Here is a 53,763-nt window from a genome sequence, read left to right on the forward strand (position 1 = left end):
TATTATATGCCTATTACCAGAAGATGAAAATAAATTACAAGATTTTTAAAAGATGTTAAACACATGGTGTGAAAGGAACGGAAAATGGGTATCAATGTTTGTAAAAAATAAAGTTGTGCACTTCAGACCAAATACAGTTCCAAGGTAAAGTTTTGATGTTACTGTGGAGATTGTAAAATCGAATATGCTTTTAAATATATCGACCTTGGTTTAGCTTTCACTGAACACCTAGATTTTATGTATTGTCCAGGTCAAGCAAATATAACTGGCAAGACGAACTTGTTTGGTATGAGATAAAACACAACACTTAAGTTGAATGAAATAGGGCATTTATTAAATAAATTATATAAGATAACATCTAAATTAGTTGCTCAATGTGCCAGGCGTGCCCTGGGAGTCCTCACTGCTGTACTATTCCTTTGTTGCACCAGTGCTGTCTTCGCCTGTTTGTGGTACTATATCTTTTTTATGTGTACATGCTGTTCACAAAAGAGCAATGAAGTTCTTCCTCGGTACTGGTAAAAATACACCTTTTGTTGCTGTTGGAGATCAGTGGAAATATGTGCGTAACCAGTGGCATTAAAAAGAATTTTTTAATTGGTTTGTTAATAGAGGGAATAATAGTTGTAAGAATTAGCCATTGCTTGTAAAAGATAAAAATGTGTTCAGTGGATTAATATATGTATACTATGCTTCATTTTGATAATAATATTATGTGAAAATTCAATGATGTTTGTACTCATTGATGAATACTAGTAGTCTGTGATATTACTCAATGGCAAACTGATTTGACTAGAACGAACCTTAGGTGATAATGCCACCAGCCAAAATAAACTTAGGACGTACAGGTTATTTGAAAGTAGTTTTGATAGTGAACTATATATACATAGGTCTGAGATATTCAAATTTAGAATTGGTTTTGCACTACTTAGATAAGACGGCCGTTCTCAGTTAGAATTTACACCCTTAGTTTTTACTTGTCGCCACCGTCTATTCTCAATATTGCAGGTTATTTGCCTGTAAATCTATGCTGGTTTAAGAAGGTAGATGTTACCTTAAATAACACACAATAACTCGCCATTTGATCATGAATAATTGTTTAATAATATTCACCTAAAGTTACGAAAATGACAGGTTCGTGATTGTCGCCGTCCAATTTATAAAAAGTGAACGTGTATTTAGATGCTTTAATTGTATTGTTTTAATTTTGTTTCATGCCGTATTATTTTGGAACAATTCACGACTATAAATTTGTAAATTAGATCTCAGTAACAATAACTCATAAAAAATGGTAAGAGGTTAGTGTTTGTCGCCGGATAGTATGAAATGTTCGTTATCCTTTTAACCATATATTGCAAGTGAAGTGTTTTTATCATTGAAACAACATTACATGTTCTTTTTTGTATTAATATCACAATATAATACTTTCATATTATCACCATGTTTCATACTGTGCACAATTTTTTTATCATTTATGTAGAATTTAACGTTGTGATGTGGTTTGGGTTAAAATTGAAAGGTTCGTTACCTGATTTTTAAAGGGTTTATGACTGCAATATGTACCCCCAGCACATCAAATGTTCTAAGTTACGTAAAAATTAGTATTTATGCCAAAAATGAAATATTTTGTTCCTGTATAAACAACATTATTGAATCTGAAATATGCTGAGGAAAGGTTCGTGATGAAAGGTTCGTGCGGTGATATATTTTACTCGATGCCGCCTACATTATGCATGTTTGTAAACGGCTGCGGATAACAAACATATGTACTATGATGTCATTTGGGTTGAAACGTTTCAACTCTTTCTATAATGGTTGCTTATTATTCGCAGCGCATGTTATAAACATGATCGAGAATTCCCATCACAATCCTTTGGCAAGTGATTTTGATACTTTTCATGATTATTAAATTTCAAGAAAATTTTCTATTGCCTACCGAATCACAAACGATGTTGTTTTTAAATGAAATAAGCGAATTTATATTTTTATGATGTTTATCAATACCATGTCGGATTACAAACAAGGAAAGGTTCGTGACCATTAGTCACGAACCTTTCCTATGATAATTTATATGAATAAAATAATATATCTTATCCTGTAATGTATATAATATTATTTAAGAAAATATTGTGAGTATATCTTGTTTATACAGAAAAAGAACATCAAAAGAATGTCTGATTTTTACAAGACGTTACAACTGAAAAAGATGTATGTAAAAAATAAACCTCGTACTCGCCTGAAAAGCTTGTTTTATAAAAAAAGCAAATAAACATTATATTTGTGTGATTATAAATTCAAAATATGAAGTGAATTTAAAACAATTTTATAAAGATAAATTATTATAATGAGAGAAACATGATAAAATAAACATTTAACTCAATGAAAGGTTCGTTGTCTTGGGCCACGAACCTTTCAATTAAAAAAACCCGTCTTTTTCAAGCTAGACGAATCTAGCTTTGGAATTACTTTTAGTGCAGACAATTATGCTGAAGTCTAAACCTGAAAACATGCGGTAATTCAGTAAAATAATAAAACAAGAAGATTCGGAAAAATATCAAGAATATATTATTACAAGCATGAAAATATACGTTGCTTCTTCAATGTTGTGAAATTGTGATTAACCTTTTGAAAACTAATATTTGCGTGACATATTGCAATGTCCAGTAGGCGAAGAAAAGATATGGCTGAACCCAAGGACACACCCTAAAAGGTTATGAAGCCAAGAGAAACAAGATATTCGCGGAGGTCATTTAAATAATTGGGAGGTGACAACATTGAATTGGTCAATTCTTTGTTTGTTGCAAAAAAGCAGTTTCAGTGAATAACGAACATATCATTAGCGAAATTGACTCCGATCCTACAATTTGATATGCTTGCGTTATATAGCTAATATTTTATACTAGCTGAATGTTTCTCTTCGTAAAAAGCTTATGTTTATTTGTTTTAAAAGTAGAATCTAGTATTATTACCATATTGATACGTTTTCATTGGATTGAATTAGTTGTTATAAATTGAGGAAAACATTTATAAATTGTTTAACTACAGATGCCATTCCAATTTAATATCATTTTTGAGAAATGAAAAGATTACAATAGATATCATTAGGTAATGAATATAATTGTATTCGAATGTCTATATCCGAACTTTATATCTGAATAAATATATTAGCATCAAAATTTTGATTTGACACGGAAAGGTTCGTTATTTTATATACCATATCTGAATTGAAAAGTTAGTGAATATATGATTAAAATCTTAGCACCAGCAATGTATTTGATCTGGTAAACTGTTCTACTTCTTGATACATGTTTATCTTTTAATTAAGGTGTTGTTGTTTCAATTGTTTTAGACTGATATGCTGTATTGCTATGTCTTTAGTTACTATCATTTTACATAAATACTATTCGATGTTTTATTTTACTACAAATTGTGAACCAGTATACTATAAAGTCAAGAAAGATAATGGGCTTTATACTCAATATCATTGTCTGATGTCTATATGTATGCTTTGGGGCATTAAGTGGGCTTCTTTTTTGTTTGAGTTTATGGTTGAAAGGTTCGTTAGCTTTACATAGTACTTAAATTTTAGCAAGGTGATCATTTACCTAACAATAAAGCATATACATCGCATACAATTGCTAGCAGTGATACTACGGTTTTTATTTATGCCAAGAACTATACTAATTACACTGGGTCGTGGCTCTTATAATAATGAGACAAATCGTAATCACAGTTAAGCAGTATATCTTGATTTGGACTTTTTGCATATGAGTTTTTAAAAAAGTATATAAGCTTAATTAGGCAAGTAATTCGTGATATCAATTGTACAACTAGAAGTCTATGTATCATGTGATATTTAAAAGTAAATTCCAATAAGATATACTCAATGTAATTATAAGCAGCCCTTTTTAAAGTAAAAGGTACTTTGTCACGAACATTTCCGGCATTTTAAAAAGGTAAAATGGATACACTTTTCAAACCGCCGATTTACAAAAACTACTTATATGATGTTGAAAATAATTTCAGTAGAACTTCACAGATGGCTTAAGTTTGTAAAAAGACTAACAGTTTTGCGTTTTTGCGAATCTGTATTTTTTATAAAATTTTGATAGGGGTGTAAATTCTAACTGAGAATGGCCGAAGAAACTTGGTCTTTAATAAATAAATAAGTAGACAAACAAATGAATAAGTAAATACATAAATAAGTAAATAAAAAAACAAGAGGGCCATGATGGCCCTGAGGTCGCTCGCCTGTATATAGGCCCCGAGAGCGGGACCAGTTTAAACCCCAGGGCTTATATTATTAGAAGATGTTTCATGATGTTAAATTATTACTACACACATATAATGAAAAAAAATGATCCCCCCAACGGGCCAATTTTAACCCAAGGGCTTTTATTTGAACATCATTGGTAGACACCCATAAGAAGATGTTTCATGCTAAACATCTAAGCTCTAGCTCATTTGGTTTTTTAAAAGAAGATTTTTTAAGTTTTTACTGTACACATATAGTTAAAAACAATGACACCCCTGGGGCGGGGCCAATTTTGACCCCAGGGCTTTTATTTGAACAAACTTTGTAGACACTTACTAGAAGATGTTTCATGATTAATATCTAAACTCTAGCTATTTTGGTTTTTCAAAGAAGATTTTTTAGTTTTTGCTATACACATATAAGGAAAATAAATGACCCCCGGGGCGGGGCCAATTTTGACCCAAGGGCTTTTATCTGAACAAACTTTGTAGACATTCACTAGAAGATGTTTCATGTTTAATATCTAAACTCTAGTATGGGTTTTTTCAAAGAAGAATTTTTAAGTTTTTGCTATACACATATAAGGAAAATCAACGACCCCCCGGGGGCGGGGCCAATTTTGACCCCAGGGTTTATATTTGAACAAACTTGGTAGACATCCCTTAGAACATGTTTCATGCTAAATATCTTAGCTCTAGCTCTTTGAGATCTTTAAAAGAAGATTTTTTAAGTTTTTACTATATGCATATAGGGAAAATCAATGACCCCATTGGGCGGGACCAATTTTATTCCCATGGCTTTTATTTGAACAAACTTGGTAGACACTCATTAAAAGATGTTTCATGCTAAATATCTTAGCTTTAGCTCTTTGGGTTCTTTAAAAGAAGCTTTTTAAAGTTTTAACTATATGCATATAGGGAAAATCAATGACCCCCTGGGGCGGGGCCAATTTTGACCCAAGGGCTTTTATTTGAACAAACCTGGTAGACAATCACTAGAAGATGTTTCATACCAAATATCTAAGCTCTACCTCTTTGGGGTTTTTAAAAGAAGATATTCAAAGTTTTTTCTTTTGGTTGCCATGGCAACCAGAGTTCTGCATGGAATTAAATTCTTTGAACAATTTTTAAAGGTGACCACCAAAGGAACATTCCTGTGAAGTTTGGATGAAATTAGCTTAGTGGTTTATGAGGAGATGTCATTTAAAGTAAAAGTTTACGGACGGACGGACGACCGACGGACGCCGGACGAAAAGCGCTCACAAATGTTCACCCTGTCACTTTGTGACAGGTGAGCTAAAAAATAAGTAAATGAATGAATGTCATCAAACAATCAAACAATGTAATGGCGGACGACAATTTTCGCTGACGCGAGAAGAAATTTTTGCGTACATCAAGATAGAAAGCCACTCAAATACTTAATGAGCTCCTGGGGGTTAACCTGAAATGTGCAGTTGGATTAAGCACTATTTGTAGATGGGTGAAGGATTTTAGTAATGGGACGCAAGGGCTTTACAAGAAGCCTTTTCCGGAAGACCGATGACAGTTACAGACGCTTATGACACCATACTTTTTGCTGAAATTCACACAACTTTGATAGACATTTTACATGCGAGGAAATTGCATATGAAACGCAGATAAGTAAGAGTTCCGTTTATGTTATTCTGACGCAGAATTTAGACATGAAGAAGATCGCCGCAGGCTGGGTGCCGCAAGAACTCCTAAAAACTAAAAAAGTAAAACGTATTCAAATTTGCACTGAATTGTTAAATAGATATTCAGAGGAGGGTAGAATGATGCTGAATAGATAGGTTGCTTACGACGAAACGTAGATCTGTTCATTTGAGCCGGAATTGAAACGCAAAAGCTCTCAATGGCATAGTCCAAACTCACTAAGACATGTGAAATATCGCCGCAGTGATAACTTTCCAAAGATGTTAATGATCTTTGCTTACGATGTTAACGGCGTTTTGACAACACACATATTTCAACTTGGAAGTACAGTTAATAAAAAGTAATATGAGCTGTATTTGAATAAAATTCTTCTTAAACTGTTGTACCAGCGATAAGCATCAAACGACCGGAACTTTTTCAGGTAACAACATTAATTATGTATGACAACGCTGCACAAATCTGACGTTGTTAGCGGTGTGTTCGAGTGGCACCACTGGGAAGTTGTTAAACATCCGCCACATTCGCCAGTGTTAAATCTTCCCGACTACGACCTGTTTCCAAAACTAAAAGAAGCACTACAAGGAGGTGGATATAAATTTGAATGAACTATGTCGCCGTGAAAGCGGTCGTTAGGGACATCAACAAAAGTTTCCCCGCAACGGGATTTCGGGATCCTCTTAAAAGATGTGAATCGATCATAGCATCCACGGGAGATTATATTAAGGGACTTTCAAAGAGATTTTGTGTAAAAAAGCAACTCTCATTCATTTCTGAATGACCCTTGTAAATGAAGTTAATACTCGCAGCCGATTTATAAGCTTGTGCGTATATAGTAGGATGTCATAAAAAGAAGTTTTGTTCCTTGTGCTGATGTTGTATGCGTAAAAAAGATCCAGTAAATATATACATGTATTTTATGTTTAGTCTACAAATGCTTTTAATGTTTCAAATATCTATTGGGCATCGTTCTATAACAGAGGGAAAAGAAATTGTCATATAAACTGCATGGAACTAGAAGTACCATGCTTATTTTTATTATACTATTATTCACATATATAAGTGTTTCTTCGTTGAAAGTTCGAAAGTTATGGAGCCAATCCACCAAAATGGGTCAATTTTTATCAAAACATACACAAATGTGTGATAATTCGAGCATAACTCTAACAAAAGTCGGCGGGACCCTATGTTAAACCTGTGAAAGTTGAATAAATTGAGTAGAGTCGTGTTTAATCGTACTAGACCGTACTAGACCGTACTTGGAACCGTACAACAATCGTATGCATTCGTATGCAAATCGTGTTCAAACATTGCTTGACCGAGTATATCCGTGCTTTATTCGTACACACTCGTGCTATATTCGAGTTTAACTCGTACCAACTAATACCCAGACACGTTGGAGCTCAATACTCGTACCAGTCAACCCGTGTGTAACCGAGTATACCATATGGGAACAGTGTGCCCAACCGTGTTCTGTGTGAGACGGGCTTACAATCTATATTTGTTTTAATTGTATTGTTTTAGCTCACGACAAGGTTAGCTTTTGTGTTGTCTGTCGTCAGTCGTCCATTAGCCCGTTCGTCCGTTCGTACTTTTTCATTTAAACTTCTTCTCCAAAACCACTTGGCAAAATTTAATGAAAATTGGCAGACATGTTTCCTTATATAAAGCTCTACTAAAATGTTGTTAAAAGAATTAAAATCCTTGAAAAACTCTTGTTGCCATGGCAACCAAAAAATTAATTTTTTTAAAAATAAAATCTTAAACAGTCTACTTGTCGACAACCAGAAGGTGTAGAGCCTTGTTATTTGGTCGGTAACATGATATAGTGGTCCTCTACAAAGATTGTTCAAATAATGCCCCTAGGATCAAAAGGGGCCCAGCCAGGTGGCTTATTAGTTTTATATAAAGTTATACATGTATAGGGAACATTTTCTTGTCAAAATCCGCAAGTTATAGAGCCTGGATATTTGGTATGTAGCATGATCTAGTGGTTCTCTATAAAGATTTTTCAAATTATGCCCCTAGGATGAAAAGGGGCCCTGTTAGGGGAAGGGGGCTTATTGATTGAAAAGAAAAAAGTTATTAATAACCTTCTTGCCAAAACTCACAAATCCTACAGCTTTGATATTTGGTATGTTACATCATCTAGTAGTCTTCTACAAAGATTGTTCAAATAATGACCCTGGGGCCATAAGGGGCCCTGTCTGGTTGTCTGTCGTCCCTCGTTTCTCCGTGCATTAACTTTTTCATTCAAATGACTTCTTCTCCAATACCGCTTGACCAAATTTAATAAACTTGGCAGGCATGTTCCTTGTATGAAGCCATCCAAACATCTGATTGCCATGGCAACCGAAAGATTATTTTTTAATATTTAAAAATTTCCTTGTCAAAAACCACAATGCGTAGAGCTTTTGTTACAGTATCTGTAAGAATGTTTGTGCAAAAGAGAAATAAAGAATCCCTATAGAACGTATAAAATGACAAAACTGAAAATGTTACAGGTTCGGTTTGATTGAGCCTGTTCATGAACGGTAATGGAAAGTGCAAGTTACCGTTCACACCCCCCTAGCACCGTCTTAAGCAGTTTCAACATTTACGAGAAACCAATGGGCGGAACTAAATAAAATGGAATTTTGAAAGGGGTCAGAGGTTATGATAACAGATAAGGTTTCAAAAGACAAACTTAAAAAGCAGGCCACATATCTTAAGGGTGGGATCCTGGAACCATCCAAATAGAAAATAGCCATCGAGGTAACAAGACGACTGTAGAAACTCGGATTAGGATAGATTCAACGAGAGCAATATCAATCGCGGGCTCGTGTTTCACTGAGTGTTTTCATTAACCATTTGCACTTTTAAGTCGTATCCACAGCTTGAGACGGTTCATACAATCATCGTATGATTACTATCGAGCTTTGATTTCTATGACAGCTTTTTGCATATTTTATAATTAGCTTTTAATTACTTGTGGTAAATTAAGGAAAAAGATAAACGTTTTCTGTTTATTTCTATTACTATTTCTTACCTTTGTTATGAAATAAAGAAAACCAAATCTCTAAAGAAAGCTCAACACGGCAAAATTTAAAATGTTGCAGGCTCGGTTTGATTGAGCCTGTTCATGGACGGTACTAGAGAGTGCAAGTTACCAATTCTTTCTGTTATCATATTTTAGGATGTAAATTATATGAAAAAGTTTCCGTTTGGCCTATGCTGGTATGTCTTTATGAAATCTATTGATCCAAATAGAACAAAATGTTCAAAAATACTATATTACAATGCTTGTTTGCTTGTTTGTTTTTTTTTGTTTTTTTTGACAAGGACAATTCTTTTCTGCTTAGATGTGAAAGCATTGTATCCAAATGCCTCATAAACAGAAGCACACGACCCGGCTGCACGTTCATTGAATCAGCGTGCCAACTCTAGCATAATTCACCCAGAATACAAATATAGTTAGGTATTCTACTGAGAAGGTTGAGGTTTAGGTAGTGACTTTTACACTAAAACAGATATCCATATGTATATGCATAAAGACTCTTCTCAAGCAGAAAAGACAAAATCCATAACTCCGTGCCAAGCAAACAAGTACCAATGCATCTATTTACCGTTGGTCCCATTTTCTTATCCAATTATATCCAATCACAAGCTCCAATTTATTTGAAATATATTGCATACACCATACCGGGACTGGTGTATGTGGAAAATAAGTTGACTTATTTTACGTGGTTTCTGCCAAAATACGAAGTAATGGATGTGGGCGGGGTTTTAAATTGGACAATGAACGTCATTGTGTACACCGGTCTTACTGACCTGTGTGAAACCACGCTAAGGATGATGGGAACGCACTACTTTTTACATGGCGGCTTGAACACCGAAGTGATAGAACGAATCGAAAATGGGGCCAGTTGAAAATTTAAACTTTTTCCATACTCTGTTGGCATAATAGCCATTTCATCATTTTTACTCAAAACTTGCACCAAACACTCTTCTGACAATCCTTTATTTGTTTTATTAACCCAGTTTCGTTCAACACCCGTGATAGTATTTCGTCGATTGTTAGTTTAATTAAAACCGAAAGTGAAAGTAGTTTTGAATATTTGAATTGGAACTATCAATATTGCACTTCCAATATTAAACTCTGGAAAACAGTGATCCCTTGAAAGCAATGAACGATTTTAACCACTTGAAAAGATATATTGTGGTTTGTAAAATAAAACTGTCATCCCTACGCGGACTTCTTTCTGTCGGAGTCATTTTTACCCTCATTTGGGGTGAGTAATGAGTCGTAAGACACAGGTCGATATTTGAGACCGGTGTGTATACAATGCAATGAACGTGGCATGCGAAAAGAGAAAACAATTATGAATGCGATTTCGTACGGTTATAATTATTTATAAATCAAAGCATTTATATGTAAAAAAATAATTGAAACACGTACACTCCCTATACCGTCATAGTAACAATTCATAACATTAGAAAACAGTTTCTGGCTGATCATTGAAAATAATACGCATGGAGTGATTTAGTTAGAGAAATCACAAAGTTTTTAACAAGAATATCCATTATTTCTTAGAAATAATTTCAAATGTATATTTTTTTAACAAAAATCAACAACTTGTTGAACTTTCACGGGTAACGGTATTTTGATGCCAATGTAACAAACGGTTTGATTGCATGACTAAAAATAGCTTTCTCAGGAAATCCGAGTTATAAAGAAGGCGAAACATATATGGTCGTCATCAGATCTACAATAAAAGAAATAAGTAGATCTGAACTTTAGTCAGCTTGCGTACGATGTCTAATCAGATCACGTTTAAATCGAAAAATGTTTACTGTAGGCGTTGGCAGGATTATATTTATGTTGGTGAACAAGAGACAAGTTATACCAATGCCATCTTCTGAATACGGACCAAGGAGACCGATAGCGACGCTGTTTTACATTAACGGCACACAATCGGTGCTTTTTCGATAACTGGGCTCGCAAAAGTATAGGGACTGAAAACCAATATCAAATGACAATCAAAAATCTGAAGAAAATAAGTTAAGTACGGACTAAACACTAAATAAAAACGCGACAGGCGAAGACAACGCCACGGCGGGCGTATATCAATGACGTTACGTCATTTCTCTTTTTTGTCTGAATATATATTTGTATTTATCATAAATGCCGCTGCAAAGGACCGAAAGACCGAAAACTACGGCAAATTCAAATTTGCGTTTTCATTATAAATATATATTTTTTATTCATATAAAGAAGGGTATATAAACACATTTTTGGAAGGTGTAAAATTTTCAGATGATATTTAAATCAGGGGTATGGGACAAATGACCATTAGACCTTTAATGTCCGACAACAAGGATAAAACAAGTTGGGTGCTCCAATATTCCTACTTGAATAATGTTGAATCACCTTTACGATATGTTGCCTACTTTTAAATTGTGTCTTTTGACGTCACATCTGTGATATGCAGGCTTCATAACCTCTGACTCCCTTTCAAAATTCCATTTTATTTAGTTCCGCTCATTGTTTTCTCGTTTAGGGCAAACGCATTATTTTAACTTGGAGACCATATGCTGCTTTTCATGGAATGGCACTAACGTATCACATTAAACGTTCCATGATAACCGCCATATGAACACATCTGCGGGTGCTTCAAAATTCCAAATTTTATCAGTTCATGTTAAATGTTGAATACTGCTTTAGCCGGTGCTAAGGGCGTAAATATATTGCATACACCATACCGGGACTGGTGTATGTGGAAAATAAGTTGACTTATTTTACGTGGTTTCTGCCAAAATACGAAGTAATGGATGTGGGCGGGGTTTTAAATTGGACAATGAACGTGGCATGCGAAAAGAGAAAACAATTATGAATGCGATTTCGTACGGTTATAATTATTTATAAATCAAAGCATTTATATGTAAAAAAATAATTGAAACACGTACACTCCCTATACCGTCATAGTAACAATTCATAACATTAGAAAACAGTTTCTGGCTGATCATTGAAAATAATACGCATGGAGTGATTTAGTTAGAGAAATCACAAAGTTTTTAACAAGAATATCCATTATTTCTTAGAAATAATTTCAAATGTATATTTTTTTAACAAAAATCAACAACTTGTTGAACTTTCACGGGTAACGGTATTTTTGATGCCAATGTAACAAACGGTTTGATTGCATGACTAAAAATAGCTTTCTCAGGAAATCCGAGTTATAAAGAAGGCGAAACATATATGGTCGTCATCAGATCTACAATAAAAGAAATAAGTAGATCTGAACTTTAGTCAGCTTGCGTACGATGTCTAATCAGATCACGTTTAAATCGAAAAATGTTTACTGTAGGCGTTGGCAGGATTATATTTATGTTGGTGAACAAGAGACAAGTTATACCAATGCCATCTTCTGAATACGGACCAAGGAGACCGATAGCGACGCTGTTTTACATTAACGGCACACAATCGGTGCTTTTTCGATAACTGGGCTCGCAAAAGTATAGGGACTGAAAACCAATATCAAATGACAATCAAAAATCTGAAGAAAATAAGTTAAGTACGGACTAAACACTAAATAAAAACGCGACAGGCGAAGACAACGCCACGGCGGGCGTATATCAATGACGTTACGTCATTTCTCTTTTTTGTCTGAATATATATTTGTATTTATCATAAATGCCGCTGCAAAGGACCGAAAGACCGAAAACTACGGCAAATTCAAATTTGCGTTTTCATTATAAATATATATTTTTTATTCATATAAAGAAGGGTATATAAACACATTTTTGGAAGGTGTAAAATTTTCAGATGATATTTAAATCAGGGGTATGGGACAAATGACCATTAGACCTTTAATGTCCGACAACAAGGATCAAAACAAGTTGGGTGCTCCAATATTCCTACTTGAATAATGTTGAATCACCTTTACGATATGTTGCCTACTTTTAAATTGTGTCTTTTGACGTCACATCTGTGATATGCAGGCTTCATAACCTCTGACTCCCTTTCAAAATTCCATTTTATTTAGTTCCGCTCATTGTTTTCTCGTTTAGGGCAAACGCATTATTTTAACTTGGAGACCATATGCTGCTTTTCATGGAATGGCACTAACGTATCACATTAAACGTTCCATGATAACCGCCATATGAACACATCTGCGGGTGCTTCAAAATTCCAAATTTTATCAGTTCATGTTAAATGTTGAATACTGCTTTAGCCGGTGCTAAGGGCGTGAACGGTTATAACCGTCCATGAACAGGCTCAATCAAACCGAGTCTGCAACATTTTCAATTTTATCTTGTTGGGCTTTCTTTAGGGATTCTTTATTTATCTCTGTTTTATCGTTAATAATTTTTGGTGCGCTTTTAAATTCTGTAAGTATATCAATAATAACATCTTGGATTCCCAGGTTATTTTCGTATTTTGTTGTGGAAAACCCAGGCTAAAAATAATTTTTATTATGGAATTTCCATCTATAAATAACATAAATTCTAATTATGGTAGAGGGAAATTCCATTATAAATGACCGGGATTCTAACATTTAAACGAGATAGATATCAATTTAAAACAAAATCGAAAGTTACTGTCTTCATATTATAAAGAAATATGCACATATTATAAAGAAATATGCAATATGAAAGTCAAAAAGATCAAACTTATCATTCATATCGATTTAGTTATTTTTTCGTCCTATCCTTCTTATTTTTGAAAATCTTGAAAAAGATTATTGAAAAAGTTTGAAAAACTGGGAAACCAATTATAGATAGAGCGCATGAGCAAAATACTTTAATTTCCTTCTCATCTCATATTGTTTTTTCCTGGGAAAACTGGATATAATTGGCAAGTGAGACCTTTTATTTTTTCACTTTTGTTAAAAACAGTTGATATTTTCAACTACCTGTGTACTATTTTCAATATAACTGGCAACTTTGCTCTAAACCAGGAACATTTAATTGGCAAGGGCCTTACGGCATAAAATGTTTTCCTGTATAATTGTTAAAACATATAATAAAAACTTAAACTCAAATGCCAGCTGTTCGATTCATTTGTAGGTTCTATTTCAAATTACTCTTCTGAAGTGTTGGGGCCTTTTAAATCTTTAGTAAAAATGTTCTAAATTTCAGAACTAGTACATGCAATGTCAGGTTAAAAGTGAACTAGGGAGGTGGCCATTCGTTTTGTTAAAATAATCAAGTTTTGGTGTCAAACAATCCAAACTGATGAAAAAAGTTTATGAACAAAATGTTATTAATTGTGAACAATGATATAATAGCTGGGTTAGTATGTTAAACAGTTAAACGATTATTGTGTACATATAGTTTTGCTGATTGCTACTGTATGTAAATAGTACGGTGGCACAAAGGTGACATGTGTGTGTTTTTATTTATCTCGTGGCCACGAGTTACTATGTCGTGGCCACGAGATAGCTAAGTCGTGGCCACGAGTTACTTAGTCGTGGCCACGAGTTACTAAGTCGTGGCCAAGAGATACTATGTCGTGGCCACGGATTAGCTAAGTCGCTGCCACGAGTTACTAAGTCGTGGCCACGAGTTACTAAGTCGTGGTGGCCACGACATACTATGTCGTGGCCACGAGTTACTAAGTCGTGGGAACGAGATAGCTAAGTCGTGGCCACGAGATAATTAACCAATCAGAATACACTATATATATTATGAATTTTTTAAACTTAACAACTTACTTTCACCTTGTTTATACGATAACATGAGAAGGAATGAGTCCTGGTTTATTTTATTTGTAAGAGACATTGTCCATGGACAGTAAATAGCCTTTAAGGTAAAATCCTTGTCTGATGAATAATTTAGAAAGGATAAACTATGGTAAATATAACCCAGAAAGATCATTGCACCTGATCAGTAGATGACATCTAATAATTTCGAGGTCATTGGGTCAAAAATCAGGGTCACAGTGACGCTAAATGTAAAATTATTGACAAATCAATAAGTTTTATAAATGGCAATTTTACAGGCTGGTGAAAAAGGGGTACTCTAGCGCATGTCTAGTTAATTAGGGACATTCACATAAATGGTGTAATCTGATTGGTTATTTATCTCGTGGCCACGACTTAGCTATCTCGTGGCCACGACATAGTTACTCGTGGCCACGACATAGTATCTCGTGGCCACGACTTAGCTATCTCGTGGTCACGACTTAGTAACTCGTGGCCACGACATAGTATCTCGTGGCCACGACATAGCTATTTCGTGGCCACGACTTAGTATCTCGTGGCCACGACTTAGCTATCTCGTGGCCACGACATAGTATCTCGTGGCCACGAGATAAATAAAAACACACACATGTCACCTTTGTCCTACCGTAAAATAGTGGTAAAATTGATTGTTAATTGTTTCCTAGAATAAAAAATACTTATTAATAACTTTATGCAAGATTGACATGATATTATTGAAAATATAAGATCTAAGACCTTTTACTACGTAGTTTAATAATGTATATTTCCTGAATTAGACTACTAGTATCTGCCCATTCTCTTAGGATACAAACGTGTATATATATATTAGTACGAAACATGAGATATTGTCAATGTTGTAATACTATTGATATCAAAGATGAATATCATTTTATTCTGGTTTGTCCTTGTTACACAAATATCCGTAAGGTATAAATAAAAAAAATGTATTTTTATTTTGAACCATCGTCATTCAAATTTACAAGCTTTTATTGATGAATTTAGCAAGATACATTAAGGAAAGTTTGGCGATCAGAAATACACCCTGAAATATTTGACTTTTTAAATATCCTCTAGGAATTAAAAACGTAATTTCCCAATCTTTATTTATAACATTGTATTTTTGTATTTGTCTGTGTTATCATGCATTGTTCTTTATTGAGGTATATTCACTTTCATAATTATGATATTTGTATATATCCATGCATAACTTTTTAATGATACTGTGAAAGATTTCCTATTTCTCTATAAATGAAACTGTAAAGGTAAGTTTAAAGTTTTGCTGCTGGTTAACATATATCCATATCCTTCGCCCTTATCGGGGGGGGGGGGGGGTAGTTTTAGGGTAAAATATGGTATACACTATCCAGTGAGGTTGCCAGTAGGATTTATAGTACTGTTTTATTTGAGAAAATATTATGTTATATCATATCTTAACATTCTCATTGTAAACAAATGTATTTTCTATTACATTTGTACCTAATTAAGTATCATATTGTATTTTGTTTTATCATGACCACGTGCCGTGATAATTGTTTTGTTTGTCTATTTGCATGGCGATGTACTATGTACAAGTCTAAAATAAAATATATGTTCTAAAATGTTTGTTCTGTGTTAATTCTAAAAGTTCTCATCATGGTTTAATGCCATAATGATATTGGTTTTTTTTTCAAGCATGATCTTTCACGTTAACCCTATAGAAATATGTGTTTCTCACAGCTGTGACACATTAGGTGTTCTAATAACGTTTTGCTATCTATAGTCATATGAAAGCGTCTATATAAAGACTACCGTTGTAAGCTATGATGACCACAGAGTCCAAGTTCAATAAATATATGTTCATGAATTCAGGATATTAAAGTATCATTGCTTCACACAAAAAGTAATCTAATTTGTATAAAAAGATATTAATAGCTTTTCAATTGTGTATTTCAGCTTACCTTTGGACAAGTAACAATTTTCATGCAACAATCATGATGAATAATGGATCAACAGGTATAAATTTACTTTTTACGAGCACGTTTAAATAATGCGGGCAGTTTTATTTATCATTTTATATCAACGTTCATTTAACCTCAAGCAATCACTTGAGATAGAGAGTTCATGTTTTTGTTTTTTGTTTGTTGTTGTTTTTGTTTTTTTCATTTCCCTATAATATTTAATGAAACCGGGTTTGTAACGCTTATAACCCCATTAAAAGTTATATTTTAATAATGAAATAACCGGTGCGCCATTATAGTCAGATATCGCACATGGGTTTAAGCTATAGTGGGTGCCAATGTCTTTTTTTCCGGAGAATGGTTTGACTTCCTGTTAAATACATAGGGGTAAACTAAATACATGTAGCATTATCAATGGTCACTATTAAATTACAAACTGAAATCACGGAAAGTCACTGGCCATTCTAAAAATAATAAAAGGATATGACAGGATCTTTTGAAACGTATAATGTATTTGTCTCAATTCTAAAATAATCTTAAGGAGTTTGGGAAACAAAGTTTCTAGTATTTTGTAATTTGTGGCCTGTGAAGCGTGCTTCCTCTCATTAAACATTTTAAAAAAGCTGTGTTCTGTGGCTGTTTAAATTATTCATATTTATAACCTTTAATATTCGATTTGATCGTTATCAAAAGGCGCTAAGTCAGGTGAGCGGGGTGAATGCTTAATAAGCTCAAACCCCAGTGTGAGCCGTGGAGAAGAGCTTGTATAATTCTGTTTCGAGTCGTTCTTTCCGTAGTCACGTTGTAATAACTTGTGATAATAGTCGAGGAAATTTTCACCCTGTCACCGATATCTTTGCAGAAATTCTGCTGAATCCGCAACTGGTCTTTCCATCTATACATCTATAAAGAGGCGTGACATCCAACAAGCATTGCTCTTTTTAATGGAAAGAAAATATTAAAAAATACAATACAATACCATTGTAAAAGTACCAATGAAAGTAATACAATTTACAATTTGGGAGTGTAAAACAACATAATTTGATGAGTGTAATTATTTTCAAAAAAGTGTAATATAATAAAATAAGTGTATTTAAATGAAATAATAGATCTAAAATAAACAAAAAATTAAATAAGAATATAAAAAGTCTAAAAATAATTGGGGTTCTGTACATATCTTATCATTATCTTGAAAACTAGCAGTTTATTACAATTTTGATAGTTTCCCCGTAATACATACATCAATGTATGTAAAAATTATCAATTGAACCTTTCGCACCTTCAACTTTTATGTACAGTGCCTACACTCAAGCCGGCAATCTTCGATAACTCCATAACTGTCACACGGCTTTCAAACTCTAACGCTTCCTTAATTGACGTTAAGTGTGATTCATTAACGTGCGCATTCCTGCCTGATCTTGTGTCGTCCTGAATACTTGCTCGACCTTCAGAGAAACGTTTAAACAAACACACGGCAAACACATGTCTTCCTTCGACTTTTTGCAGCATTTAAAGATCTTGTAACACATTTTTTTTTATCATTTTATATCATAAATATGATGCTCAAATTAAGATTTATCAATTTTGTAAGTTCCAAAAAACATTATTTATAAAGATATTACCGAAATTAAACATTTCATGTAAATAAAGGGAGGTAATAAAATTATTTTCTATAAAGTATTCGCTGTTTGAAAATTTTTTAGAAGCATATATATATATATATATATATATATATATATATATATTATATATATATAATGTCACTAAAGTGTGGTATATAACCGCAATTACATGAACCTATGGATCTTTAACAAGTGTCAGTCGATGTTCTCCCAAGATCCTAGCACAATTTGATAATTGTCCTGGTTTCTAGATTTTCGTGTGACATCATTTCTGACGTCAATTCTGTTGATGTTCTCACAACGGAAATCAATCTCCTACGCAGTGATCTCCCCTTACAGCAGGATTAGATCTCTGCCATCACAACATTTTCGTCAAGATTTTTGACGATATGAATTTTTTCAATTTTTATATTTATTTTAAAAAGTAAACACGGTTTTGATAATTTTTTGAGGAAATATAACGGGCGTAGGTACAAAAAGTTAAAAATAAAACAGAAAGAGAAAAATGACGTTAGATTTTCTATGTAACGGTCGATATTTACATTTGAATTTCGACGTTACGTCATGTGACTTTCATCATCATGTGACGTCTGTGAAGGCAGTGATTACAATTCTGCCAAGGGAGGTAATCACTGTGAGGAGTTTGAACGGAAATGTTGTTTATTCAAACTTCAACGTCCAAATGACGTCATCTTTTCAGAAAACGTCGTCATAACGTCATACATTACTTTCCCGAACCTTTAACAAATTATCTTATTAAGACAGTAATAAGTTTACACGCCTAAATATGTTGTCATGGTTTTATAAAATAAATCTAATGCTCAAATGGAGATTTAACAATATTGTAAGTTCCAAAAAACATTATTTGTAAAGATGTTACCAAATGGAAAATTCATGTTAATAAAGGGAGGTAATTAGAAATTTATTTTCGATAAAGTTTAAGTCAAATCTTTCAATAAGAAATATATACATATATTTTAATGATTACATATAATGTGAACAAATATTTGCAGTACATATTTTACATATACTTCGATGTTTGAAAATTGTTTTAGAATCATAATTATCTACATACATGCATATAAAATTTCACTTAATAGTGGTTACAACTTTAATAACACCATACAGGATCTTTAAAAATAAGTTCATTGCGAAAATTTGTACTGGGGCGCTGGTGCGTTACCATGGATATGAAAATTGAATTTTATTGTTTTGAAAAGGAATAACAACGCTATCAATTAATACTTTAAATTAAAATTGCTTCTGAAATGAAGAAAAAAAGTAAGGACATAAGTCCACGAATATATTGAACGCCCCCTCGTATATACACTTTTAAAATAAACTTTTCTAACGCTACCAGTAGCCTTTTCGCAATATTTTTAAGGATAATTTAATGAAATTTTCAGAGCGGTTAAAGAAATATATCAGACTGTGTTAGGTGGAAAAGAAACAACAGACATCTCCGTATTTTAAAGATTCTTTTTGATGCAGCCCAAACCTTAAAAAGTTGCAAAATTTATCGGATAAATACAATTACTGATTTAATGAAAGTCATGGTCAGTAATCTTATCAGACGTATTACTGATGTGTGGTCACGTTCTGCATTCTTGCAACCTGAAAATGAACAAAATTTGCATGCTCCCGAAAATGGCCTAAGTTATATTAAAATTCTCTTTTTAAAGTCTGATCGAAAACGAAATTATAATCATGACTGGCAACATTATACATTGTAACTCGCATTACCTTCATTTAGACAAATCGCTCTTGCTCTTTCTTGCTTTGACAGTTTCGGCATTTCAAAATACCAAAAAATCCTTATAACTGCTGCAAATGTCAATGACTATGAATTAAAGCGTTTTTCTAAACTACTTAGAACGTGCATGTATTACTTACCAGTAAGCACACGTTGCACCTGCACTGCGCCTGTAAAATTGAGTACTTACAAAAAATAAAACCGATGCCCAAACGAGCAATTTAACAATTTTTATCGATTTTTTTAGAGAGGCGGAGAATAAAAAGAAAAAAGATAATAATATATAATGATAACAGCGATTGTAAAAAAAAATATTATAAAACTTGAATAGTTTGAAAAAAAATCAGATTTCGTTGGATTATTAACAAAATCTGTTGTTTTAGACTGATTGTATTGTAAATATTATATCAAACAATGGCATCTGTATTTATTTATATTTCCTTATTTGTATGTACATTATATATACTTTCGGTTCTTTTCGGTAGTTTTAAAGTTATTGCGAAAATACCACTGAAAGCGTTAGAAAAATGTATAAGGTAGCACTCCACACTAAATTTCAAGTTTCTGCCGTCAATGTCCTACAAGCAATATGTCTGATAAATCTGATCCCAAACTACACAACCTGGAAAAAGAAAACACATTTTATTAAGAACATATATGTCATACCATTGCAAATCTGTAATGAAATCATCCCATGTGCAACAGTCAGGCAGTTAAAAAATCCAATTCATTCCGTAAAAGCCAAAAATCTATAGTGGTCCGAGACCCAAAACAACATTTTTCGTCCCTCCGGCAAAAAATATCTGCAAATATACGGTCTACAAAAACTCTGTCACTGCTTTAGCAACTCCCTATGAATGCAAAATATCACAAAGAAATAGGTGCTTGGCCTTGTAGATTTTTTGCTATTGCTGAAAGTTTGTACCCCCCTGTTAAATTACTTGTTTTCACCGAGCATGCTGTTTAAAAGCAATGTTTACAAACAATGGCGACCTTGACATCAATAATTATCAGCATGTGATTTCTAACCATGTTTTCGAATTTGCCAATGATCATATTACATGTCACAAAAACAAATTTCATGCTGAAAATGCATTTTAAAGACAACCAGTCATTTAAATCTATCTATCTATCTCTGAATACTGCCAACCCCTCTCGCGAGTGTTATAGGCAGGAAATTGTGCGCGTCGGTGTGTTAGTAAAAGGTGTGAGAGAAAGTAAAAACCTGAAAATGAACATGATCAGGACAGTGAGAGACATTGAAAACTTCTAGTCATTGTTAAAATATTTTTGTTAGTAAGGGTGAAAGAAAGATTTAAAAGTAAAAACACAACAAGTCAACTAATACTGTATCTTAACCACTGCCTGTTTGTATTGATCTAGATCAGGCAGGGTGACAATGTTCCTTGGGAGCTGGTTCCAAAGTGTGATACAGTGGGAAGAAGGAGAACTTATGGTAGTCTGATGTAACCTGTATTTTCCTAAGAGAGAGGGATGCATATGTCTAGTAAGCCTAGATGGAGTTTTAATGTAGGTGGGAAGGCTAATGGCTACTAGGTTATGGTAAATTTTAAAAACATAATAAGTCTAAAGTCTAGTCTGCGATGCTCGAGAGAACGCCAGCCAAGATCTTTCTGCATGGCTGTAACTGATGACAAAGGGAGTAATCCTGTTTTACCCAGCGTATCGCTCGTCTTTGGACTTTCTCTATTTTTTGGATGTTTGATTGTGTGTAGGGCTCCAAACAGTTGATGCGTATTCTAACTGGGGTCTTACTAGGGATTTATATAGCTAGTTGTTTTTACTTTTTCATTTTTTGTATTGATATTTCGTTTTATGAATCCTAGGGTTTGTTTGCATTTGATGTAATTCTTGAGATATGTGTGTTGTAGTTCAGGTCTGCTGGACAAGTCAAGGCAAGGTATTTTGAGCTAGGAACTGATGTTAAAGCTTGGCCATGAAGGAAGTACTTGTTGTTGATGACTTTTTGTTTTTAGTGATGTGAAGGACTTGACATTTGAGGGGTTGAATTCCATGTCCACTCCCTTTCCCATATTTGCATCTTATCAAGATCCTCCTGGAGGGATTGTGAGTCTGAAGACGAGTTTATAGTAATGTAAACCACAGTGTCATCAGCAAAGAGGCGAATTTGGGACTTGGAGACAGAAAGATGGAAGTTCATTAATGTAGATCAGGAAGCAGAGTGGGCCGAGGACGGAGCCTTGGGGGACACCAGAGTTTACAGGGACTTCTGTAGAGTGTTCATCTTCCAGTACAACAGTTTGGCTCCGACCTGTCAGGAAGGAACGTGTCCAATTGAGAATTTGTGTGGAGACACCGTTTTCTTGGAGGGTAAGGAGAAGTTTACGATGATTTACTTTATCAAAGGCTTTACTAAAGTCAAGGAGAATAAGATCTGTTTGTTTCCCTGCTGAGATGTTGTTGACAAGGGAGTCTGTTAGTTCAATAAGCTGTGTTTCACAGGAGCGTTTCTCCCTAAAGCCATGTTGAAGGTCGAAGAGAATGTTGTGGTTACTGAAGTGTGAAGAGAGATGTGAGGCGACAATGTGTTCAAGCGTTTTGCAAAGGATACATGTTAATGAAATCGGTCGATAGTTGGCTGGATCTGTGCTGTCACCTTTTTTGTAAATAGGGCAAACGTAGGCTTTGGTCCAGTCAGAGGGAATTGTATCAGAAGATAAAGATTTTTGGAATAGGATTGTGATAATATCTGTGATTTCATTCCTCAGTTCTTTGAGGACAACCGGCCGAACAAGGTCTGGGCCTGCAGCTTTATCTATCTTTAGGTTGGCAAGAAGTTTCAGCACCCCATTTTTGCTGACAGATATATCATCCATTTGAGGGTATTTACAGTATTTTTTGGGGTCAAGGTAATAAAGTTTTTGCATGCAAGTTTGTTTTAGAGACAGTGGAGAGGCACTGGAGAAAACTGATTGGAACTGCGTGTTCAATATATTGGCCTTGTCTCGGTCACAATAGTCACTATATCCATGAAATCCTCCCTGGCCATTCGAAGCTGCGGCTTCATTTAGTGTGGTGTGCTGCCTAAGGCTGTATAAGTAAATGTGTAGAAATCTATTCTTGGCACTCTAAAACTTGACCCACTGATTCATAATTCAATCGAAAGGAAAGCCATCATGTTTATTATCGGTCTGCAAAATATGAAAGACGTCTGTCTAAAGATATAGGCTACATAGACAAGAGTGTAAAAATCTATATTTAGATCAGGTGACCTTGATTAAACTGACCACTAACTCAATCCAAAGGATGAAGACCATGCAATATATATACTTTTCAAATATGAAATACATAAATCAAAAAAGACTGTATAAACAAATGTTCAGAAATCTATTATTGGCACATTCACGTGACCTTGACCCACTGACCTCTTACTAAATCAAAAGGAGAAATACTATGCAAATTATCTTCATGTCAATATGAAAAACATCTGTCCATAAATAAAGGCTGTATAGGCGAAAGTGTAAAAAAATATTTTAAGCACAGGTGACTTGATCCAATAACCTCTAACTCAATCCAAAAGAAGAAGACAAGTTATCAATCTCTCAAACATGAAAACAATCAGACAAAAATAAAAGCTGAATAAGCAAAGTGCAAAAAGACCTTAACATAATTGACCTGGAGAAGGTTACTAAAAAGTCAGAATTTGAGTGTTTTAAAACTTATTCCTGTTGAAAAAATCTTTTTTTTTCCGTTTATCTGCCACTAAATATGTTTATTGCAACTTATACATATTTATTACCCTTCCAGATTTTTTCCGCCTTTTTGATTGGATATTGATCACCCGAAAGAAATTGATATAACCGAGCCAGACGGGTAATATACACACTAAATTTCCCCGTTTGGTACCCAACGTTGTAAACAATATGCGCTGAGGTGATGCGCGTACGGTTCGATTATACGCGGTGTAAATTCCGATTTAAAAGCACTTTTTAACTGTCAAATGATAAATATTTACCAAAGTAGAGTAATGATACATATAACCATCAGTATCGAAAACAAATATGACCTTGTGAAAGCTTGATATTAATTACAAAAAAGTGCGTTCAACAGACTACTCCTTTTCTCTTTTTTACTTTCGTAAGGTACGGGAAAAATACGTCATGTATTTATGTGACGTCATGTTGTGACGAAGAGGTATCCTAAAGGGAATCTTATTTCGACGTTTCATTTGAAACAGCAATGATTTTTTTAAAAAATCGTCTAAACTCGGCAGGGGAAGGGTAATAAAATTATCATTTTGGTTTTGGAGTGATATATGTGGATATATTACCTGCCAAGATAAAATATCACCCTCGCCTAACGGCTCGGGTGATATAAAATCTTAACAGGTAATATATCCACATATATCACTCCAAAACCAAAATAACATATAATATTACACAATTCCTTACTAACATGATATCAAATATATCACTCATCTATTTTTCTTGCGTCGTAAAAATCAATTTTGAAACTTTTTAAATTTATATTAATTATTTATAGTTATTAGAAATTTTTACAGCTCAAACATCGGTGACAAATCTTAAGCCTATTTCATTTAAATGTCAGCTTTGATAATTTTAAAAGTTGTTTTTATATTTGGAAGACAAATGAAAATGTTTATGCAAAATTAATTGATAAATGAATTGTGTTTGTTATTCAGAGAATGGAAGCATGGACATAGAGGGCGAGCTGTTTAGAAATTATTTCCATTGGGTCCAAAATAGTTCAGAAGATGGTATGGCACAGATAAGTTGTATATCTGAACCTGTAACTGTTGTTGTTGTAATTGGCCAATATAGGACAGGAAAGTCTTATCTGATGAACAGGTTGGCGAACGTGGCGAACGAAAAGAAAGGTATTTGCGTATTTTGATAATGTTTATAAACTACGTATTCCTATGGCCCAGGGGCCGTTTTATCAACGTGTCGTAGTCTACGACAATTTCTTGTCGGCGTCGTACGTCTGCGACAATGTCGTACGACCGTTTTATGAAACGTGTCGCAGACGTTGTGTTTCTGCGTCGTCGTAGCCTTTGTCGTAGACAATAATTCACGCGAGACACAGCCTAGTCAGTGCGCGCTTTGACGTCACATATGAAATCAAAGTACTAAAAGTATTGATGGAATTTAAATTAAATCAAACAGATAAATTTACATGATTATTATAAAACGAATAAATAATTTTTAATGTCATTCATAGAATATTTTAGTGAGAAAAACAGCATATATTTTCTGAACTCGATTCACCCCTTAAAATACTAGGTTACACCCTTAATGCCGGGTCTGTACTGAATGCTAAAGGCATATCATGTCTCAGAAGCGAGTTTCTTTTTACCAGAGCGAACACGGGTTTTATAACGTTTAAATAACTATTTTAAAGCATGCAACCGCTTATGACTTGAAGCGGTGAATGTAAAATTATTAACCAAAAATGTCAACAAATTTGACTTTTAAACAAAATACTAAATAACTATCACAACTAAATTTCCAAAAATTAACAGACGCAAAAGATGGAAACGACCGATCAGCCACTTTTGGAAATTAAAACAGAAAACTAAAAAATCAAAAGCATTTTTAAGAAACGCCAAAAAGTATGTTTATAGTACTTTAATAGTAAATTAAAAGCTAACTGTCAATTTTCAAATAGCACCGGACTTTTCAAATAAATCGTGTGGCGATAAATCGGAACGTCACGGCTTTTATCTATAATAACCTCGGAGTTAATACGGATTGAAAGTAGTTACACCACGTAAGGAACACGCACATTTTTTTCAAACTTTGCTGTTACTCAACTGATTTTAACGAGATAAGGTGCAGAGTACCCGTGACTAAACAAGCTACCTACATTATATATAAAATTAAAAAAACAACCTGAATTATGATTGTCGAAAGCATTCGAGTATAGCCATTTTTCATAGTATTTTCCGAGAAATACGGTACACACTTTAACTAGTCCCTTGTATTGCTCGTTGTTTGAAACAAAAAAATATAATATACATGTATATTATAGATATACCATTGCCAATGCATCGAAATAATGAATTGCTGTTTTGATTTTTTTGTTTATTTTGCTTTTTTAATTGAAACGGAACACGCTGTTTTGTATTCTGTTCCAATTTGTAATCTTAATGAAATATTTCACTTTAAAGTGTCATGTATATTTGTTTGTTAGTGTTTTTTCGGAATTATATTAATTGTTTATATGTATTTATACATATATTTCATGTAGTATTCTAAATAATTCCCTACTCCCGGCATTGTAAATACAGTTCGGATTCTATTTTTTTTTCAAGTCTTAAAAATAATTGAAATACATAATTAATATATCATGCAGTTTGTGCAGACTTACCTTTTTGTTTTGTCTGTATTTCTTGAGAAAGTAGTGGTGAATGTGAAAGTATTAAAATTATTATTGTAGCAAAATTTTGACTTTCATACAAATTACTAAATCATTAACACCGTACTCGATTGGCAAAAATTAACAGAAGCAAACGATAGTTCAGGTTAATGATAATGGAAATAAAAATAAAAAAAAAAATATATATATATATATAAATATAAAGCTTAAAAAAAGTATTTCTAGGACTTTATGGGCCTTTATGAAAGGATTTTTGCGCGTTAGAAACAATTGTAGCTGTTTTTAAGAAACGCCAAAATTATGTTTAAAGTACTAGCTATCATGATAAAACCAATGATTTGTACATATAAATTACTTAAATGGCACCCAATGTTTCTAGTATAACGTGTGGCGCACATTTTTACCCATTTTCCGAGGAATTCAGTACAAACAAGATTTCTTACTAGTTCTGTTCCTTCTCGTTGTTTGAAATAAATATACATAATTAATGTTATAGATTTACTATTGCTAAAGTATCGAAATAATGAATTGCTGTTTTGACATATTTTCGTAAAGTTATATTAAGCGCACTGCTTTTAAATTGAAACGTAACACGCTGTTTTTGTTTTGTTCCAACTTGTAATTTATATGAAATATTTAACTTTAAAATGTAGCTTTTTTGTTGTTGTTAGCTCACCTGTCACAAAGTGACAGGGTGAGCTTTTGTGATCGCTTTTCGTCCGGCGTCCGTCCGTCGTCCGTCTGTCGTCCGTCCGTAAACTTTTACTTTAAATGACATCTCCTCATAAACCACCAAGCCAATTTCATCCAAACTTCACAGGAATGTTCCTTTGGTGGTCACCTTTAAAAATTGTTCAAAGAATTTAATTCCATGCAGAACTCTGGTTGCCATGGCAACCAAAAGAAAAATCTTTAAATATCTTCTTTTAAAAAATCATAAGAGCTAGAGCTTAGATATTTGGCATGAAACATCTTCTAGTGAGTGTCTACCAAGTTTGTTCAAATAAAAGCCCTGGGGTCAAAATTGGCCCCGCCCCGGTTGGTCATTTATTTTCCCTATATGCATATAGTAAAAACTTAAAAAATTGTCTTTTAAAGAACTCAAAGAGCTATGGCTAAGATATTGAGCATCAAACATGTTCTAATAGGTGTCTACCAAGTTTGTTCAAATAAAAGCCCTGGGGTCAAAATTGGCCCCGCCCCAGGGGGTCATTGATTTTCCCTATATGCATATAGTAAAAACTTAAAAAATCTTCTTTTAAAGAACCAAAAGAGTTAGAGCTAAGATATTTAGCATGAAACATGTTCTAATAAGTGTCTACCAAGTTTGTTCAAATAAAAGCCCTAGGGTCAAAATTGGCCCCCACCCCGGGGGTTCATTGATTTTCCCTATATGCATATAGTAAAAACTTAAAATCTTCTTTTAAAGAACTCAAAGAGCTATGGCTAAGATATTTAGCATCAAACATGTTCTAATAGGTGTCTACAAAGTTTGTTCAAATAAAAGACCTGGGGTCAAAATTGGCCCCGCCCCGGGGGTCATTGATTTTCTTTATATGTGTATAGCAAAAACTTAAAATCTTCTTTGAAAAAACCCAAATAGCTAGAGTTTAGATATTTAGCATGAAACATCTTCTAGTAAGTGTTTACAAAGTTTGTTCAAATAAAAGCCCTGGGGTCAAAACTGGCCCGGCCCCAGGGTTGTCATTGTTTTTAACTATATGTGTATAGTAAAAACTTTAAAAAAAATCTTCTTTTAAAAAGCCCAATGAGCTACAGCTTAGATGTTTAGCATGAAACATCTTCTTATGGGTGTCTACCAAGTTTGTGCAAATAAAAAGCCCTTGGGTTAAATTGGCCCTGCAACGTTGGGGGGGGGGGGGGGGTGGGGGGCCAGTCTGTCGATTTTTTTATGTGCTTCTTGTCGGCAAATCGACATATATTGATACTATCAAAACCAGAGATGTTGTGTTATCTATGACGATCGAGTATGAAATAGCGCGTAAGTTATGAATAAGCAAAAAATATATCAACGTCTGAATCCCAGGCTACTATATATATATACGTATATCTCATGTAGTTGTAGTATACTAAATAACTCCACACCCCGGGATTGCAAATTACGTAGTTACAGTTCGGATTCTAGATTTTTTTAAGAATTAAAATGCATAATTAATACACCATGCAAATTGTGCAGACTGAAATATTATATCTACACTGTATATTGCAGTTTATCATAAAATTTGATAACTTAAACATTAGTGATTTTCATCCACGGTAACTTTTAGTTAATGTCGCCTTGTCTTTTTGAACTTTTTTATATTCTATTGACTATTTTTTTTCTTTTTAAAATTGTTTTTCCGGAGTCATGACCACGGTAACTTTCCGGTGTCCTTTATTTTATACCATATGGGTTTTCTTCAAAGAAATATCTATTTATGTAAAATCTAGTAAAAATATTATGATTTTTCCAAATGTGAAATAAAAAAGATGTGAGTAAATTTATTTTTTATTCTATTTTCCGAAGAAATCTTTGGAACTCATTATTAATAGAATAGAGTATGACCGTAAGGGCATATTTGCTCCAAATGAACGATATTTTAGACATTTTTATAGGGTATAAGCTTTGTATATTCTGTTTCTTTCTATACTTAGAGCGCATGTATAAAGCCCATATATAAGCGTTTGACATTAAACAAACAAAAAACAATTGAAATATGTTTTTTTTATTCTGAAAAAGTTATTTCAAAAAAATAATGTGCTGAGCATGTATACATGTATACAGTGATCGCCAGTATTGACGTCACAGAAACGTCGTACGACAGCCCCAACCCTGTCGTAGAGCTGCCTTCTTCCAGGGTGTCATTGATTTTCCTTTTATGTATATAGTAAAAACTTTAAAAATAAAATCATCTTTTCTGTTTTGACAAAGGCTAGAGGTTAGATATTAGGCATGAAACATTGTGTATTACACCTTTACCAAGATTGTTCAAATTATAGCGATTGGGTCTAAATTGTCCCCGTCCCGGGGGTCATTGATTATAATTATTTACCTATACTATAAACTTAAAAATCTTCTACTGTCAAAGAGCATGGCCTAGAGCCGGTATCTAAGGAAATAATATAAATCTTCTGCCATGAAAATAATGTCTAAACCTAAGATATTTGGTACTAGTTTGTAGCAAAACATCACAAAATTCCCCTCTGGCATCCCCCTGATGAATCTTTATAGGGACCGGCGCAGAAAAAAAGTGATCACTTTTGTAGCAATATCCTCAAACAAAAACAAGTGCTTGGGCCTAAATAAGTTATTTTTTCATTATTTGAGGCCTCAAAGGGCAAAGGGGTGGGGTCGAAAGTGCGTTGATTCGCGTATAAATGAGGTAAAGGGTCAATGTTTTTGAAAAACAAACATTATAAAAGTCGGGATTCTAACATTAAAACGATATATATAAAAGAAAGTCATGAGCGGGAAATTATACATAGAAAAATCGCACGAAAGATCGGCACGACGCAGCCGGGACTCGAAACACGGCTCTCTGGATTGCCGGTCCAGTATGCTTACAACTACACAACAGCTGCCGTTGCTTTTTCTTCGTGCTAATTGGCCTTATATATTAATAACAATTGTTAAGTTTTGTTTAAAATAACGAGACCACCAATAATGCTTAGCTCAAACTTCTGACAATGTTTTGATTATTCAAACTCAAATCACTGCCTTCACACGCTTCACGTGGCCATAGAAAACGGAAGTGACCTTAAAATGGAGGCTACTAAAATTACTCCGGAAAATGTCTTTTTGTGAAAAAAAACCAAACAAATATTACTTCTTTTTTTTAGAAAGAAAGTGGATAAATCCAAACTTATTTATAAACTGAATACAATTACAGACAAATGTTTGGATTTTTACAGATTGCATGCATCTTTTTTCACTTTACTTAGAATAACAACATGCTACAAATAACCGAAAGTTACCCATCCCCCATCTGCAAAATAATTTTTAACAAACATAAAATATCTTTAAAAAATGGTTAACTTGCATATGTTTGTTCTTAGTTTTCCATGCAAAGTCATATAGAAATGTTAGCAATGACATAATATTTTCTTGTAGGGTTTAAACGACCCTTCGTGTTTCGGTAAATGAACTCAATTTCTAAACTCAACATCTACGCAGTCGATAGGCAATTATTTTAACAAATTCTTGATTGATTTGAAAACAATTATGAAAATTATGAGCAGTATATCAATTGAAAACATCAATAATTATACGAGGGGCGTTCAGTATATTTGTAGACTGTGCTTATAACTTTCTTTGTTACGCAAACATAAATCATAAAAAATTATATGACCGGAAACGGCAATTTAATATACACTTTTACATTAAATTTCAATTGCGTATGACAAACTGTCTGTATTTGACGGCGTATAAGGCAATGTCACCCGACTCTCAGCGCCCCAGGTCACGATGGTGCTTCCCGACGTCAGCGACGTCACTGGGCGTTACTTCGATTTCTGACGTTTCGTTAATCGCTTAATACTTCTCAAAATAGCGTCCGTTACAGTCAATACATCTCCGATGTCGATAAATCCACTGATTAAAAATGTTTTCGTACCTCTTTTGATCCATTTGATAATATCAATTCTTGTGTTCTGTGGCTGTTTAAATTATTCAAATTTATTACCTTTTATATTCGATTTGATCGTTGGAAATACGGCAAAATCAAAAGGCGCTAAGTCAGTTGAGCAGATCGGATGCTTAATAAGCTCGAAACCCAGAAGATCTGTTCCTTACCGTTATCCTTGTGAAGTAGAAACTTGTCTTATTCTGTTTCGGGCTGCTCTTTCCGTAGAGCATGTATAAGGTCACGTAGTGATAATGCAGTAGAGGAAATTTTCACCCTGCCGTCGTTATCTTTGAAGAAATTCAGTTGAATTCGCAACTGTACATCTATCAAGAGGCGTGGAATCCAACGCACACGGACCCGTTTCCCCGTAATACATACATTAATTAATGTAAAAATATGAATTGTACCTTTCGCATCTTTAACTGTTATGTACACCTACACCCAAGCCGGCAATCTCCGACAACACCCTTACTGTCACACGGCGATCAAACTCTAACGCTTTCTTAATTGACGTTAAGTGTGATTCATTAACGTGCAACTTCCTGCCTGATCTTGTGTCGTCCTGAATACTTGCTCGACCTTCAGAGAAACGTTTTATGCCATTTAAAAACAAGTACACAGCTTACAGATGTCTTCTTTCGACTTTTGCAGCAGTAAATAAGTCAGTCGATGTTTTCCCAAGATCCTAGCACAATTTTATAATTGTCCTGGTTCCTAGATTTTCGTGTGACATCATTTCTGACGTCAATTCTGTGATGTTGTCACAACGGAAATATTGTTAACATGGCGCGTTACCATGGTTATGAAAATGGCTGGCAGTCTTAAAGTTGCGTAATTATCAATTTGAATTTCATTGTTTTGAAAAGGAATAACAACGCTATCAATTGATACTTTCAATTAAAATTGCTTCTGAAATGAAAACTGAGGACATTAGTCCATGAATATACTGTATTGAACGCCCCTCGTATAATATTATACAGTTTTACTTTCAGGAAACGTCGTCATAACGTCATACATTAAAAGTACTCGTATATTAAATTTTCTAACGCTACCAGTAGGCTTTTCGCAATATTTTAAAAACTATTAAGGGTAACTGCTTCAAATTTCAAAAACACAGGTGGTATGTCTGTCCGTCTGTCCATCTGTCCTACTGTCACCAAACTTGTCCTGTCTGCTCCACAAAATGTCTAGTGCAATTTTATAAATGGAAATGATCTATACGACGGCTAGTCATGCATATACATGTAGTGGGTATCTTCCAGTTGTATTAGTGGTTTTTATCTTTAAGGTTATCCGGACTACTACTTCTCTTTTACTACAAATACAATTTCAAAGACATTTTACAGTGCACATGTTGCACATTTTTTTTCCTTTCAATGATTATGGCTAAGTTATGACCCTAGAATAAAGATGGCGTTTTGGCCCGTAAGTTATTTAAGTTTTTCCTGCTAACACAATAGCTGATACATTCTGCAAAGTAGTCAAGACTTATACTGTACAGGTATTTTAGTCATCGTCTTTCTGTCTTTCCAGTCCAGCCATTTTTGTCAGTGAAGATTTGTATAACTTTACAATTTAATCATTTGACGGTCGATTTCATTTATCGGTTAAGGTCATATCTAATTTATTCCAAATGTCTGTTTCGTCACAAGTGTTGTCTTGTCCACATATGAATCAAATTCGTACATAAATAACACAATTATAACAGCTTTATTATAAGTCAATACTTAAGCCACATTTTTAATGTTTTTAAGCTCAAGGTTAAGGTCAGTTCAACATTTTTACAATGTCTGGTCTGAAAGATTGTTTTGGCCAAGTATAAAAATATTCCGTTGATTAATTAAGTTACACCTAATTATAGCAATAATCAGTGACAAATAATTTGACCTTCAAGGTCAAACTTCAAGCAAACTTTTTTTTGACTTTGACAGCAACTGTCAAATGTCATTAAAAACTAATATTCAAATAATATCAAGAATTCAAATTGTCGAAATTGTAGTAAGTGATGTTTTGTTCAAGTACAAATAAAACTTGCCAATATACTTCTTAGATAAGACTATTAAAGCAAATTGAGTAATTTGACAATGCCAATCAATACAAATTAAAAGTCCATGTCAAATGTTATCGAACCGCTTGGAAGTTCCTCACCAAGTTTGAAGACAATCTAGTTTTTAATTGCAAAGTTATAGCCAATTATAGCAAAACAAAAACAAGCCAATTCAAGCAAATGCTAAGTTTGATTTTCTTAAGTAAATTACAAAGAAATAAAAAAATCAAGTTATTTTTTAACAGAAAACATTGCATGATATAGTCATTCATGGATTAATGTCAACTTCAGTTCAAGTGTGTACTGATAAAACTCTTTAACACGGAGTTATGGCCTCTGTTATTGCCCTGAACGTTTGTCATGTACAATTATTATTTATGTTATGATAAATATATAAATAGAGCCTTATGTCTCCAGTTGTTATGTAAGTAATAACCAGTACTCTGTGGGAGATATTAATTCAACGAATTTGCTTGTAAGTTCTTCATTGGTGTATTTTCTTCATTCTTGTCCACAACAACCATTTTGACAAGACCTTAAAGTAGACCAATCTAACCTTAACTTAAGTTCTTGATATTTTTTAATAAATTGTCTTCAAACTTGAACATAATAATCTTTTAAAATAGAATTTCAATTAAACAAGACAGATCTTGATCTTCACTCATTAATGACTTTGAAATTGAAGGTCAAATTATTGAAGTTTTCGTATTTTTAGCTGTAGCTGGCTTTAATTTTTATTGAATGGCCTGACTAAATATGACTAAAAACCATTTATAGGATAAGACTTTCATGTATATCGAACTAAATTGACATTGGCTCTTTCATTACTCTGATCTTAGGGGTTAAATTTTTGAATTTTTCCGATATTTGCTATAATTGACTGTGTAAATCAAATGATTATCTTCATACTTAAACGAAGAAATATTTAGGACAAGTTCTCTTAAGGTTCAATTGAAATTGACCTTGAGCTTTAAATTACCTTGACCATCAAAGTCATAGTTTTGATATTTATGTACGGAAGTGACTGTCATTTTTTAACACAATTACTTCAAATTCGGTAACTTCGTGTATATTAAAGACATTTTCTACAGTTTTATGAAAAATTAATCCTTTCATAGAATTTTCTAATTTTTTTGTATGATGAGTAAAATTTAATGACGAATTTAAAAATAAAAAGAAAAATATATGTTGACGTGTTGGATTTCTTGTAAAATGGCAGTTTCCATGGTAACCGTATATCTAAAAACTGTCAAAATAGCCTAACTGTGTTATAACGAATATAAAATGTATAAGATAGCTTAAAACACACAACGAGCATTGTTTTATGCAAAGATAACCTTATCTAATGATTCTGTATGAAACAAATGATATTGAACATATTTCTTTAAAAAATGAGTTTTCCATGTTCCTCAACCGAACAAAAAATGAGAAAAATGAACATGAATTCTCAGAATAATTAGAGATATTGAAAAAAGTGTTTCATAGGATTTTCTAATTTTTTTGTATGTTGTGTAGAATTAATGACAAATTCAAAAAGAAAAAGAAAAATATATGTTGGCGTGTTGGATTTTTTGAAAAAATGGCAGTTTCCATGGTAACCGTATATCTCAAAATTGTCAAAATAGCCAAACTATGTTATAATAATGTATAAAATAGCTTATTACACTCACAATAAACATAATTTTATACAAAGCTTGCTTTATCTTAGGGTTCTGTATAAAAAAAACGATAATTTGAACATATTTCTTTAAAAAATGAGTTTTCATGCTTTTTAACTAAACAAAAAATGAGAAAAATAAACATGAATTCTGTAAAAAATTAAAGCTATAAAGAAATTTCTTTCATAGAATTTTCTACATTATTGATATATCAAGTAACATTTGATGGTGGATTCAAAAATAGAAATAAAATATATATGTTGACGTGTTAGTGTTAGTTTTTTGTTAACGGGCAGTTTCCATGGTTACCGCATATGCCAACTGTCTAAATTACCACGCTTTCTTAAGAAATATCAGTGTTATACTAAATGTATTGTCAAATATACAACAAAAACATGTTGTAATAAAAATTTCTTTTTCTTTTGATGTTATATTAAGTAAATGATACTGAATATCTTTTTAAAACATATCTACTGTAGGGCCATATTATTTTTTTCACTCGACTAATATACCCGAACAGTAAGCAAGTATTCAGAAATTCACAAAGAAAATAATGAAATTCGGAACAATTCTTGGATATTAATTTTGTTTTTTATTCAACACTTTTAAAATATATCATTTTAAACTTCTTTGCCCAGTTGTCTGCCAGTAATCAAGTCTCAACGCACTTTCGTCACTATCACACAAGTGGGTGGGGTAACGCGCGCAGAATTCTCATCAATGCTGTCGTACTAATACTTGGAGAAATCCTTTATGTGATGTTGTCTAAATGACCTCTTATCCTTTTGAACCGATCTCCTTTTGAACATTTAGAAATATCTATTCTGTATTATTTACTCATTATTTGCTTGTAGCCGAAATTTAAACACTTATCCGAATACTATTCAACTTTACCTTCATTTGAAGTGATTATCTTTCTTGGAAGCGCATAACGATGCGCACAGAAAACTACCGAAAACGTCTTTAAACTAAAATTGACATTGACTCATGAATAACTTGGTAATAAATCAATGGATTATTTTTATAGCTGGACAAAACAACCTTTTGGTTAGACATTTTAAAAAGTTCAACTAACCTTGACTTTCGGCTTTTAATGACCTTGACCGTCAAGGTCAAAGTATTGAATTTTGGTTAACTTGACATAATGTGATATTTATTTAAGGAGTTAACATATGTGGACAAAACAACACTTGTGCCCAAACAGAAATGTTGATTAATTTAGATAAGACCTTAACTTTTACATGACCTTGACCGCCAAATGATTGAATTTGACTATATTTGTCTTAACTTTCTCATTTATTTATGAAAATGATTCATTCTTTGACAAAACAACAAGTGTGACTAGACAGACCTAGTATCATGAAAAATGGAAAAACTATTTTTTTCTTGATTTTTCATTTTCAAGATTTGTTAAAACTGTTTATTTGTTTGCCTATAGAGATAATTTAAAAAACAAATCGGGCGTTGTTCCCTTGTTGCTATTAGTGGCTTTAAATTTGTTATTAGCAGTGACAATGTAAGCTTTTGTGGCGCCGTGTTTCCTGCCGTCCGTCGTTCATTCGTTCGTGCGTAAACATTTTCATTCAATACTTCTCCAATACTTGGCCAAATTTAATGAAACTTGGCAGGCATGTTCATTGCATGAAGATCTACCAAAGTTGTTAAAAGAATTAAATTTCTTGAAGAACCCTGGTTGCCATGGAAACCAAAAAAGTTTTTTTACAAAATCTTCAAAAATCTACTTGTCAAAAACCAGAAGGTGTAGAGCCTTGATATTTGGTATGTAACATGATGTAGTGGTCCTCTATAAAGATTGTCAAAATAATGCCCGTTTGGTCAAAAGGGGTCCCGCCAGGGAGCTCATCAGTTTTATAAAAAGTTATGTAGGGAAAACTTAAAAATCTACTTGTCATAATGTACAAGTCATACAGCTTTGATATTTGGTATGTAACATCATCTTGTGGTTCTCTACGAAGATTAATCAAATTATACCCGTTGGATCAAAAGGGGCCCTGCCAGGGGGGGATGCTTATCGGTTTTATATAAAGTTATAAGTGGGAAATCTTCTTGTCATAATATACGAGGCTTAGAGTCTTGAAATTTGATATGCGGCCCTCTAAATTATGCCCCTAGGATGTTAAGGGGCCGTGTCAGCAGGCTTATCGTTTAAAAGAGAAATAAATTTATAAAAAATCTTATTGTCAAAAACCACAAGGCCTACAGCTTGAATATTTTGTTTATTTCATACTTTCCAGTATTTTATTGTAATATACCAGGTGATTATATTCTGATAAACCAGTTGTGAAATTAATATAATATAATTTTCACTGTAGCCGGACTATATCTGAATACGGATGAAAAGAAAATCATAACTAAATGGAATAACAGGCAGAAATAAATGCTGTCATGCGTAAATTTTGCTTCTTTAGGAAAAGAAAGTCGATGTCAACATACATAATATTAAAAATGTAACAAAATTAGAAAAATTTAACAGAACTATATTTCAAAATTGATGGTGTGACGTCATGATGTGATGACGTCACAAAGGAGAATGCGCGACGTTACGCGGCAAAATCAGTAAAAAATACTTAAAATCACTTAAAAAGCATGAAATAAAAAGAAAATTTCCTCGATATGTTACATCATCTAGTGGTCCTCTACAACTATTATTCAAATAATGACGTTAGGGTCAAAAGGAGCTCTGCCAGAGCCTCCTCACTTTCTTATATAGCGAACTCTTTAAAAATCTTCTTGTCAAAATCCAGAATAATACAAAGATTGTTCAAATTATGCCCCTAGGATTAAAAGGGACCCTGTTAGGGACTCATCAGTTTTATATAAAGTAATATGGGGAAATCTTCTTGTCAGAAAATCCACAAAGCGTAGAACCTTGATAATTGGTATGTAACATGATCTAGTTGTCCTCTACAAAGATTGTTCAAATAATGCCCCTAGGATGGAAAGGGTCCCCAGGGGGGGGGTTATCGATTAAAAAATATAAAGAATTTCTTGTCAAAACTACAAGGAATATATAAAGCTTTGATATTTGGTATATACTAGTAACATAATCTAGTGGTCCCCTGCAAAGATTGTTCAAATAATGAACCTAGGGCCAAAAGGGCCCTGTCAAGCGGGGTTCTCAGTGTAATATATAAATGTTATATAGGGAAAAGTGAAAAACCACAAGGCCCAGAGCTTTGATATTTGTAATGTACCATCATCTAATGGACTTCTACAAAGATTGTTCAAATTATGTCCTAAGGACTTTATATTGGAATACACTCATGCCTCAGGTGAGCGACCTAAGGCCCAAAGGCTCTCTTGTTATTGAATAAATTTGTAATCAAACTTTAACATAATTAATAATCTTTAAGGATAGACATTCAGACCTACTAGATAGACCTAAACTAATAAATGGCATTTAACTTGAAGGTCAAATGATTGAAATTTTCACTTCTGTTGCTGCAACAGGCTATTGCTTTATAATTAATTAATGGATTTATTTCGTATCATAACACAACATTTTTTAGGATAAGACGTTTAAGTATATTTAACTTAAATTGATCTTGTGTGTTTCAAAACTTGTTCCTGCTACAAAAAAAATTAAAAATCTTTTCTCCGTTTATTTGCCACTTCAAAGAAAAACACATTTGAAACTTTATTTGTTTATTGCAACTTATACGTATAAATAACACAATTCCGTACCAACATTCTATCAAATATATCACTCATTTATTTTTCTTGCGTGGGAAAAAATCAATTTTGAACTTCATAAATTTATATTAGTTATTTAATTTATTTATAGTTATTAGAAATTTTAATTGCTCAACGTCGGTGACAAATCTCAAGAAGCATATTTCACTTAAATTTCAGCATTGATAATTTTGTAACTTGTATTGCTATTTGAAAAAAGTAAACGTTAGGATAAATGAATTGTGTTTGTTATTCAGAGATTTTGAAAATGGATGAGCTGAAATATACGGCCAACCTGTTTCGAGAAACAAGTAAGTGTTTGTCTACTTCTGTCAGAGTTTGTATTTTTGAACAAAACATTCCTACAAATATCTAAATTATTATCGTCATGACTGCCATTTTTATATCCACTATTCGAACATAATACTAAAATAATTTTTCAAAAGTTATGCCCTTTTTAACACAATGTTTTTTCTTCTAAGTTTAGTAAACACATTTATTTTGGCGCCATTGCTGCAACTAATAACAATCACTTTCATGTCCGCTTCCAGAAACTAACCAGTAATAGTAAGATCTGATGAAATATGAAACATGCCGATCGGGCTCGAATCCAATAAATTCTATTATTTTACAAAGCTCTGTTCATTGATCTATCGTTACTAGGTAAAATAATTCTGAATGGTTATGTTGTTTTTTCGGACTGTGTTACATGCTAACAAGAATTTTCAAAACTGAATAAGGTTAGCGTCATATTTTTATGAATGCACGAACTGTGACAATTCTTAAAAAGACTTAAATGACAGTTATTGTGTATGACATGTCATACTCTTCCGAAACATTCAAACATTGACCCACAAACGTCTCTTCATTTATGCGAACAATAATTAATAATGATTAATTTCGTTTGAAATGAAATAATCAAAGCAAAAAAAAGTGAAATGCGTGATTACTCGTAGAGTTAAATTGAATATTTCGAAATACAATCAGTTATGTCGCGTAATTGTTTGAAAGTCATTTAATTGAACAATTTGCCGATTGCACAAAGATTCATGTAAATCTTATACATTTGAATTTGTTTAATATAATAACTTTGAAAAGTCTTGTCATCCATTACTGTGTTGAATACCATTGAAAACTATTTTCGTCCATCACAGTGTTGACTACCATCGATTGTTCTAAAACAAAACATTATTTCTTTTATTATAATATCGACAGAAAGTAGACCATAAATGATGTCTACATGTACCATTTCATATTCTTCAGCTCTAATCGAACTTGAACATTGTGGTCATGGCAAAAGTTCCTTGATAAATAGCTTAATAGCAGGTAATAGATTATTTACATTTACTTAACTGAAATGATGAAAATCTTGGAATCAACAAAGATTGAAGACAAAATATGGAACAGAATTTGTGCATTTATTCCATCTTGCTTGATTATATTGGGACTTACATTATGCTTGCTTCCACAATGGAATCCTACGTTTTGAGGAATACTATCATGCATGATGATTACTGAATGCACTATCGTGTAATTGCAACTTCATGCCATCGTTTCAAATCCATCAAACTTCTCTCATATTCTAATGCCTTCTATATGTTTAATTGCATCTTTTTTAAGGACAGCGTATTATGTTTGGTGCTTAAAAGAACATTCTTAGCTTGTTCTTGATATAACTAGATGTAAAATAGTAAGTTCCTGTCAGTACCTTTAATTTGCTATAAATCTGCCACTTACATTGTCGACACTTTTTCACAATAAATAGTTGAATTTAATCAATACGTTGCATTTTTGACGTGTCTTAGCAGTCATATGTTTCAATATATTCACTGATTACTAATTTGATGAAATACATCAACAACGGAGATGACAACGATAGCGATATTATAGTCGCATGTTACGGAACGCACGAGGCAGTTGGCGGTAAGCTCAATATTTTGTTTCCATATTATGACAGCAGGTGTCATTTAGCTTCATTTTGAAAACGTTATTCACTAGAACAGTGTTGGTGTGCTGTAAAACCATTTCACCTGGCTTTTTTTATTATAAGTAAAGTATTGCATTGCACTATGACAGGCTAAAATCAACTGCTGTAATACAAAAAAAGAACTGAACCGTAAATAGTTTGTATAAAGCATGAAGAAAGGAAGTTTATAAATAAAGGTATATGACGTTAACATTTGAATATCCCCCCCCCCCAAAAAAAAAAAAACAGTGCGATAAATGGCTTGTGCAAGTTCAATAGTTATCACTCAATTAAATAATTAGTCGCTTCGTAAGTTTGCATGAAATAATGCAGAATGGAATTCAGCGTTTAATACAAAGTTTAAATAATATAAAGCAAGATGGAATCAAGCATAGTGCAAGTTCCAATGTCATCAAGCAAGATAGAAGAAATGCATTAATTCTGTTCCATAAAAAAATGTTGTTTAATATTTTTCATTCATGTCCTTGAAAAACAAACTCTGAAAATGAAAAAAAAAACGGCATTCGTCAAAAAACATGGAATATTTGGAAAACTGTGTATTTGTTTATATCTGTGACATTAAAAAAGTCATCACTTTATTTCGACCTATAGCTACAGTCAGGTTGTCGTGTTCTTTGCCGTCCATAAACATTAGCCGCGGCCATTATTTTTTAATGCTCCCCGAAGGGTGAGCATGTAGTTGCCGCTTTGTCCGTCCGTCTGTCCGCTTTTCTTGTACGGGATATAACTATAAGAAATATCACAATGCAACTTTGTAGGTACATAGATCTCATTCTACCTGTAGAAGGAGATCAAATTTAGTTTGACCTAACTCATAATTGACATTTATCGATTGAAATTTGCTAAAATTGTCATAACTTATTTATGTACAGATTTGACTCATACTTGCAAAACAAATCACATATGACCAAACCGACATGTTGGATAATTCTGATATGACTTTGATGGATGTAAAATGACATTGACAGGTATGGTCCTAGTAGCTTTAATTGTTATATATTGTTATATATTTGAAATTTGAAGCATTTATTTTGGCTATATTGCAAAACGAGTTCTTGCAATTATATCAATCACATTCAAGTCCGCTTCAATGAAATATCCAGTCCGTATGAAATATAAGAAAAACACCGGTGATTTGTCTGTCCGTCTGTCCATCTGTCCGACTGTCACCAAACTTGTCCTGACTGCTCCACAAAATATATAGTGCAATTTTATTAACGGAAGTGATGAAATTAACGGAAATGATCTGTACGACGGCTAGTTATGCATATAGTCGGTACCTTCCAGTTGAATTAGTTATGGCCAAATAGTGATTTTTATCTTTAAAGTTTATTCGGACTACTACTTCTCTTTTACTACAAATGCAATTTCAAAGAAATTTTACAGTACTGGTCCTTGCGCATATTGCACAGATTTTTCCTTTCAATGATTATGACTAAGTTATGACCCTTGAATAAAGATGGCGTTTTGGCCCGTAAGTTATTAATGTTTGCCTGCTAACACAATAGCTGATACATTCTGCAAAGTAGTCAAGACTTATACTTTTAATGATCGTCTATCTGTCTTTCCAGTCCAGCCATTTTTGTCAATGAAAATTTGCACAACTTTACAATTTAATCATTTGATGGTCAATTTTATTTACCGGTCAATGTCATATCTAAATTATTCTACATGTCTGTTTCGTCACAAGTGTTGTTTTGTTCACATATGAATCAAATACGTACATAAATAACACAATTATAACAGCTTTATTATAAGTCAATACTTTAGCCCTGAATTTTAATGTTTTTTAACCTCAAGGAGAAAGTCAGTTCAACTTTTTAAGACAATCAAGTTTTTAAGTGCAAAGTTATAGCCAAGCATACGGGAAAAAAACACAACAAACAAACAGTGAAAATATAATCTGACCGCCAGTTTCAAGGTATTTTATGATAGAAGCCAATGTTAAATTTGATTTTCTTAAAGGCCTTAAAGTAAATAATATAGAAATAGCCAGTTGTATCATAAATCAAGTAATGTTTTAAAAAGACATTGCAGGGCATGGTCATTCATGGGTCTATGTCAAGTTCAGTTCAAGTTTGTTGCAAGAGTGAAGTCTCAGATATGTTTCACCTAGGAGTGTCCGATCAATGGGCAACTGATACCTAATATACTTTGCTACAATAACTTTTGAAGAACTTTTGTTTTTTTAGTTACTTTTATGAAAACGGCTTTAATGATATTAGACTTTGAAAATATCAGATACCATATTTTTTGCTTAAAGTTGGCATTATTTAGCAAAAAGATACCTATGATAATCATATAGTTAAAAATTGAACGTCTTTCTGAGTGGGATCTGAGAGATATGTAAACAATGTTAAATGAAGAAAAATAGGTTGCCCCTTCTTGGGTTTGAATCCATGCCCCTCAGTGTCAATGCATTTTGACAGTACTTCTTGTCTGTTTAAATACTTTTCAATGCGGAGTAAATGGATTAGTGGTATAATACTTAAAAATGGTTTTTGTTTCTGAATTTCTTTCGTATTGTATCGTGTATCAATAGAAGAAATCGGTAATAAACGTTATTTATTTTACAATGATACATTCATGGTTTTATATTGTCATTTTTTCGGACTATGGATATTACGCTTTTAAGAATCAACAAATCTGAATTTCATTTCGATAAGGTTAGCGTCATATTTTTATGAATGTCGAAATATGATTATTCTTAAAAAGGACTAAAATGACGGTAATTGTGTATAATGTCATACACCCATTTGCAACACACAAATTCCCCTCTCTTTATGTGAACAGTAACATTTTAATTTTTTTCTAGCAAAAAGCAAAACAATGCCAGAAATCGAATAATCAAAACCAAAAATAGACGTATAGTTGTATAGTACACCTTAAAAATTATTTATTTCTAAAAGATATTGAAAATGTTATATTCTGGTTTTGATTGGAATACATTGAATAATTTCAACTGAAAAAATGTATGGTTATGCAAAATTAATTGATAAATGACTTGTGTTTATTATTTCAGGATTAAGGAACAGGGTTGGTATACAACAAGAGTGCGACCAGTTTGGAAATCGGAGCAACTTTATGAGTTTGTATTTAAAAGAAAATATTTTTCTATAATGTGAATATGTTATGTTTTTTTGTAACAATAACTTAAATAATTGCAATTTTATCGAGCAATCAATATATTCACTGCCTTTTCTTTTCATTATAGCACAGCAATAGCATGTTTTGACATCTCATTTCATTCAAAGTCTTCTGTATTTCACGATATCATCATCCTTTGTACTTGATGTCGCTTTTCTGACTTTCTTTTCTTTCTTTTTTTTGATACGAATCTTCCATCTTTCATACAAACAGAAACATTAAGTAATCTTATTTTGATTGAAAGGGATACTCAGTCAGGCAAATTAATGACAAAAATATTTAAATAATAAATCACGCTCAAATAAAAAAAATTTAAGTCCCAGAATGAATTTCTGTGTAAATTCTTTACATTTCGGGTTAGAAAAGTAATTGACCTAGAGTCATGAAACTTTACAGAAATGCGATCAGCATATTAAGTTGTGCATCTTGGGTTTCGCTTGTGGATTTTTTCTATTTTGTTAGAGTTATTGCCCTTGACTTAATAAAAATTTGCAATGTTCAACTTGTGTCGCACATAGCTCAAAAAGTATTTGACATAGGGTCATAAAACTTTACAGGAATGTTGATCAGCATGTGTAGTTGTGCACCTGGGTATTTTCGTTCAGATTTATTTAGTATTTTTAGAGTTATTGTCCTTGACTAGGTAAATATTTGCAAATTTCAAATTGTGTCGCACATAGCTCTAAAAGTATTTGACATAGGGGTCATTAAAAATTACAGGAATGTTGATCAGCATGTGAAGTTTTGCATCTTGGCTTTCGCTTGTGAATTAATATCTTTTGTCAGAGTTATTGCCCTTGACCAACTAAAAAATTTCATTTTGTGCCATGCGTAGCTCAAAATGTATTTAACCTAGAGTCATGAAACTTTACAAGAATGTTGGTCAGCATATGTAGTTGGGCACCTTGGATTTCGCTTGTAGATTTATCCAGTATTTGTAGAGATATTGCCCTTGACTTAGTTAAAACAGTTTCATTATGGTGTGTTATTTGTTCCTTGAGTGCTTGAGTAAGAATAAATCAACTTTGTAGGAATAATTATCAACATCACTTTGAAGCTATGCATGTGGATTATTTTTAGTTTTTTTAGAGTTAATGCCCTTGACTTAGCATTAATTTGCAATTTTCAACTTGTTCATGCATAGTTAAAAAAAAAATTGATGTGTAGGCCTGAAAGTTAACAAAAATGGTGGTTAGCATGTGTACTGATGCGACTTGGGGTTCGCTTATGGATTTATTCAGTATTTGTTAAGTTCTTGCCCTTTACTTAGCGAAAGATTTTTAGTTTTTTAACTTGTGGCACATGTAGCTCAAAAATATTTAAACTAGAGTCATAAGGTTGACAAAACAGTGGAGAGTTGGGGCACCCGTGTCCTATGGACACATTTCTAGATTTACAAAGATATACGTGTGTTGATGAAGCTGTAAACCAAATGCTTGTTTGACATTGTCAGCCTGGAAGAATTATGTTTATTTCGAACGAGTTAAGTTCTGTTTGTCTATTTGATCAATAAATGTATCGAAAAGATTGCGGAAGCGATTAATTTCTTATTGTGAAATTTCATATTTTTGCAGAGATGGAAAATGCGTTTAGTCGTACAACAAGTAATAACTTGGATACTTTAATTTCTTCAGTTCTTGAAATACAAAATTCTAAAACAAAAAATAAAGGAAATTTGTTCTTTTGCAATCTTTTAAGAATAGTAATAAGTTTTGACTTTGCTTAAATGACCAAACAAAAAATCATAAAAAAACTGAAATATATGAAAACGAAATAATAAAATTTTTATGTCGTCGGCCCGTCACTCTTTGAAGAAGACACTTTAAAGACTAGAGGCCAATAGGTTTATATAGAAAACCCCATTTCATACAGGAATAAGATACCAATCTGCCTGTTTGAAATTGAATATGAGTGCTTTATTTACAAACAAAGACTTTCAAAAAAAAACCTTTTTTAGCAGAACATTATATTGAGACCCCATTTCTCTGATTCCTTAATCAAAACTGTATCAAATATGTCATTTTGCTAAACTTTCTAGCAAGACTTTAGGATGCCTTCATGTTCTTTTTCTTTTTGGTTCGGAGCCTGTGTTCCCTGCAAGTGTGGCTCGTTGTGTCGGTAACTGTGTCCTGCAAACGTCGCCTTGTTGATGTTTGTTTCCTGAGTAGCGGTGACATACAGGGAACACATCTGTCCGTCACAAACCTTGTCCGGACAGGACTGCTCCTAAAAAACTATTGGTGCAACTGAAATAATCAGTACGAAGTCTACATGTGCATATAGTCGGCATTTTCCTTTTGAATAATTTTGTAAGAGTTATGGCCCCCTATGATTTTAATTTTAAAGTTTGTTCGGACTACTTCTCTTATACGTCTAATGCATTTTAGATGAAACTTTACAGGATAGATCCGTACCTCGTTTTTTCACACATAACACAGGTTTTTTGGATGAATGATTTTGGCTGAGATATGGCCCTTAAATGAAAAATGGCCTTTTGGCCGGTTAATTATTATAGTTTTGCCCACTAAACAATGGTTGATTTATGCTAGAAGCACGACATATATTTGTCACTACACCATGGTCTGTCTATACGTCTTTCGGTCACAAAACTTGCCCGGACTAATCCTCAAATGCCACTGGTGCAACCTCAAATGCTAGTTGTGCAATTTTTTTTAAACTTTTCAGGAATAATAATAACAAAGTGAAGTTGTGCATACTGATTGCATTTTCCAGTTCAATGTATTGAACAAAGTCTGTTTTTTATTATTATAATTGTATCATATTACAAACAGAATATAAGAATTGCAATAAAATGGATTAATATAGTAATATTATATGCAATTTTTTCATGTCAAATTAAGAAAAAGGGTTTCTTTTAATACTTGGGAGTTAAGATACAGTAGCTATATTCTAAGTCCTAGATAAATACTGGAAGTAGAACACACACACACACACAGACATGAACAATTTCGGATGAACAATAAATACATACATAACTGACTGTGTACTACAAATAATAAGTAATTTCCTGTAGAAAATACAAATTTAAGATATAAATTATCAAATTTAACTTTTATTTTTTATTTTGTCTTTTATACTGCTTTTATATATGAAATTTGTTCCCGTTCATCCATTAATATGACCTACTGCGAATCACCGAATGGGAAACTAAAATACGACTTTACATAACAGAAATCGGAAGGAATTCTTGCATTCGAATTTATTATTAGCTGCAATTGGAAGGGATTAATTGATAAAAATCGGATCCATGGACAAAAAATAGCATTATATCGGTAATCCGGTTTAAAATTGACATTTATATAGTAAGTTCTAACTGCATCAAGCTGTCCTACACACATGTTCATGGGTGTGATAAAAGGGTTGTTATAACAACCATTAGGTCACAGTTATCTCATGAAATGAAAACTTAAATTTTACTTATATGCATATTTAAGATTTGTAAACAATTAAGTTGTTGTTGTTTTTAGACCCGTTTTGTATGACAGAGTAGCTCTAATACTTCTGACATGGATTTGAAATATTCCTACTATTCTTAAAGTTTAATGCATTTTTCCTCAGTCTGATTTTGTCAAGAGAAAATGGACTAATTAAACAACTTGCATCTTTGAATTACCTGTTTAGTCTGAATAAGTATGCAAGTTTTCCTATTTTATTACTTTTTTATTTTTTTCCAGTACAAATGAGATTAAATGTCCAAATTAATGTTCTTTCAGTTGATGACTTCTATAAAGGGGTACTGAACCGAAGCCTTACAAGATTTGTGGAGGACCTTGACACAACTACCATACTGGACTTGCTTTTGGAAAGAGATTTTTTGACAGATCGTCAAGTGACAGATATTAAAGTATGTAAATCTTATGTAACTTATCCTACCGTGTACTGAAAGGTTTGAGAGCTTTCCAATGAATAAAAAAAAAATTAATTATCAGAAAAAGATCAAAGTCAGTAAAGAAAGAGTTCAGTATCAGACTTGTACATTTTTTATAGATACTTAAAATATATTTATACCTTTTCTAGATTAGTTTCAGTCAATATGTCTTACTGAAAGGTGTGTGTAAAAACTAATAAAGACTGACATTCTAATTGATAATAATATAATGTAAGAATTGTTTCTCTGTACTTTTTATTTTTTAAGATATTGCCCTTGGTAAATTTTCCGGGCCATGTCTCATAAACTATAAAAGCTATGGGCTGGACTTGAAACTTCATAGGATGGTAGATCTCATTCAGAAAAAGTGCAATGCATAAGAACCGGTACTCTGCACTTCTTACTTTTTGAGCTATTGCCCTTTGTTATTTTTTATATTTTATTTTTGTCTAGGCTATTTCTCATAAAATATCAGAGCTATGGATTTGAAACTTTATACGATGACAGATCTCATTATGAAAAAGTGCATTGCACAAGAACCGGCACTCTGCACTTTTATTTTTTGAGTAATTGCCCTTTTTTACTTTATTTTTGTGTGGGTCATTTCTCATAAACTATAAAAGCTATGGTCTTGAAACTTTATAGGATGATAGATCTCATTCACAGGAAGTTCAATGTAAAAAAGTCAATACTCTGCACTCCTTATTTTCTAGTTATTGCCCTTTGTTAATTTTCATACTTTATTTTGTCCGGGCCATTTCTCATAAACTATCAAAGCTATGGATTTGAAACTTCATATGATATTAGATCTCAATGAGAAGAAGTGCAGTGCACAAGAACTTGTAATCTGCACTTCATGATATTTGAGTTATTGCCTTTTGTAAATTTTCTGACTAAATAGGCTTGTCCAGAGCATATATAACTTCGTCACTATAAGTTTGATCGACTCCAAATTTGGTATGTAAGCTTTTCTCATTTACCTGAAGTGCAGTGCTTAAGAATCCATCATAGAGTCCACCATTTGATCTGTCAGTGTAAAACTTTTTCATGGTATTTTTATTTTTGATAAAATAACAGTTTTAGTAATCCTGATGTTATATTTTTACAATCAGTTCAAATGCCACTTAAGTTCAATGTATGTGTACATTGTAAGAGCGGTGTTTATAAATAACCTATATTTTAAAAGAAAATGCCTAAGTGACAGCTATACTGTTCATAAGGCGACACATCCGACTCGTGGAGTTCAAGTTTAGGGTAATATTTTTGCATGCCAATTGGTATTTCCAAAAAAAGCGAATTGGTTGAAACTTGACACACTTATTTGAGGGAATAATGATAACTCACTTGTTATGGCCAAGAACTCTTACGCGAATTTGAAAGAATTATCACCTTTTTCGAACAACAATATTTATTCATTATCCATGCTCTTGTTTAACTATCAAGAAGTTAAAAAGACTCACACACACACGCACGCACATACACAAAACTTACTAACAAACTAATTATGAAATGTATGATACAGAGATCAATAAGATAAGAAAAATAGACTAATGAAACACTGAAAACAGTATTTTAATCTATTGAAGGAGCTGTCTTTGACTTCAACAAGGACAAAAAAAATATTATCTCAAGTTGCCTTAAGGGGTGCAGAGGGATACAGAATATTTAAACAGTTACTGAGAGAGTCGAAGCAAGAACGTTTAGCAGAATATTTGGGTCGGCAAGAGTTAGATTTAAAGATAAATTTGATGACTGAGAATGAAGATAAAAGGAAGCAAGTTAGGTTGCAAACTGCTGCTGCAAATATAAAGGCTAATACAGGTAAAAAGAATAAAAATAAGCCTGACTGTCTGTCATTTTGACTGGTTTTATTCCAATTCAATTATTTACTGTTTTATTTCAAAGGTTTTGAAACCCACCCGGGGTCTGCTGTCCCTGACACACTTCAATATAGACATGTGGGTTCTTCATGTACAGGGTAAATAGAAACCATGGACTTAAAGATATGGACACCTGAAATGATATATGCATCAATAACATTAAATTCAACTATTCAAAGAATAGAGAGAGCTATTGCACTCATCCTGGTGTAAATGTCTGTCTTTGGTTGATTTTTTTTTGTGCAAGCTGGTATCTCTAAAACTACTTAATTGAATGGGTTGAAACTGCGTGCACTTATTAGACAGCATAAAAGGGGGTCATTGTTGAAGGCCAATGACTCTAACCTTTATTTTGACAGAATTATAGCCCTTTTGAACTTAGACAATTCTACATTAACAAGGGTGTTGTTTTATTTTCAAGTACTGAGAACAGTCAAGCATGCTACCTTATAGACAGCTCTTATTATCCCCCGCTGATTAAATAGTGAGGGGGATATTGTTTTGGCGATGTCCGTCTTGTTTTTCCGCCCATCCATCCGAATTTTGATCCGCGCTAGTTCTCTGCAACTGCTGGCTGGAATTCAATGAAACTTTATGGGAACCATTAATATCAAGAGAAGATGTTCGCTAGTTCTTTGCAACTGCTGGATTGATTTCAACAAAACTGAATGGGAACCATCAATACAAAAGGACAATTTGCATCTCATTGGCATCTCTAGATAATACTGTTTAACTCGGGGTTATCCCTATGGCCTCTGTTTTTGCCCTGAATTTTTATCTTATACAATGTATAATACTGTTTATGCCTTGATAAATAATAAATAAGCCTTTGTCTCCCGTTTTTGGTTAGTAAAACCAGTACCGACAGAGGAACAAAACGAAAATTTTTGGTTTTTTACACAAAATTAAATTTTATATTTAAGTCCTGGAATTTTTAAATAACTTCCGTAACATCTACATAATTTTGTTATAAAATTTTAATTTTAAAAGCTGAACAAAACGTGCAAAAGTCTTTCCTATGACCCTTCTGGTTAATGTTAAAAAGGGGAATACAAAAACGACCCTTGCAAAATAAGTGGTATCCAAAAACCCAGTATTTATATCTTCCTTTACGTTTTTAAGGGGCCCATGGAAAAATTTTTTTTCAGTCTGGAAATTAAAAATGAGATTTTTATTGGAAAAAATCTAATAAAACCTTCTTTTGGGCAGATGAACAACCCCTCGGGAAAAAAATAATTAAAAAACTGGATAAAAAATCCGCACCAAAATACTGATGTCATTAGCAAAAAAACCAGCTGTTATTTATAGTCTTAGAGGCTAGTGCAATTGATTTTTGATGCCTGCATTTGTATTGTCTTTGGGGAAACTCCGCATTTCTTGTGCGGAGAGATTTTTTCATTCTGATAAACCCTATAAAATTTAAGCGTTTTGGCCCCAAATTTTAATTTAAACAGCTTCAATTGCAGACCCCCTTTCCCCCAAAGCAAGGTCACAATTGGTGATAAGTAGTCAATTTGTTGTTTTGGGGGGTAATGTGTGTCTGGTCCATAACTTTCTCACTTTTTTTAAAAAAAAGGCAGAGATGTTTACAAAAAAGAGGGGGCGTTTGTGCACGTCAAGACCCCTACCTGAAATGTTAAAAAACATTTGGGGTCAAAGTTTAAAATTTTCTTTATGGAGTATATTTTGTGTTGTCCCAACTTTGCAAAATTGAATAAAGCGTTTTTTTAAATTACATTGCAAAAAAGTTCACAAAAGATACGTTTTTTATGAGCAACGTTGGCCATAAAATCCCAAAGGTCAAAAAGGGCACACTTGGCGGGGGGGTTCAAGCTTAACCGGTCTTTACGGGATTTTGTGTTCGGGGGCAATTATTTTAGTCGCCCGAGCAAAACTGCTCAATTTTGGTTTTTTATCCAATTTGCTGGGGACCCTTGTCCTTAGTGCGTTTGCGTCTGTGTCAATTTTTTTACCCAAAACCGAAAAACTTTTGGGATAGTTTAGCAGGACTCTACTAAAATTGTTTAAATTGTTCGCTCCGCGGAAAAAAACTGGTCAGAAGTGGAAAAAAGTTTTTAAAAAAGAAATCTTTAAAAACTTTCCCCTGAAAATAAAAGGCTAGGTTGATATTTTGGGTTGATATCAATAAAAATTCTTATGTCTTAAAAGCGATAAGTTCCCCGGGGTCATTTGTTTTCCTTATTTTTTTGTTTTTAAGGAAACTTTTAAAAAGGAGGGGTTGAAATTTTGACTTGGCCAAATTTTGTAGTGACTTCTACCCTTTTTTCAAATTATAGCCAAGGTCAAAAAATTTATCCCCCCCGGGTGTAGTTGATTTGCCAAAAAATGAAACGAAATTTATTATTCCTCTAGAAAAACAAAAATCTTCTTTCCTAAAATAAGGGCCCAAAACTAAGAATATTTTTTGGGGTGTAGTAATCTTATGAAACTCAAAAAAAAATTGTACAAAACATAGCCTGGACAAAAAATTTTCTCACCTTAGGGGGTTTTTTGATTTTGTTTTTAAACAGTCCAACCCCCCTTATTTGAATAACGCGGACGAATAAATTTTACTTTTAATAATCGATTTTGAAAAACCTGAAAAAATGTGATAGAAAAAAAATCCATTTGGTTATGTGTTTCAAAAAACACTGATTTTACAAAAATTTTCAGAAAAAAATTATCGAAAAAGGATATAAAAAATTTATTTTTCTGAAACATAAATTTCTTTTATTTTATTCTACTTTTTGTATCGTTTTGTTTCAATTTTGTGAAACCTTTTATGGCATGTTGTAACTTTTAAAAAGCTTGTTTTGGCCAAATTCAGGAAAAGTAAAAATTTTGGGGGTTTTTTCCACTAAGTTCAAAAATGCTTCATCTGGGGCCCACAACCAGGCAACACCCCAGATATGGTTAACCTTCAACACAAAGGGGAACTTTTTAGGTCCCAAAATATCTAGAAAAAGTCAAAAAAAAGGTTTGTTTAAATTTTTTCAAATCATGTTTGAATAGGGGATTATTTGGGGTAAAAAAACTGGAACCCCCACAATCCATAATTGGAAAATTGTTTTACTTTCATATTTTGATTTATTTTAATAAAATGTCTTTTTGGTGATTTTAGCTAAACGGAAAATAATCAACTAGTCAAAATTTTTTCACACCGCCCAAAAAAAGGGGAAAAAACTTTGTCATGACTCCAGAGGTTACTTTTCTTTACCCAAATATCCTTAAAATTGGTCAGAACGGTTGTTTTATGTTTTCATCAGGTTTGAAATTGGTCATCTGGCTAAAAAAAAAATATAAAAACTCCCAAAAAAAGGCAGATAGGGGAAAAAATTTAAAAACATTTGCACATTTCGGGTGAGATATGAATTATGAAATTTTAGTAAAAATTTATTGCTTTTTATTGCATTTTTATTTATTGCTAATTCATTTAAATAAATTTAATTTAAGCCCCAATAAACAGGTGAGGGAAAAAAGGGCAATCTGGTCCCCTTTTTTTATTTTGACCCCAACAGTCTTTATAATGTCAGGGGGTTATAGTCTATAAAAATAAATTTACCTCGACTCATGTTGATTTTACCTAGAAGGGTCAATTATTGGGGTTTTCACTAATTATTTCTATAATTTGCTATACCTTGGTAATCAATCAATAGATTATATTCATACTGGAACGGCGGCTCTTGTTTAACTATTGTTTACACATTTAAGATGGCTGTAAGCAGACATATTTGATACCATATACGCCTGGAGCAACAGGGGGATAAAGGAATCATAGAATGGGTAGGTACAATATTATTATTTTAATTTAGTAATTGGGTTATTTTCCCTCTGTTTTTTTTGTTTTTGTTTTTTTGTTTTGGGTTTTAACTATTTAAAAAAAGGGGTTTTTTCCCATATTGGCGGTCATCCACCTAAATAATTTTTTGATAAAAATACCATTATCAAATTCTCTGCTTGTACTCTACTGTTTATAAAAAGGGTTTATGGTAAAATTGGTTGAATTTGTTCTAAATTGGGGGTATGGTAAATAGAAAATTGAACGAAAATCCAAAAAAAATTTCTAAAGTATGTTTTAAAAATGAAACGACCGCCCCAATTTATGGGTGAACGGATAAAAGGGGTGCCCGTCCAAAACTATGAAATTAAAAAAACGTACCTTTTAAAAAATTTCGTAAATTTCAATTTTTTTGGAATGTTTTGAAGTTTAAAAGAAATTTTTGAAAAAATTTTTAACAGGCGCAAAAAAAATTCCCGCCAGACAACTAATTTAAAACAAAAAAATGAGCGAATATTTGAAATTTATGTAAAATTTGTTAAAAACAATTTTTTAAGATAATTAAATTTTGTATTCCCCTTATTTGATTTTTACATTTTAAATTACTTTCATCCAAGACTAAAAACGAAAATTTCATTTTTTTTTTTACCCCTAATAAGGTGATGTTTTTTTTTCATTTAGCTTTTTAAGTATGAGTCTTAAATGCATTGTAATGGGGTTTAAAATTTTAAAGTCT

The 53,763-nt window shown here is 32.9% G+C and overlaps 1 protein-coding gene across 2 annotated transcripts; it reads left to right on the top strand.

Annotated features, from left to right (window-relative positions):
• Positions 1 to 13,486: 13,486 nt before the first annotated feature.
• Positions 13,487 to 52,997, top strand: LOC132719582 (uncharacterized; the record flags this gene model as incomplete). Of its 2 annotated transcripts, none has more annotated exon segments than XM_060703373.1 (8): positions 13,487 to 13,766; positions 16,563 to 16,622; positions 24,627 to 24,821; positions 38,604 to 38,657; positions 43,356 to 43,421; positions 47,215 to 47,345; positions 48,956 to 49,190; positions 52,961 to 52,997. In XM_060703373.1, coding segments are annotated over 7 exon segments (740 nt in total), but the record flags the coding sequence as incomplete, so codon positions are not given.
• Between the last annotated feature and the right edge of the window lie 766 nt (positions 52,998 to 53,763).

Source organism: Ruditapes philippinarum, unplaced genomic scaffold (assembly GCF_026571515.1).
Source record: "Ruditapes philippinarum isolate M1 unplaced genomic scaffold, ASM2657151v2 ctg6211_1_1_1_1, whole genome shotgun sequence".
NCBI classification, from domain to species: domain Eukaryota; kingdom Metazoa; phylum Mollusca; class Bivalvia; order Venerida; family Veneridae; genus Ruditapes; species Ruditapes philippinarum.